Here is a 72089-nt window from a genome sequence, read left to right as displayed (position 1 = left end):
ACGTGGGAAATGCAGAGGGGAGAGGCTAGTGGTGTGGAGAGGCCGGGGCCTCATTAAGAGGGGAACTGATCTTCCCAGAGAGACAGAGCCCATCAGGATCCAGATTACGGCCGTGCTCCTGGGGGTCCCATTAACCAAGCTCCCCCCAAGGCCCCGCACTGCTGGGCTGCACTCTGGAATGGGAGGTGAAATGTAACTAGGGAGAGAGGTAGTCTCTTATGGCTGTGCTGTGGAATGCACAACACTAAGGAGTAGTGAACTGGACACACTCCAAACCACTCTGAGATGCAATATTGGTGTCAACTGTGGTGTCACTGCATCTCGTGATTTCCCTGTGAATTTAACTGTCTTCCTCGTAACTGTAGTATGTTTCTGTTCAAATCAAATCAAAGTTTCTTGGTCGCGCACACAGATTTTCAGATGTTATTGCAGGTGCAGTAAAAATGCTTGTGTTTCTAGCTTCAACAGTGCAGTAATACCTAGTAATACAAAACAATATACAGACAATCTAAAAAATAAAAATTAAGAAATATCAGAACGAGCATTGTCAGAGTCCGGTGTATATATATATATATATATATATATATATATATATATATATATATATATATATATATATATATATATACAGTACTGGTCAAAAGTTTGGACACACCTACTCATTCAAGGGTTTTTCTTTATTTTTACTATTTTCCACATTGTAGAATAATAGTGAATACATCAAAACTATGAAATAACACATGTGGAATCATGTAGTAACCAAACAATTGTTAAACAAATCAAAATATATTTTACATTTTTCATTCTTCAAAGTAGCCACCCTTTGCCTTGATGACAGCTTTGCACACTCTCTCAACCAGCTTCATAAGGTAGTCACCTGGAATGCATTTCAATTAATATGTGTACCGGGTGGTAGCCGGCTAGTAACCATGTGTCACGCCCTGACCTTAGAGATCCTTATTTATTCTCTATGTTTGGTGAGGTCGGGTGGGAATATCTATGATTTCGCCGAGTGTGGTTCCCAATCAGAGGCAGCTGATATCGTTGTCTCTGATTGGGGATCATATATAAGTTGTGATTTTCCGTTTGGGTTTAGTGGGGTGTTATTTTCTGTTTAGTGTCTGTGCCTGACGGAACTGTTCGCTTTCATTTTTTTTCTTTTTTTTCGTTTTCATTTTTTTTCTTTTTTGTTTCTTGAAAACAAATATCATGAAGACTTTCCACGCTTCTCTTTGGTCCACTCTTCCTTCCCCCGATGAGAGCCGTTACACAGGGCCTAATGTTCAGGGCAGGGTACTGGGTGTAGGCTGGCTAGTGGAGACTGTTTAACAGTCTGATGGCGTGGAGGAAGAAGCTGTTAATCAGTCTCTCGGTCTGAGCTTTGATGCACCTGTACTGTCTCTGCCTTCGAGATGGTAATGGGGTTAACAGGTTGTGCCTCGGGTGGCTGAGGTCCTTGATGGTCTTATTGGTCTTCCCTGTGGCACTTTCTTCACCACACTGTCTGTGTGAAGGGACCATTTCAGGTTGTCAGGAACTTGAATTTTTGACCCTTTTCACTGCGGCTCCGTCGATGTGGACCTCTTAGTTTTTTTCACATTGAGGGAGAGGTTATGGCAACACTCTGCCAGGGCTCTCACCTCTTCCCTGTCGACTGTCTTGTCGTTGATGGTCATCAGGCCTACCACTGTCATCAGAAAACCTGATGATTGAGTTGGAGATGTGCATGACCGCGCAGTCATGAGTGAACAGGGAGTACAGGAGGGGGATGGACACTCACCCCTGTGGGGCCCCCGTTTTGAGGATCAGTATGGCGAAGGTGTTGTTGCTTACCATTACCACTTGGGGTTGTCCTGTCAGGAAGTCCAGGACCCAGTTTAACTCCATGTTACCTACTTTTCCCCACACTCTTTGCTTGACTTCTCTCTGTTTCTGTTACTTATAGTGCTAGGGCCTCATTTATCAACCGTGGGCAAATGTCATACTCAATTCTGTCGTACGTTGAGATTTTTGAATTTGCTTGTGCAACAAAAGATTGGGATTTATCAAACTGTCACACGTAAAAAATTAAGCATGTTTTCATTGATAAATCCAAGCCATACTAAATTTGTGCACTTGTGAGAGAGCGCTACAACACCGCCTGGAAAAACCTGACTCATATGCTGTATGATTTGGAGATGTTGGAACTGGGCTGTGACAATTTCTCAAAGAAAGTGCATTGGCGAGTGATAAACATTGGCGAGTGATAAACACCTGCGAGTGATAAACATTGGCGAGTGATAAACACCGGCGAGTGATAAAACATTGGCGAGTGATAAACATTGGCGAGTGATAAACACCGGGGAGTGATAAACAACGGCGATTGATAAACATTGGCGAGTGATAAACACCGGGGAGTGATAAACAACGGCGATTGATAAACATTGGCGAGTGATAAACAACGGCGAGTGATAAACATTGGCGAGTGATAAACACAGGCGAGTGATAAACACCGGCGAGTGATAAACATTGGTGAGTGATAAACATTGGCGAGTGATAAACATCGGCGAGTGATAAACATTGGCGAGTGAAAAACACCGGCGAGAGAAAACACAGGCGAGTGATGAACATTGGCGAGTGATAAACATTGGCGAGTGATAAACTTTGGAGAGTGATAAACACCGGCGAGTGGTAAACATTGGCGAGTGATAAACACTGGCGAGTGATAAACATTGGCGAGTGATAAACACCGGCGAGTGATAAACAGTGGCGAGTGATAAACACCGGCGAGTGATAAACACCGGCGAGTGATAAACATTAGCGAGTGATAAACATTGGCGAGTGATAAACATTGGCGAGTGATAAACACCGGCGAGTGATAAATATTGGCGAGTGATAAACATTGGCGAGTGATAAACATTGGCGAGTGATAAACACCGGCGAGTGATAAACATTGGCGAGTGAGAAACATTGGCGAGTGATAAACACCGGCGAGTGATGAACATTGGCGAGTGATAAACATTGGTGAGTGATAAACACCGGCGAGTGATAAACATTGGCGAGTGATAAACATTGGCGAGTGATAAACATTGGCGAGTGATAAATACCGGCGAGTGATAAACATTGGCGAGTGATAAACATTGGCGAGTGATAAACACCGGCGTGTGATAAACACCGGCGAGTGATAAACATTGGCGAGTGATAAACACCGGCGAGTGATAAACATTGGCGAGTGATAAACATTGGCGAGTGATAAACACCGGGGAGTGATAAACAACGGCGAGTGATAAACATTGGCGAGTGATAAACACCGGCGAGTGATGAACATTGGCGAGTGCTAAACATTGGCGAGTGATAAACACCGGCGAGTGATAAACACCGGCGAGTGATAAACACCGGGAGTGATAAACACCGCGCGAGTGATAAACATTGGCGAGTGATAAACACCGCCGAGTGATGAACATTGGCGAGTGCTAAACATTGGCGAGTGATAAACACCGGCGAGTGATAAACACCGGCGAGTGATAAACATTGGCGAGTGATAAACATTGGCGAGTGATAAACATCAGCGAGTGATAAACATCGGCGAGTGATAAACACCGGCGAGTGATAAACACCGGCGAGGGATAAACATCGGCGAGGGATAAACACCGGCGAGTGATAAACACCGGCGAGTGATAAACACCGGCGAGTGAAAACACCGGCGAGTGATGAACATTGGCGAGTGATAAACATTGGCGAGTGATAAACTTTGGCGAGTGATAAACACCGGCGAGTGATAAACATTGGTGAGTGATAAACACTGGCGAGTGATAAACATTGGCGAGTGATAAACACCGGCGAGTGATAAACAGTGGCGAGTGATAAACATTGGCGAGTGATAAACACCGGCGAGTGATAAACACCGGCGAGTGATAAACACCGTCGAGTGATAAACACCGGCGAGTGATAAACATTGGCGAGTGATAAACATTGGCGAGTGATAAACACCGGCGAGTGATAAATATTGGCGAGTGATAAACATTGGTGAGTGATAAACACCGGCGAGTGATAAACTTTGGCGAGTGATAAACATTGGTAAGTGATAAACATTGGCGAGTGATAAACACCGGCGAGTGATAAACACCGGCGAGTGATAAACATTGGCGAGTGAGAAACATTGGCGAGTGAGAAACATTGGCGAGTGATAAACACAGGCGAGTGATAAACATTGGCGAGTGAAAAACATTGGCGAGTGATAAACATTGGCGAGTGATAAACATTGGCGAGTGATAAACACCGGGGAGTGATAAACAACGGCGATTGATAAACATTGGCGAGTGATAAACACCGGCGAGTGATAAACATTGGCGAGTGATAAACACCGGCGAGTGATAAACACCGGCGAGTGATAAACATTGGCGAGTGATAAACATTGGCGAGTGATAAACATCGGCGAGTGATAAACATTGGCGAGTGAAAAACATCGGCGAGTGATAAACACCGGCGAGTGATAAACATCGGCGAGTGATAAACATCGGCGAGGGATAAACACCGGCGAGTGATAAACACCGGCGAGTGATAAACACCGGCGAGTGATAAACACCGGCGAGTGATGAACATTGGCGAGTGATAAACATTGGCGAGTGATAAACTTTGGAGAGTGATAAACACCGGCGAGTGATAAACATTGGCGAGTGATAAACACTGGCGAGTGATAAACATTGGCGAGTGATAAACACCGGCGAGTGATAAACAGTGGCGAGTGATAAACATTGGCGAGTGATAAACACCGGCGAGTGATAAACAGTGGCGAGTGATAAACATTGGCGAGTGATAAACACCGGCGAGTGATGAACACCGGCGAGTGAAAAACACCGGCGAGTGATAAACACCGGCGAGTGATAAACATTAGCGAGTGATAAACATTGGCGAGTGATAAACACCTGCGAGTGATAAACATTGGCGAGTGATAAACACCGGCGAGTGATAAATATTGGCGAGTGATAAACATTGGTGAGTGATAAACACCGGCGAGTGATAAACATTGGCGAGTGATAAACATTGGCGAGTGATAAACATTGGCGAGTGATAAACATTGGCGAGTGATAAACATTGGCGAGTGAGAAACATTGGCGAGTGATAAACACTGGCGAGTGATAAACACCGGCGAGTGATAAACACCGGCGAGTGATAAACACCGGCGAGTGATAAACATTAGCGAGTGATAAACATTGGCGAGTGATAAACACCGGCGCGTGATAAACAGTGGCGAGTGATAAACATTGGCGAGTGATAAACATTGGCGAGTGAAAAACATTGGCGAGTGATAAACACCGGCGAGTGATAAACACCGGCGAGTGATAAACATTGGCGAGTGATAAACACCGGCGAGTGATAAACATTGGCGAGTGATAAACATTGGCGAGTGATAAACATTTGTGAGTGATAAACACCGGCGAGTGATAAACATTGGCGAGTGATAAACATTGGCGAGTGATAAACATTGGCGAGTGATAAACATTGGCGAGTGATAAACATTGGCGAGTGATAAACACCGGCGAGTGATAAACATTGGCGAGTGAGAAACATTGGCGAGTGATAAACACTGGCGAGTGATAAACATTGGCGAGTGATAAACATTGGCGAGTGATAAATACCGGTGAGTGATAAACATTGGTGAGTGATAAACATTGGCGAGTGATAAACACCGGCGAGTGATAAACACCGGCGAGTGATAAACACCGGCGAGTGATAAACACCGGCGAGTGATAAACATTAGCGAGTGATAAACATTGGCGAGTGATAAACACCGGCGAGTGAAAAAAAGTGGCGAGTGATAAACATTGGCGAGTGATAAACATACACTAAGGGAACATTTTGACAATCACCGTATGGTTAGTGAGAAAGTCCCTATTGGAACTGTACGGTCCCTTACTAGATGTCCGAAAACATTTTAAAAATTCGGGGACGGCGTCGGGCCGAGCGGCAGGGCCAGACCTACCGGGAAGTCATCAAATGAACTTTGTCGGACATTCGGTTTTCGTTTAATAAAATAAACAAATTTTGGCCCATTTTTCCGCTATGCCGGAAGATCCCACAAGAGGGCATAAGCAATCATATTGCTATTGGACAAAACATCCCGAATCACGACGTGCCATATCTCTAAAAACTGAAAATATTTCGAAGCCGAAACTTGGTGAGCGTAGGTTTGGCATAATGGGAAGATGGCCCCGAACAAGATGGCGTCTAGGCCTCAACGGTTTTTGAGTTATGGCCATATTTCTGGGATTAAAGGTCCAAAATGAAAATAGAGAATAGATTTTTTCACTTCACGTCAAAGTCAAGGAGCCTCCGGGGTCAATAAAAAAAATCGGCCATTTATCTTTCGTCATTTAAGAGAAATCGTACGATGACCAGATCGTGATGTTCAGATATAGGTGGGTTTTTTTTTTCAACGGTTACAGATCCAGTTGCAGGGTGTTCATACGAATATTTTTAAAATGTGCTGCGGAGCTCTGCGACATTTCTGTGATTTTCTATGATTTTCTGAAATAACACACACTCACTAAACCCTCCGTAAATAACTCAGTTCTTAACGTAAAGACTTAAAACTCAGGATTCTGTAAAGGCATACCCCAATGAGGATATGAGTTTATTTATAGCTTCCTGTGCCAACCGGAAGTGCCATAATTGGTGTCTCAGGGGCTGTTTGGAAGGGTTAAAAAAATCAGATCTGTCCAAAACTTCATATGTGTGATTAGACAACCCCCATGAACTGTAATTCAGTCATTTTTCCCAACAGATGTCAAAGAAAAGCTCTCACACACACACACAGCAAGGATGGAGTGACAAAGCGTGGTGTTTAAAGACACAGAGAGCAGGCAATGGCATAAACATAATCCCAAGGCCGTGCCGAGTCCAACGAGGTGCCCCGCTTGACCGTAGCTCGCTCGGTCTGAGCGCAGCGACCATGAGAAAAATAGGCCCACAATGAAGCCTGCACCACAATGTCATTTGATTTTGGGTGACAGCGGCGGAACCGTTAGGTTTAGAAGGACAATTCAAACACAGGACTGTTCCTAAGGTCCTCCCGATCTGTGCAAGCCTAACCTTGACTGTGTGGCATTAACCTTTCACAGTTAAAAGAAGGTGTTTACATAAAAACAGTGTGCATTGACTTCTCTCCCCATAGGAATACATTGCCTGCTCCCCTAAATACAACCTGGGGTCTTTATGGGTTATGAATGCTGTATGAACCTGTCTTCTATGACATTCCATCAGACCACTATGAGGTCTACCTGTGTCGATTCTAAGCTTCCTGGAGCAACCGGAAGTGGTTAAATTGACCCAAAAGGTATTTGGATGTACATCACCTCGAAAGGTGAAAAGGCCTCTGCATTATTCAACCCTGTGTAGATCAGTCAATTCTCAACTTAAAGACTTAAAACTCAGGATTCCGTAGGTTTCTATGTCAGTCAAGACTTGTGTGTATTTATAGCTTCCTGTGCCAACCGGAAGTGCCATAATTGGTGTCTCAGGGGCTGTTTGGAAGGGTTAAAAAAATCAGATCTGTCCAAAACTTCATATGTGTGATTAGACAACCCCCATGAACTGTAAATCAGTCATTTTTCCCATAAAAATTCAAATGAAAAATAAATCACACAGATACACAACTTGGATGGAGGGACGTATTGGGGTGTGTAGAGACTGACAGTGCCTCCAATAGTTAGCTTTGTTCGAGCTAAAAAAGAACCGTCAGACCTAGAGTTCCGAAACTTTAGAATCCTGTTCTAGACCTCAGGTAGATAGTGCTTGGTGAGTTACGGCGCTCTAGGAGGTTCTCGGACCGAGAAACAGCGTCGAACATTTGCAATGACTTCAATTCATTTTGACCATTACGAAAATGGCGACATTTAGAAATGTCCCAGAGACACAAGACTAGGTGCATTGTGACCGTCTCGGCCCATAGAGACAGAACCTAACATCTCGGTCCGATAGCTCATTCAAGGACCCCGTAGCAAGGCATGGAAAAAAGTGGATTTTCAGCACCAATTAGGCTTTTACTCGGACACCAAATGACCTATCGAGCCGAAACTCGGGATTCGGGGTCGCCTCACATAGGACTACACATAATGTCCGAACTGGCCCCGCAGCTAGAAAGTAACTATGTGTTTTATGGTTTTTTAATGTTTTGTACCGAAGGCCTTGTAAAATTTTGGGCCAGCTCTGAAGTATGTTATACTTGGCTCCTAAATGAGTTGGGAAAAGTGGGTTTGGTGTCAGTTTGTATCAGTTTGGTGTCAGAATGATATCAAATTGACTGATGGACGGTGACTTGCAGGTGACTCTTGTCCATTAGCAATAAGTTTAAGCGGTGAGGTACCATCACCAAAAGCGACATTCTGAAATCAACCCAAACGAGCGATGGAGAGGTACCAGAATCACTGCCCAGCCATCCCTATGGCATCGGGCCAGTCAATTTGGCATTCCTGCATGATTTTTATGGCATGACAAATTGGTGATGGTGAATGCCCAGTTAACCATATGGCAAATGCACAGTGACTTTGAAAGAGTGAGAAAACATTACCAAATGGACATTCTGAAATCAACCCTAATGAGCGATGGAGAGGTACCAGAATCACTGCCGAGCCATCCCGAGTTCATCGGGCCAGTCAATTTGGCATTCCTGCACGAATTTTCAGTGACTTTGCAAAAGTAAGGAACATTTGCAATATGTTTTAACAGTGAGGTACCATCACCAAAAGCAAAATTCTGAAATCAACACAAACGAGCGATGGAGAGGTACCAGAATCACTGCCCAGCCATCCCGAGTTCATTGGGCCAGTCAATTTGGCATTCCTGCACGAATTTTCAGTGACTTTGCAAAAGTAAGGAACATTTGCAATATGTTTTAACAGTGAGGTACCATCACCAAAAGTGACATTCTGAAATCAACCCAAACGAGCGATGGAGAGGTACCAGAATCACTGCCCAGACATCCCGAGGTCATCGGGCCAGTCAATTTGGCATTCCTGCATGATTTTTATGGCATGACAAATTGGTGATGGTGACTGCCCAGTTAACCATATGGCAAAAGCACAGTGACTTTGAAAGAGTGAGAAAACATTACCAAATGGACATTCTGAAATCAACCCTAATGAGCGATGGAGAGGTACCAGAATCACTGCCGAGCCATCCCGAGTTCATCGGGCCAGTCAATTTGGCATTCCTGCACGAATTTTCAGTGACTTTGCAAAAGTAAGGAACATTTGCAATATGTTTTAACAGTGAGGTACCATCACCAAAAGCGACATTCTGAAATCAACCCAAACGAGCGATGGAGAGGTACCAAAATCACTGCCCAGCCATCCCTATGTCATCGGGCCAGTCAATTTGGCATTCCTGCACAAATTTTCAGTGACTTTGCAAAAGTGAGAAACATTTGCAATATGTTTTAACAGTGAGGTACCATCACCAAAAGCGACATTCTGAAATCAACTCAAACGAGCGATGGAGAGGTACCAGAATCACTGCCGAGCCATCCCGAGTTCATCGGGCCAGTCAATTTGGCATTCCTGCACGAATTTTCAGTGACTTTGCAAAAGTAAGGAACATTTGCAATATGTTTTAACAGTGAGGTACCATCACCAAAAGTGACATTCTGAAATCAACCCAAACGAGCGATGGAGAGGTACCAGAATCACTGCCCAGACATCCCGAGGTCATCGGGCCAGTCAATTTGGCATTCCTGCATGATTTTTATGGCATGACAAATTGGTGATGGTGACTGCCCAGTTAACCATATGGCAAATGCACAGTGACTTTGCAAAAGTGAGAAAACATGACCAAATGGACATTCTGAAATCAACACAAACAATGGCATGACCATAGTGTCCAGACTGTGCCGAGTCCAACGAGGTGCCCCGCTTGACCGTAGCTCGCTCGGTCTGAGCGCAGCGACCATGAGAAAAATAGGCCCAATATGAAGCCTGCACCAGTACGTCATTTGATTTTGGGTGACAGCGGCGGAACCGTTAGGTTTAGAAAGACAATTCAACCACAGGACTGTTCCTAAGGTCCTCCTGATCTGTCCAAGCCTATCCTTGACCGTGTGACATTAACCCTTCACAGTCAAAAGAAGGTGTTTACATAAAAACAGTGTTCATTGACTTCTCTCCCCATAGGAATACATTGGCTGCTCCACTAAATACAACCTGGAGTCTATATGGGTTATGAATGCTGTATGAACCTGTCTTTGGTACCAGTCCATCAGACCACTATAAGGTCTACCTGTGTCGATTCTAAGCTTCCTGGACCAACCGGAAGTGGTTCAAATCGCCCTAAAAGTGTATACCCATAACCTGCCTGCAGTTTGATAGACATAGTGCATTCAACCCTGTGTAAATCAGTCAGTTTTAATGGTAAAGACTTAAAACTCAGGATTCTCTAATGGAATACCCCAATGAGGATGTATGTTGAGTTACAGCTTCCTGTGCCAACCGGAAGTGCCATAATTGGTGTCTCATGGGCTGTTTGGAGGGGTTAAAAAATTCAGATCTTTCCAAAACTTCATATATATGATTAGGCAACCCCCATGAACTGTAAATCAGTCATTTTTCCCATAAAAATTCAAAGGAAAACTAAATCACACAGATACACAACTTGGATGGAGGGACGTATTATTGGGGTGCGTAGAGACTGACAGTGCCTCCAATAGTTAGCTTTGAATGATATCAAATTGACTGATGGACAGTGACTTGCAGGTGACTCTTGTCCATTTGCAATATGTTTAAGCTGTGAGGTACCATCACCAAAAGCAACATTCTGAAATCAACCCTAACGAGCAATGGAGAGGTACCAGTATCACTGCACAGCCATCCCGAGTTCATCGGGCCAGTCAATTTGGCATTCCTGTATGATTTTTATAGCATGACAAATTGGTAATGGTGACTGCCCAGTTAACCATATGGCAATTGCACAGTGACTTTGCAAAAGTGAGACAACATTTGCAATATGTTTTAACAGTGAGGTACCATCACCAAAAGCGACATTCTGAAATCAACCCAAACGAGCGATGGAGAGGTACCAGAATCACTGCCCAGCCATCCCGAGTTCATCGGTTCAGTCAATTTGGCATTCCTGCATGATTTTTATAGCATGACAAATTGGTGATGGTGAATGCCCAGTTAACCATATGGCAAATGCACAGTGACTTTGCAAAAGTGAGACAACATTTGCAATATGTTTTAACAGTGAGGTACCATCACCAAAAGCGACATTCTGAAATCAACTCAAACGAGCGATGGAGAGGTACCAGAATCACTGCCCAGCCATCCCGAGTTCATCGGTTCAGTCAATTTGGCATTCCTGCATGATTTTTATAGCATGACAAATTGGTGATGGTGACTGCCCAGTTAACCATATGGCAAATGCACAGTGACTTTGCAAAAGTGAGACAACATTTGCAATATGTTTTAACAGTGAGGTACCATCACCAAAAGCGACATTCTGAAATCAACCCAAACGAGCGATGGAGAGGTACCAGAATCACTGCCCAGCCATCCCGAGTTCATCGGGCCAGTCAATTTGGCATTCCTGCATGATTTTTATGGCATGACAAATTGGTGATGGTGAATGCCCAGTTAACCATATGGCAAATGCACAGTGACTTTGAAAGAGTGAGAAAAATCACCAAATGGACATTCTGGAATCAACCCTAACGAGCGATGGAGAGGTACCAGAATCACTGCCCAGCCATCCCGAGTTCATCGGGCCAGTCAATTTGGCATTCCTGCATGATTTTTATGGCATGACAAATTGGTGATGGTGAATGCCCAGTTAACCATATGGCAAATGCACAGTGACTTTGAAAGAGTAAGAAAAATCACCAAATGGACATTCTGGAATCAACCCTAACGAGCGATGGAGAGGTACCAGAATCACTGCCAAGCCATCCCGAGTTCATCGGGCCAGTCAATTTGGCATTCCTGCATGATTTTTATAGCATGACAAATTGGTGATGGTGAATGCCCAGTTAACCATATGGCAAATGCACAGTGACTTTGCAAAAGTGAGAAAACATAAACAAATGGACATGATGAAATCAACACCACGAGTGATTGAAAGGAACAACAATCACTGCCCGGCCATCCCGAGTTCATCAGGCCAGTCAATTTTGCATTTCTGAAGGATTTTTGAGCATGTCAAATTTCTTATGACATTTGGCCCCCACAAAACATATGCCTTATGCAAAAGAAGAAAAAAAACAAAACATTATGATAAAAAAATATGACTAAAGTATGTTGATACAGTTCTTATACGTGTGTAACTGACACAAAATTCGAAAATTTTTCGAAAAACGGTCCAGAAAGCACTTTTTTAGGGGTGTGTGAAGTTTTTTATGAAATTTAATAATTTTTGACTTTTGACTTCTGACTTCCTATGAAATCATATTGCAGATGGACAAAACATATGCAATAATGCGCAAGTAAAATATTTTAAAAAATTATGATAATAAAATTGGACAAAAGTATTTTCATACAGTTCTTATACATGTGTAATTGACAAAAAAAGCGAAAGAATTTCGAAAAACGGTCCAGAAAGCACTTTTTTAAGGGGTGATAAGTTTTTTTGACTTGGAGTCCAATATCAATATGAAAAACCATGGTGGAGCGCACACGCCACCTGTTGGATTTTTGAAGTGTTACAACTGGCAATAGCCATATGGCATTTGAAGTAAACTTTGCATGAATCAACGCCGCTTTGGGTGGTATTGGCCAATGTGTACATGGTTTGTCCTATGCCAATAATTTGCCATTCATTTTTGTCCACTACGGGGGTGAATTCCCTTACATTGGCGAGTGATAAACACTGTCGAGTGATAAACACCGGCGAGTGATAAACATTGGCGAGTGATAGACACCGGCGAGTGATAAACATTGGCGAGTGATAAACACCGGCGAGTGATAAACATTGGCGAGTGATAAACATTGGCGAGTGATAAACACCGGCGAGTGATAAACATTGGCGAGTGATAAACATTGGCGAGTGATAAACACTGGCGAGTGATAGACAACGGCGAGTGATAAACATTGGCGAGTGATAAACACCGGCGAGTGATAAACATTGGCGAGTGATAAACATTGGCGAGTGATAAACACTGGTGAGTGATAAACACCGGCGAGTGATAATCACCGGCGAGTGATAAACACCGGCGAGTGATAAACATTGGCGAGTGATAAACACCGGCGAGTGATAAACATTGGCGAGTGATAATCACTGGTGAGTGATAAACACTGGTGAGTGATAAACACCGGCGAGTGATAAACATTGGCGAGTGATAATCACTGGTGAGTGATAAACACTGGTGAGTGATAAACACCGGCGAGTGGTAAACATTGGCGAGTGATAAACACCGGCGAGTGATAAACATTGGCGAGTGATAAACACCGGCGAGTGATAAACATTGGCGAGTGATAAACATTGGCCAGTGATAAACACCGGCGAGTGATAAACACCTGCGAGTGATGAACATTGGCGAGTGATAAACATTGGCGAGTGATAAACATCCGCGAGTGATAACCACCGGCGAGTGATAAACACCTGCGAGTGATAAACACCGGCGAGTGATAAACACCGGCGAGTGATAAACATTGGCGAGTGATAAACATTGGGGAGTGATAAACACCGCGAAAGTGATAAACATTGGCGAGTGATAAACATTGGCGAGTGATAAACACTGGCGAAAGTGATAAACACTGGCGAGTGATAGACACCGGCGAAAGTGATAAACATTGGCGAAAGTGATAAACACCGAGTGATAAACATTGGCGAGTGATAAACATTGGCGAGTGATAAACACTGGTGAGTGATAAACACCGGCGAGTGATAATCACTGGCGAGTGATAAACATTGGCGAGTGATAAACACCGGCGAGTGATAAACATTGGCGAGTGATAAACAGCGGCGAGTGATAAACATTGGCGAGTGATAAACATTGGCGAGTGATAAACATTGCCGAGTTATAAACACCGGCGAGTGATAAACATTGGCGAGTGATAAACATTGGTGAGTGATAAACACCGGCGAGTGATAAACATTGGCGAGTGATAAACACCGGCCAGTGATAAACACCGGCCAGTGATAAACATTGGTGAGTGATAAACACCGGCGAGTGATAAACATTGGCGAGTGATAAACACCGGCCAGTGATAAACACCGGCCAGTGATAAACACCGGCAGGTGATAAACATTGGCGAGTGATAAACATTGGTGAGTGATAAACATTGGCGAGTGATAAACATTGGCGAGTGATAAACACCGGCAAGTGATAAACATTGGTGAGTGATAAACACCGGCGAGTGATAAACATTGGCGAGTGATAAACATTGGCGAGTGATAAACATTGGCGAGTGATAAACATTGGTGAGTGATAAACACCGGCGAGTGATAAACATTGGCGAGTGATAAACATTGGCGAGTGATAAACATTGGCGAGTGATAAACATTGATAAGTGATAAACATTGGCGAGTGATAAACACCGGCGAGTGATAAACATTGGCGAGTGATAAACATTGGCGAGTGATAAACACCGGCGAGTGATAAACATTGGTGAGGGATAAACATTGGTGAGTGATAAACACCGGCTAGTTATAAACATTGGCGAGTGATAAACACCGGCGAGTGATAAACATTGGCGAGTGATTAACATTGGTGAGTGATAAACACCGGCGAGTGATAAACATTGGCGAGTGATAAACATTGGCGAGTGATAAACATTGGCGAGTGATAAACATTGGCGAGTGATAAACATTGGCGAGTGATAAACATTGGCGAGTGATAAACATTGGCGAGTGATGAACACCGGCGAGTGATAAACATTGGCGAGTGAGAAACATTGGCGAGTCATAAACACTGGCGAGTGATAAACACCGGCGAGTGATGAACATTGGCGAGTGATAAACATTGGCGAGTGATAAACATCCGCGAGTGATAAACACCGGCGAGTGATAAACACTGGCGAGTGATAAACATTGGCGAGTGATAAACACCGGCGAGTGATAAACACCGGTGAGTGATAAACATTGGCGAGTGATAAACACCGGCAAGTGATAAACACCGGCGAGTGATAAACACCGGCGAGTGATAAACATTGGCGAGTGAAAAACACCGGCGAGAGAAAACACAGGCGAGTGATGAACATTGGCGAGTGATAAACATTGGCGAGTGATAAACTTTGGAGAGTGATAAACACCGGCGAGTGGTAAACATTGGCGAGTGATAAACACTGGCGAGTGATAAACATTGGCGAGTGATAAACACCGGCGAGTGATAAACAGTGGCGAGTGATAAACACCGGCGAGTGATAAACATTAGCGAGTGATAAACATTGGCGAGTGATAAACATTGGCGAGTGATAAACACCGGCGAGTGATAAATATTGGCGAGTGATAAACATTGGCGAGTGATAAACATTGGCGAGTGATAAACACCGGCGAGTGATAAACATTGGCGAGTGAGAAACATTGGCGAGTGATAAACACCGGCGAGTGATGAACATTGGCGAGTGATAAACATTGGTGAGTGATAAACACCGGCGAGTGATAAACATTGGCGAGTGATAAACATTGGCGAGTGATAAATACCGGCGAGTGATAAACATTGGCGAGTGATAAACATTGGCGAGTGATAAACACCGGCGTGTGATAAACACCGGCGAGTGATAAACATTGGCGAGTGATAAACACCGGCGAGTGATAAACATTGGCGAGTGATAAACATTGGCGAGTGATAAACACCGGGGAGTGATAAACAACGGCGAGTGATAAACATTGGCGAGTGATAAACACCGGCGAGTGATAAACATTGGCGAGTGATAAACACCGGCGAGTGATGAACATTGGCGAGTGCTAAACATTGGCGAGTGATAAACACCGGCGAGTGATAAACACCGGCGAGTGATAAACATTGGCGAGTGATAAACATTGGCGAGTGATAAACATCAGCGAGTGATAAACATCGGCGAGTGATAAACACCGGCGAGTGATAAACACCGGCGAGGGATAAACATCGGCGAGGGATAAACACCGCGAGTGATAAACACCGGCGAGTGATAAACACCGGCGAAAGTGAAAACACCGGCGAGTGATGAACATTGGCGAGTGATAAACATTGGCGAGTGATAAACTTTGGCGAGTGATAAACACCGGCGAGTGATAAACATTGGTGAGTGATAAACACTGGCGAAAGTGATAAACATTGGCGAGTGATAAACACCGGCGAGTGATAAACAGTGGCGAGTGATAAACATTGGCGAGTGATAAACACCGGCGAGTGATAAACACCGGCGAGTGATAAACACCGTCGAGTGATAAACACCGCGAGTGATAAACATTGGCGAGTGATAAACATTGGCGAAAGTGATAAACACCGCGAAAGTGATAAATATTGGCGAGTGATAAACATTGGTGAGTGATAAACACCGCGAGTGATAAACTTTGGCGAGTGATAAACATTGGTAAGTGATAAACATTGGCGAGTGATAAACACCGGCGAGTGATAAACACCGCGAGTGATAAACATTGGCGAGTGAGAAACATTGGCGAGTGAGAAACTTTGGCGAGTGATAAACACAGGCGAGTGATAAACATTGGCGAGTGAAAAACATTGGCGAGTGATAAACATTGGCGAGTGATAAACATTGGCGAGTGATAAACACCGGGGAGTGATAAACAACGGCGATTGATAAACATTGGCGAGTGATAAACACCGGCGAGTGATAAACATTGGCGAGTGATAAACACCGGCGAGTGATAAACACCGGCGAGTGATAAACATTGGCGAGTGATAAACATTGGCGAGTGATAAACATTGGCGAGTGAAAAACATCGGCGAGTGATAAACACCGGCGAGTGATAAACATCGGCGAGTGATAAACATCGGCGAGGGATAAACACCGGCGAGTGATAAACACCGGCGAGTGATAAACACCGGCGAGTGATAAACACCGGCGAGTGATGAACATTGGCGAGTGATAAACATTGGCGAGTGATAAACTTTGGAGAGTGATAAACACCGGCGAGTGATAAACATTGGCGAGTGATAAACACTGGCGAGTGATAAACATTGGCGAGTGATAAACACCGGCGAGTGATAAACAGTGGCGAGTGATAAACATTGGTAGTGATAAACACCGGCGAGTGATAAACAGTGGCGAGTGATAAACATTGGCGAGTGATAAACACCGCAGTGATGAACACCGGTAGTGAAAACACCGGCGAGTGATAAACACCGCGAGTGATAAACATTAGCGAGTGATAAACATTGGCGAGTGATAAACACCTGCGAGTGATAAACATTGGCGAGTGATAAACACCGGCGAGTGATAAATATTGGCGAGTGATAAACATTGGTGAGTGATAAACACCGGCGAAAGTGATAAATATTGGCGAGTGATAAACATTGGCAGTGATAAACATTGGCGAGTGATAAACATTGGCGAGTGATAAACATTGGCGAGTGAGAAACATTGGCGAGTGATAAACACTGGCGAGTGATAAACACCGGCGAGTGATAAACACCGGCGAGTGATAAACACCGCAGTGATAAACATTAGCGAGTGATAAACATTGGCGAGTGATAAACACCGGCGCGTGATAAACAGTGGCGAGTGATAAACATTGGCGAGTGATAAACATTGGCGAGTGAAAAACATTGGCGAGTGATAAACACCGGCGAGTGATAAACACCGGCGAGTGATAAACATTGGCGAGTGATAAACACCGGCGAGTGATAAACATTGGCGAGTGATAAACATTGGCGAGTGATAAACATTTGTGAGTGATAAACACCGGCGAGTGATAAACATTGGCGAGTGATAAACATTGGCGAGTGATAAACATTGGCGAGTGATAAACATTGGCGAGTGATAAACATTGGCGAGTGATAAACACCGGCGAGTGATAAACATTGGCGAGTGAGAAACATTGGCGAGTGATAAACACTGGCGAGTGATAAACATTGGCGAGTGATAAACATTGGCGAGTGATAAATACCGGTGAGTGATAAACATTGGTGAGTGATAAACATTGGCGAGTGATAAACACCGGCGAGTGATAAACACCGGCGCGTGATAAACACCGGCGAGTGATAAACACCGGCGAGTGATAAACATTAGCGAGTGATAAACATTGGCGAGTGATAAACATTGGCGAGTGATAAACACCGGCGAGTGAAAAAAAGTGGCGAGTGATAAACATTGGCGAGTGATAAACATACACTAAGGGAACATTTTGACAATCACCGTATGGTTAGTGAGAAAGTCCCTATTGGAACTGTACGGTCCCTTACTAGATGTCCGAAAACATTTTAAAAATTCGGGGACGGCGTCGGGCGAGCGGCAGGGCCAGACCTACCGGGAAGTCATCAAATGAACTTTGTCGGACATTCGGTTTTCGTTTAATAAAATAAACAAATTTTGGCCCATTTTTCCGCTATGCCGGAAGATCCCACAAGAGGGCATAAGCAATCATATTGCTATTGGACAAAACATCCCGAATCACGACGTGCCATATCTCTAAAAACTGAAAATATTTCGAAGCCGAAACTTGGTGAGCGTAGGTTTGGCATAATGGGAAGATGGCCCCGAACAAGATGGCGTCTAGGCCTCAACGGTTTTTGAGTTATGGCCATATTTCTGGGATTAAAGGTCCAAAATGAAAATAGAGAATAGATTTTTTCACTTCACGTCAAAGTCAAGGAGCCTCCGGGGTCAATAAAAAAAAAATCGGCCATTTATCTTTCGTCATTTAAGAGAAATCGTACGATGACCAGATCGTGATGTTCAGATATAGGTGGGGGTTTTTTTCAACGGTTACAGATCCAGTTGCAGGGTGTTCATACGAATATTTTTAAAATGTGCTGCGGAGCTCTGCGACATTTCTGTGATTTTCTATGATTTTCTGAAATAACACACACTCACTAAACCCTCCGTAAATAACTCAGTTCTTAACGTAAAGACTTAAAACTCAGGATTCTGTAAAGGCATACCCCAATGAGGATATGAGTTTATTTATAGCTTCCTGTGCCAACCGGAAGTGCCATAATTGGTGTCTCAGGGGCTGTTTGGAAGGGTTAAAAAAATCAGATCTGTCCAAAACTTCATATGTGTGATTAGACAACCCCCATGAACTGTAATTCAGTCATTTTTCCCAACAGATGTCAAAGAAAAGCTCTCACACACACACACAGCAAGGATGGAGTGACAAAGCGTGGTGTTTAAAGACACAGAGAGCAGGCAATGGCATAAACATAATCCCAAGGCCGTGCCGAGTCCAACGAGGTGCCCCGCTTGACCGTAGCTCGCTCGGTCTGAGCGCAGCGACCATGAGAAAAATAGGCCCACAATGAAGCCTGCACCACAATGTCATTTGATTTTGGGTGACAGCGGCGGAACCGTTAGGTTTAGAAGGACAATTCAAACACAGGACTGTTCCTAAGGTCCTCCCGATCTGTGCAAGCCTAACCTTGACTGTGTGGCATTAACCTTTCACAGTTAAAAGAAGGTGTTTACATAAAAACAGTGTGCATTGACTTCTCTCCCCATAGGAATACATTGCCTGCTCCCCTAAATACAACCTGGGGTCTTTATGGGTTATGAATGCTGTATGAACCTGTCTTCTATGACATTCCATCAGACCACTATGAGGTCTACCTGTGTCGATTCTAAGCTTCCTGGAGCAACCGGAAGTGGTTAAATTGACCCAAAAGGTATTTGGATGTACATCACCTCGAAAGGTGAAAAGGCCTCTGCATTATTCAACCCTGTGTAGATCAGTCAATTCTCAACTTAAAGACTTAAAACTCAGGATTCCGTAGGTTTCTATGTCAGTCAAGACATGTGTGTATTTATAGCTTCCTGTGCCAACCGGAAGTGCCATAATTGGTGTCTCAGGGGCTGTTTGGAAGGGTTAAAAAATCAGATCTGTCCAAAACTTCATATGTGTGATTAGACAACCCCCATGAACTGTAAATCAGTCATTTTTCCCATAAAAATTCAAAGGAAAAATAAATCACACAGATACACAACTTGGATGGAGGGACGTATTGGGGTGTGTAGAGACTGACAGTGCCTCCAATAGTTAGCTTTGTTCGAGCTAAAAAAGAACCGTCAGACCTAGAGTTCCGAAACTTTAGAATCCTGTTCTAGACCTCAGGTAGATAGTGCTTGGTGAGTTACGGCGCTCTAGGAGGTTCTCGGACCGAGAAACAGCGTCGAACATTTGCAATGACTTCAATTCATTTTGACCATTACGAAAATGGCGACATTTAGAAATGTCCCAGAGACACAAGACTAGGTGCATTGTGACCGTCTCGGCCCATAGAGACAGAACCTAACATCTCGGTCCGATAGCTCATTCAAGGACCCCGTAGCAAGGCATGGAAAAAAGTGGATTTTCAGCACCAATTAGGCTTTTACTCGGACACCAAATGACCTATCGAGCCGAAACTCGGGATTCGGGGTCGCCTCACATAGGACTACACATAATGTCCGAACTGGCCCCGCAGCTAGAAAGTAACTATGTGTTTTATGGTTTTTTAATGTTTTGTACCGAAGGCCTTGTAAAATTTTGGGCCAGCTCTGAAGTATGTTATACTTGGCTCCTAAATGAGTTGGGAAAAGTGGGTTTGGTGTCAGTTTGTATCAGTTTGGTGTCAGAATGATATCAAATTGACTGATGGACGGTGACTTGCAGGTGACTCTTGTCCATTAGCAATAAGTTTAAGCGGTGAGGTACCATCACCAAAAGCGACATTCTGAAATCAACCCAAACGAGCGATGGAGAGGTACCAGAATCACTGCCCAGCCATCCCTATGGCATCGGGCCAGTCAATTTGGCATTCCTGCATGATTTTTATGGCATGACAAATTGGTGATGGTGAATGCCCAGTTAACCATATGGCAAATGCACAGTGACTTTGAAAGAGTGAGAAAACATTACCAAATGGACATTCTGAAATCAACCCTAATGAGCGATGGAGAGGTACCAGAATCACTGCCGAGCCATCCCGAGTTCATCGGGCCAGTCAATTTGGCATTCCTGCACGAATTTTCAGTGACTTTGCAAAAGTAAGGAACATTTGCAATATGTTTTAACAGTGAGGTACCATCACCAAAAGCAAAATTCTGAAATCAACACAAACGAGCGATGGAGAGGTACCAGAATCACTGCCCAGCCATCCCGAGTTCATTGGGCCAGTCAATTTGGCATTCCTGCACGAATTTTCAGTGACTTTGCAAAAGTAAGGAACATTTGCAATATGTTTTAACAGTGAGGTACCATCACCAAAAGTGACATTCTGAAATCAACCCAAACGAGCGATGGAGAGGTACCAGAATCACTGCCCAGACATCCCGAGGTCATCGGGCCAGTCAATTTGGCATTCCTGCATGATTTTTATGGCATGACAAATTGGTGATGGTGACTGCCCAGTTAACCATATGGCAAAAGCACAGTGACTTTGAAAGAGTGAGAAAACATTACCAAATGGACATTCTGAAATCAACCCTAATGAGCGATGGAGAGGTACCAGAATCACTGCCGAGCCATCCCGAGTTCATCGGGCCAGTCAATTTGGCATTCCTGCACGAATTTTCAGTGACTTTGCAAAAGTAAGGAACATTTGCAATATGTTTTAACAGTGAGGTACCATCACCAAAAGCGACATTCTGAAATCAACCCAAACGAGCGATGGAGAGGTACCAAAATCACTGCCCAGCCATCCCTATGTCATCGGGCCAGTCAATTTGGCATTCCTGCACAAATTTTCAGTGACTTTGCAAAAGTGAGAAACATTTGCAATATGTTTTAACAGTGAGGTACCATCACCAAAAGCGACATTCTGAAATCAACTCAAACGAGCGATGGAGAGGTACCAGAATCACTGCCGAGCCATCCCGAGTTCATCGGGCCAGTCAATTTGGCATTCCTGCACGAATTTTCAGTGACTTTGCAAAAGTAAGGAACATTTGCAATATGTTTTAACAGTGAGGTACCATCACCAAAAGTGACATTCTGAAATCAACCCAAACGAGCGATGGAGAGGTACCAGAATCACTGCCCAGACATCCCGAGGTCATCGGGCCAGTCAATTTGGCATTCCTGCATGATTTTTATGGCATGACAAATTGGTGATGGTGACTGCCCAGTTAACCATATGGCAAATGCACAGTGACTTTGCAAAAGTGAGAAAACATGACCAAATGGACATTCTGAAATCAACACAAACAATGGCATGACCATAGTGTCCAGACTGTGCCGAGTCCAACGAGGTGCCCCGCTTGACCGTAGCTCGCTCGGTCTGAGCGCAGCGACCATGAGAAAAATAGGCCCAATATGAAGCCTGCACCAGTACGTCATTTGATTTTGGGTGACAGCGGCGGAACCGTTAGGTTTAGAAAGACAATTCAACCACAGGACTGTTCCTAAGGTCCTCCTGATCTGTCCAAGCCTATCCTTGACCGTGTGACATTAACCCTTCACAGTCAAAAGAAGGTGTTTACATAAAAACAGTGTTCATTGACTTCTCTCCCCATAGGAATACATTGGCTGCTCCACTAAATACAACCTGGAGTCTATATGGGTTATGAATGCTGTATGAACCTGTCTTTGGTACCAGTCCATCAGACCACTATAAGGTCTACCTGTGTCGATTCTAAGCTTCCTGGACCAACCGGAAGTGGTTCAAATCGCCCTAAAAGTGTATACCCATAACCTGCCTGCAGTTTGATAGACATAGTGCATTCAACCCTGTGTAAATCAGTCAGTTTTAATGGTAAAGACTTAAAACTCAGGATTCTCTAATGGAATACCCCAATGAGGATGTATGTTGAGTTACAGCTTCCTGTGCCAACCGGAAGTGCCATAATTGGTGTCTCATGGGCTGTTTGGAGGGGTTAAAAAATTCAGATCTTTCCAAAACTTCATATATATGATTAGGCAACCCCATGAACTGTAAATCAGTCATTTTTCCCATAAAAATTCAAAGGAAAACTAAATCACACAGATACACAACTTGGATGGAGGGACGTATTATTGGGGTGCGTAGAGACTGACAGTGCCTCCAATAGTTAGCTTTGAATGATATCAAATTGACTGATGGACAGTGACTTGCAGGTGACTCTTGTCCATTTGCAATATGTTTAAGCTGTGAGGTACCATCACCAAAAGCAACATTCTGAAATCAACCCTAACGAGCAATGGAGAGGTACCAGTATCACTGCACAGCCATCCCGAGTTCATCGGGCCAGTCAATTTGGCATTCCTGTATGATTTTTATAGCATGACAAATTGGTAATGGTGACTGCCCAGTTAACCATATGGCAATTGCACAGTGACTTTGCAAAAGTGAGACAACATTTGCAATATGTTTTAACAGTGAGGTACCATCACCAAAAGCGACATTCTGAAATCAACCCAAACGAGCGATGGAGAGGTACCAGAATCACTGCCCAGCCATCCCGAGTTCATCGGTTCAGTCAATTTGGCATTCCTGCATGATTTTTATAGCATGACAAATTGGTGATGGTGAATGCCCAGTTAACCATATGGCAAATGCACAGTGACTTTGCAAAAGTGAGACAACATTTGCAATATGTTTTAACAGTGAGGTACCATCACCAAAAGCGACATTCTGAAATCAACTCAAACGAGCGATGGAGAGGTACCAGAATCACTGCCCAGCCATCCCGAGTTCATCGGTTCAGTCAATTTGGCATTCCTGCATGATTTTTATAGCATGACAAATTGGTGATGGTGACTGCCCAGTTAACCATATGGCAAATGCACAGTGACTTTGCAAAAGTGAGACAACATTTGCAATATGTTTTAACAGTGAGGTACCATCACCAAAAGCGACATTCTGAAATCAACCCAAACGAGCTATGGGGAGGTACCAGAATCACTGCCCAGCCATCCCGAGTTCATCGGGCCAGTCAATTTGGCATTCCTGCATGATTTTTATGGCATGACAAATTGGTGATGGTGAATGCCCAGTTAACCATATGGCAAATGCACAGTGACTTTGAAAGAGTGAGAAAAATCACCAAATGGACATTCTGGAATCAACCCTAACGAGCGATGGAGAGGTACCAGAATCACTGCCCAGCCATCCCGAGTTCATCGGGCCAGTCAATTTGGCATTCCTGCATGATTTTTATGGCATGACAAATTGGTGATGGTGAATGCCCAGTTAACCATATGGCAAATGCACAGTGACTTTGAAAGAGTAAGAAAAATCACCAAATGGACATTCTGGAATCAACCCTAACGAGCGATGGAGAGGTACCAGAATCACTGCCAAGCCATCCCGAGTTCATCGGGCCAGTCAATTTGGCATTCCTGCATGATTTTTATAGCATGACAAATTGGTGATGGTGAATGCCCAGTTAACCATATGGCAAATGCACAGTGACTTTGCAAAAGTGAGAAAACATAAACAAATGGACATGATGAAATCAACACCACGAGTGATTGAAAGGAACAACAATCACTGCCCGGCCATCCCGAGTTCATCAGGCCAGTCAATTTTGCATTTCTGAAGGATTTTTGAGCATGTCAAATTTCTTATGACATTTGGCCCCCACAAAACATATGCCTTATGCAAAAGAAGAAAAAAAAAACATTATGATAAAAAAATATGACTAAAGTATGTTGATACAGTTCTTATACGTGTGTAACTGACACAAAATTCGAAAATTTTTCGAAAAACGGTCCAGAAAGCACTTTTTTAGGGGTGTGTGAAGTTTTTTATGAAATTTAATAATTTTTGACTTTTGACTTCTGACTTCCTATGAAATCATATTGCAGATGGACAAAACATATGCAATAATGCGCAAGTAAAATATTTTAAAAAATTATGATAATAAAATTGGACAAAAGTATTTTCATACAGTTCTTATACATGTGTAATTGACAAAAAAAGCGAAAGAATTTCGAAAAACGGTCCAGAAAGCACTTTTTTAAGGGGTGATAAGTTTTTTTGACTTGGAGTCCAATATCAATATGAAAAACCATGGTGGAGCGCACACGCCACCTGTTGGATTTTTGAAGTGTTACAACTGGCAATAGCCATATGGCATTTGAAGTAAACTTTGCATGAATCAACGCCGCTTTGGGTGGTATTGGCCAATGTGTACATGGTTTGTCCTATGCCAATAATTTGCCATTCATTTTTGTCCACTACGGGGGTGAATTCCCTTACATTGGCGAGTGATAAACACCGTCGAGTGATAAACACCGGCGAGTGATAAACATTGGCGAGTGATAGACACCGGCGAGTGATAAACATTGGCGAGTGATAAACACCGGCGAGTGATAAACATTGGCGAGTGATAAACATTGGCGAGTGATAAACACCGGCGAGTGATAAACATTGGCGAGTGATAAACATTGGCGAGTGATAAACACTGGCGAGTGATAGACACCGGCGAGTGATAAACATTGGCGAGTGTTAAACACCGGCGAGTGATAAACATTGGCGAGTGATAAACATTGGCGAGTGATAAACACTGGTGAGTGATAAACACCGGCGAGTGATAATCACTGGCGAGTGATAAACATTGGCGAGTGATAAACACCGGCGAGTGATAAACATTGGCGAGTGATAAACACCGGCGAGTGATAAACATTGGCGAGTGATAATCACTGGTGAGTGATAAACACTGGTGAGTGATAAACACCGGCGAAAGTGGTAAACATTGGCGAGTGATAAACACCGGCGAAAGTGATAAACATTGGCGAAAGTGATAAACACCGCGAGTGATAAACATTGGCGAGTGATAAACATTGGCCAGTGATAAACACCGGCGAGTGATAAACACCTGCGAAAGTGATGAACATTGGCGAGTGATAAACATTGGCGAAAAGTGATAAACATCCGCGAGTGATAACCACCGGCGAAAGTGATAAACACCTGCGAGTGATAAACACCGGCGAGTGATAAACACCGGCGAGTGATAAACATTGGCGAGTGATAAACATTGGGGAGTGATAAACACCGGCGAGTGATAAACATTGGCGAGTGATAAACATTGGCGAGTGATAAACACTGGCGAGTGATAGACACCGCGAGTGATAAACATTGGCGAAAGTGATAAACACCGGCGAGTGATAAACATTGGCGAAAGTGATAAACATTGGCGAGTGATAAACACTGGTGAGTGATAAACACCGGCGAGTGATAATCACTGGCGAGTGATAAACATTGGCGAGTGATAAACACCGGCGAGTGATAAACACCGGCGAGTGATAAACATTGGCGAGTGATAAACAGCGGCGAGTGATAAACATTGGCGAGTGATAAACATTGGCGAGTGATAAACACCGGCAGTGATAAACATTGGCGAGTGATAAACATTGGCCAGTGATAAACACCGCGAAAGTGATAAACATTGGCGAGTGATAAACATTGGCCAGTGATAAACACCGGCGAAAGTGATAAACACCGCGAGTGATGAACATTGGCGAGTGATAAACATTGGCGAGTGATAAACATCCGCGAGTGATAAACACTGGCGAAAGTGATAAACATTGGCGAGTGATAAACACCGGCGAGTGATAAACACCGGCGAGTGATAAACATTGGCGAGTGATAAACACCGGCGATTGATAAACATTGGCGAGTGATAAACATTGGCCAGTGATAAACACCGGCGAGTGATAAACATTGGCGAGTGATAAACATTGGCAAGTGATAAACACCGTCGAGTGATAAACACCGGCGAGTGATGAACATTGGCGAGTGATAAACATTGGCGAGTGATAAACATCCGCGAGTGATAAACACCGGCGAGTGATAAACACTGGCGAAAGTGATAAACATTGGCGAGTGATAAACACCGGCGAGTGATAAACACCGGCGAGTGATAAACATTGGCGAAAGTGATAAACACCGGCGAGTGATAAACACCGGCGAGTGATAAACATTGGCAAGTGATAAACATTGGCGAGTGATAAACATTGGCGAGTGATAAACACCGACGAGTGATAAACATTGGCGAGTGATGAACACCGCGAGTGATAAACATTGGCGAGTGATAAACACTGGCGAGTGATAAACACCGGCGAGTGAATTACATTGGCGAGTGATAAACACCGGCGAGTGATAAACACCGGCGAGTGATAAACATTGGCGAGTGATAAACACCGGCGAGTGATAAACACCGGCGAGTGATAAACATTGGCAAGTGATAAACATTGGCGAGTGATAAACATTGGCGAGTGATAAACACCGACGAGTGATAAACATTGGCGAGTGATGAACACCGGCGAGTGATAAACATTGGCGAGTGATAAACACTGGCGAGTGATAAACACCGGCGAGTGATAAACATTGGCAAGTGATAAACATTGGCGAGTGATAAACACCGGCGAGTGATAAACATTGGCGAGTGATAAACACTGGCGAGTGATAAACACCGGCGAGTGAATTACATTGGCGAGTGATAAACACCGGCGAGTGATAAACACCGGCGAGTGATAAACATTGGCGAGTGATAAACACCGGCGAGTGATAAACACCGGCGAGTGATAAACATTGGCAAGTGATAAACATTGGCGAGTGATAAACATTGGCGAGTGATAAACACCGACGAGTGATAAACATTGGCGAGTGATGAACACCGGCGAGTGATAAACATTGGCGAGTGATAAACACTGGCGAGTGATAAACACCGGCGAGTGAATTACATTGGCGAGTGATAAACATTGGCGAGTGATAAACAATGGCGAGTGATAAACATTGGCAATTGATAAACACCGGCGAGTGAAAAACACCGGCGAGTGATAAACACCGGCGAGTGATAAACATTGGCGAGTGATAAACACCGGCCAGTGATAAACACAGGCGAGTGATAAACATCGGCGAGTGATAAACATTGGCGAGTGATAAACATTGGCGAGTTATAAACACCGGCGAGTGATAAACATTGGCGAGTGATAAACATTGGTGAGTGATAAACACCAGCGAGTGATAAACATTGGCGAGTGATAAATAACGGCCAGTGATAAACACCGGCGAGTGATAAAAATTGGCGAGTGATAAACACCGGCGAGTGATAAACATTGGCGAGTGATAAACACCGGCCAGTGATAAACACAGGCGAGTGATAAACATCGGCGAGTGATAAACATTGGCGAGTGATAAACATTGGCGAGTTATAAACACCGGCGAGTGATAAACATTGGCAAGTGATAAACATTGGTGAGTGATAAACACCAGCGAGTGATAAACATTGGCGAGTGATAAATAACGGCCAGTGATAAACACCGGCGAGTGATAAAAATTGGCGAGTGATAAACACCGGCGAGTGATAAACATTGGCGAGTGATAAACATTGGCGAGTTATAAACACCGGCGAGTGATAAACATTGGCGAGTGATAAACATTGGCGAGTGATAAACATTGGCGAGTTATAAACACCGGCGAGTGATAAACATTGGCGAGTGATAAACATTGGTGAGTGATAAACACCGGCGAGTGATAAACATTGGCGAGTGATAAATAACGGCCAGTGATAAACACCGGCGAGTGATAAAAATTGGCGAGTGATAAACACCGGCGAGTGATAAACATTGGCGAGTGATAAACATTGCCGAGTTATAAACACCGGCGAGTGATAAACATTGGCGAGTGATAAACACCGGCCAGTGATAAACACAGGCGAGTGATAAACATCGGCGAGTGATAAACATTGGCGAGTGATAAACATTGGCGAGTTATAAACACCGGCGAGTGATAAACATTGGCAAGTGATAAACATTGGTGAGTGATAAACACCAGCGAGTGATAAACATTGGCGAGTGATAAATAACGGCCAGTGATAAACACCGGCGAGTGATAAAAATTGGCGAGTGATAAACACCGGCGAGTGATAAACATTGGCGAGTGATAAACATTGGCGAGTTATAAACACCGGCGAGTGATAAACATTGGCGAGTGATAAACATTGGCGAGTGATAAACATTGGCGAGTTATAAACACCGGCGAATGATAAACATTGGCGAGTGATAAACATTGGTGAGTGATAAACACCGGCGAGTGATAAACATTGGCGAGTGATAAATAACGGCCAGTGATAAACACCGGCGAGTGATAAAAATTGGCGAGTGATAAACACCGGCGAGTGATAAACATTGGCGAGTGATAAACATTGCCGAGTTATAAACACCGGCGAGTGATAAACATTGGCGAGTGATAAACATTGGTGAGTGATAAACACCGGCGAGTGATAAACATTGGCGAGTGATAAACACCGGCCGGTGATAAACACCGGCCAGTGATAAACACCGGCGAGTGATAAACATTGGCGAGTGATAAACATTGGCGAGTGATAAACACCGGCGAGTGATAAACACCGGCGAGTGATAAACATTGGCGAGTGATAAACATTGGCGAGTGATAAACATTGGCGAGTGATAAACATTGGTGAGTGATAAACATTGGTGAGTGATAAACACCGGCGAGTGATAAACATTGGCGAGTGATAAACATTGGCGAGTGATAAACATTGGCGAGTGATAAACATTGGCGAGTGATAAACACCGGCGAGTGATAAACACCGGCGAGTGATAAACATTGGCGAGTGATAAACATTGGCGAGTGATAAACACCGGCGAGTGATAAACATTGGCGAGTTATAAACACCGGCGAGTGATAAACATTGGTGAGGGATAAACATTGGTGAGTGATAAACACCGGCTAGTTATAAACATTGGCGAGTGATAAACACCGGCGAGTGATAAACATTGGCGAGTGATTAACATTGGTGAGTGATAAACACCGGCGAGTGATAAACATTGGCGAGTGATAAACATTGGCGAGTGATAAACATTGGCGAGTGATAAACATTGGCGAGTGATAAACATTGGCGAGTGATAAACATTGGCGAGTGATGAACACCGGCGAGTGATAAACATTGGCGAGTGAGAAACATTGGCGAGTGATAAACACTGGCGAGTGATAAACACCGGCGAGTGATGAACATTGGCGAGTGATAAACATTGGCGAGTGATAAACATCCGCGAGTGATAAACACCGGCGAGTGATAAACACTGGCGAGTGATAAACATTGGCGAGTGATAAACACCGGCGAGTGATAAACACCGGCGAGTGATAAACATTGGCGAGTGATAAACACCGGCAAGTGATAAACACCGGCGAGTGATAAACACCGGCGAGTGATAAACATTGGCGAGTGATAAACACCGATGAGTGATAAACATTGGCGAGTGATGAACACCGGCGAGTGATAAACATTGGCGAGTGATAAACACTGGCGAGTGATAAACACCGGCGAGTGAATTACATTGGCGAGTGATAAACATTGGCGAGTGATAAACAATGGCGATTGATAAACACCTGCGAGTGATAAACACCGGCGAGTGATAAACACCGGCGAGTGATAAACACCGGCGAGTGATAAACACCGGCGAGTGATAAACATTGGCGAGTGATAAACATTGGCGAGTGATAAACACCGGCGAGTGATAAACATTGGCGAGTGATAAACACCGCCAGTGATAAACACAGGCGAGTGATAAACATCGGCGAAAGTGATAAACATTGGCGAGTGATAAACATTGGCGAGTTATAAACACCGGCGAGTGATAAACATTGGCAAGTGATAAACATTGGTGAGTGATAAACACCAGCGAGTGATAAACATTGGCGAGTGATAAACACCTGGCGAAAGTGAATTACATTGGCGAGTGATAAACATTGGCGAGTGATAAACAATGGCGATTGATAAACACCTGCGAGTGATAAACACCTGCGAGTGATAAACACCCGAGTGATAAACACCGGCGAAAGTGATAAACACCGGCGAAAGTGATAAACACCGGCGAGTGATAAACATTGGCGAAAGTGATAAACATTGGCGAGTGATAATAACCGGCGAGTGATAAACATTGGCGAGTGATAAACACCGCCAGTGATAAACACAGGCGAGTGATAAACATCGCGAGTGATAAACATTGGCGAGTGATAAACATTGGCGAGTTATAAACACCGGCGAGTGATAAACATTGGCAAGTGATAAACATTGGTGAGTGATAAACACCAGCGAGTGATAAACATTGGCGAGTGATAAACATTGGCGAGTTATAAACACCGTCGAGTGATAAACATTGGCGAGTGATAAACATTGGCGAGTGATAAACATTGGCGAGTTATAAACACCGGCGAGTGATAAACATTGGCGAGTGATAAACATTGGTGAGTGATAAACACCGCGAGTGATAAATAACGGCCAGTGATAAACACCGGCGAGAGATAAAAATTGGCGAGTGATAAACACCGGCGAGTGATAAACATTGGCGAAAGTGATAAACATTGCCGAGTTATAAACACCGGCGAGTGATAAACATTGGCGAGTGATAAACATTGGTGAGTGATAAACACCGCGAGTGATAAACATTGGCGAGTGATAAACACCGGCCGGTGATAAACACCGCCAGTGATAAACACCGGCGAGTGATAAACATTGGCGAGTGATAAACATTGGCGAGTGATAAACACCGGCGAGTGATAAACATTGGCGAGTTATAAACACCGGCGAGTGATAAACATTGGCGAGTGATAAACATTGGTGAGTGATAAACATTGGTGAGTGATAAACACCGGCGAGTGATAAACATTGGCGAGTGATAAACATTGGCGAGTGATAAACATTGGCGAGTGATAAACATTGGCGAGTGATAAACATTGGCGAGTGATAAACATTGGCGAGTGATAAACACCGGCGAGTGATAAACATTGGCGAGTGATAAACATTGGCGAGTGATAAACACCGGCGAGTGATAAACATTGGCGAGTGATAAACATTGGCGAGTGATAAACATTGGTGAGGGATAAACATTGGTGAGTGATAAACACCGGCTAGTTATAAACATTGGCGAGTGATAAACACCGGCGAGTGATAAACATTGGCGAGTGATTAACATTGGTGAGTGATAAACACCGAAGCGAGTGATAAACATTGGCGAGTGATAAACATTGGCGAGTGATAAACATTGGCGAGTGATAAACATTGGCGAGTGATAAACATTGGCGAGTGATAAACATTGGCGAGTGATAAACATTGGCGAGTGATGAACACCGGCGAGTGATAAACATTGGCGAGTGAGAAACATTGGCGAGTCATAAACACTGGCGAGTGATAAACACCGGCGAGTGATGAACATTGGCGAGTGATAAACATTGGCGAGTGATAAACATCCGCGAGTGATAAACACCGGCGAGTGATAAACACTGGCGAGTGATAAACATTGGCGAGTGATAAACACCGGCGAGTGATAAACATTGGCGAGTGATAATCACCGGCGAGTGATAAACATTGGCGAGTTATAAACACCGGCCAGTGATAAACACAGGCGAGTGATAAACATCGGCGAGTGATAAACATTGGCGAGTGATAAACATTGGCGAGTTATAAACACCGGCGAGTGATAAACATTGGCAAGTGATAAACATTGGTGAGTGATAAACATTGGCGAGTGATAAACATTGGCGAGTGATAAACATTGGCGAGTGATGAACACCGGCGAGTGATAAACATTGGCGAGTGAGAAACATTGGCGAGTCATAAACACTGGCGAGTGATAAACACCGGCGAGTGATGAACATTGGCGAGTGATAAACATTGGCGAGTGATAAACATCCGCGAGTGATAAACACCGGCGAGTGATAAACACTGGCGAGTGATAAACACCGGCGAGTGATAAACATTGTCGAGTGATAAACATTGGCGAGTGATAATCACCGGCGAGTGATAAACATTGGCGAGTGATAAACACCGGCCAGTGATAAACACAGGCGAGTGATAAACATCGGCGAGTGATAAACATTGGCGAGTGATAAACATTGGCGAGTTATAAACACCGGCGAGTGATAAACATTGGCAAGTGATAAACATTGGTGAGTGATAAACACCAGCGAGTGATAAACGTTGGCGAGTGATAAACATTGGCGAGTTATAAACACCGTCGAGTGATAAACATTGGCGAGTGATAAACATTGGCGAGTGATAAACATTGGCGAGTTATAAACACCGGCGAGTGATAAACATTGGCGAGTGATAAACATTGGTGAGTGATAAACACCGGCGAGTGATAAACATTGGCGAGTGATAAATAACGGCCAGTGATAAACACCGGCGAGAGATAAAAATTGGCGAGTGATAAACACCGGCGAGTGATAAACATTGCCGAGTTATAAACACCGGCGAGTGATAAACATTGGCGAGTGATAAACATTGGTGAGTGATAAACACCGGCGAGTGATAAACATTGGCGAGTGATAAACACCGGCCGGTGATAAACACCGGCCAGTGATAAACACCGGCGAAAGTGAAAAACATTGGCGAAAGTGATAAACATTGGCGAGTGATAAACACCGGCGAAAGTGATAAACATTGGCGAGTTATAAACACCGGCGAGTGATAAACATTGGCGAGTGATAAACATTGCTGAGTGATAAACATTGGTGAGTGATAAACACCGGCGAGTGATAAACATTGGCGAGTGATAAACATTGGCGAGTGATAAACATTGGCGAGTGATAAACATTGGCGAGTGATAAACATTGGCGAGTGATAAACATTGGCGAGTGATAAACATTGGCGAGTGATAAACATTGGCGAGTGATAAACACCGGCGAGTGATAAACATTGGCGAGTGATAAACATTGGCGAGTGATAAACACCGGCGAGTGATAAACATTGGCGAGTTATAAACACCGGCGAGTGATAAACATTGGTGAGGGATAAACATTGGTGAGTGATAAACACCGGCTAGTTATAAACATTGGCGAGTGATAAACACCGGCGAGTGATAAACATTGGCGAGTGATTAACATTGGTGAGTGATAAACACCGGCGAGTGATAAACATTGGCGAGTGATAAACATTGGCGAGTGATAAACATTGGCGAGTGATAAACATTGGCGAGTGATAAACATTGGCGAGTGATAAACATTGGCGAGTGATAAACATTGGCGAGTGATGAACACCGGCGAGTGATAAACATTGGCGAGTGAGAAACATTGGCGAGTCATAAACACTGGCGAGTGATAAACACCGGCGAGTGATGAACATTGGCGAGTGATAAACATTGGCGAGTGATAAACATCCGCGAGTGATAAACACCGGCGAGTGATAAACACTGGCGAGTGATAAACATTGGCGAGTGATAAACACCGGCGAGTGATAAACACCGGCGAGTGATAAACATTGGCGAGTGATAAACACCGGCAAGTGATAAACACCGGCGAGTGATAAACACCGGCGAGTGATAAACATTGGCGAGTGATAAACACCGGCGAGTGAATTACATTGGCGAGTGATAAACATTGGCGAGTGATAAACAATGGCGATTGATAAACACCTGCGAGTGATAAACACCTGCGAGTGATAAACACCGGCGAGTGATAAACACCGGCGAGTGATAAACACCGGCGAGTGATAAACACCGGCGAGTGATAAACATTGGCGAGTGATAAACATTGGCGAGTGATAAACACCGGCGAAAGTGATAAACATTGGCGAAAGTGATAAACACCGGCCAGTGATAAACACAGAAAGTGATAAACATCGGTGAGTGATAAACATTGGCGAGTGATAAACATTGGCGAGTTATAAACACCGGCGAGTGATAAACATTGGCAAGTGATAAACATTGGTGAGTGATAAACACCAGCGAGTGAAAAACATTGGCGAGTGATAAACACCGGCGAGTGAATTACATTGGCGAGTGATAAACATTGGCGAGTGATAAACAATGGCGATTGATAAACACCTGCGAGTGATAAACACCTGCGAGTGATAAACACCGGCGAGTGATAAACACCGGCGAGTGATAAACACCTTCGAGTGATAAACATTGGCGAGTGATAAACATTGGCGAGTGATAATCACCGGCGAGTGATAAACATTGGCGAGTGATAAACACCGGCCAGTGATAAACACAGGCGAGTGATAAACATCGGCGAGTGATAAACATTGGCGAGTGATAAACATTGGCGAGTTATAAACACCGGCGAGTGATAAACATTGGCAAGTGATAAACATTGGTGAGTGATAAACACCAGCGAGTGATAAACATTGGCGAGTGATAAACATTGGCGAGTTATAAACACCGTCGAGTGATAAACATTGGCGAGTGATAAACATTGGCGAGTGATAAACATTGGCGAGTTATAAACACCGGCGAGTGATAAACATTGGCGAGTGATAAACATTGGTGAGTGATAAACACCGGCGAGTGATAAACATTGGCGAGTGATAAATAACGGCCAGTGATAAACACCGGCGAGTGATAAAAATTGGCGAGTGATAAACACCGGCGAGTGATAAACATTGGCGAGTGATAAACATTGCCGAGTTATAAACACCGGCGAGTGATAAACATTGGCGAGTGATAAACATTGGTGAGTGATAAACACCGGCGAGTGATAAACATTGGCGAGTGATAAACACCGGCCGGTGATAAACACCGCCAGTGATAAACACCGCAGTGATAAACATTGGCGAGTGATAAACATTGGCGAGTGATAAACACCGGCGAGTGATAAACATTGGCGAGTTATAAACACCGCGAGTGATAAACATTGGCGAGTGATAAACACCGAAAGTGATAAACATTGGCGAGTGATAAACATTGGCGAGTGATAAACATTGGCGAGTGATAAACATTGGCGAGTGATAAACATTGGCGAGTGATAAACATTGGCGAGTGATGAACACCGGCGAGTGATAAACATTGGCGAGTGATAAATAACGGCCAGTGATAAACACCGGCGAGTGATAAAAATTGGCGAGTGATAAACACCGGCGAGTGATAAACATTGGCGAGTTATAAACATTGCCGAGTTATAAACACCGGCGAGTGATAAACATTGGCGAGTGATAAACATTGGTGAGTGATAAACACCGGCGAGTGATAAACATTGGCGAGTGATAAACACCGGCCAGTGATAAACATTGGTGAGTGATAAACACCGGCGAGTGATAAACATTGGCGAGTGATAAACACCGGCCAGTGATAAACACCGGCCAGTGATAAACACCGGCAGGTGATAAACATTGGCGAGTGATAAACATTGGTGAGTGATAAACATTGGCGAGTGATAAACATTGGCGAGTGATAAACACCGGCAAGTGATAAACATTGGTGAGTGATAAACACCGGCGAGTGATAAACATTGGCGAGTGATAAACATTGGCGAGTGATAAACATTGGCGAGTGATAAACATTGGTGAGTGATAAACACCGCAGTGATAAACATTGGCGAGTGATAAACATTGGCGAGTGATAAACATTGGCGAGTGATAAACATTGGCGAGTGATAAACATTGGCGAGTGATAAACACCGGCGAGTGATAAACATTGGCGAAAGTGATAAACATTGGCGAGTGATAAACACGGCGAGTGATAAACATTGGCGAGTGATAAACATTGGCGAGTGATAAACACCGCGAGTGATAAACATTGGCGAGTTATAAACACCGGCGAGTGATAAACATTGGTGAGGGATAAACATTGGTGAGTGATAAACACCGGCTAGTTATAAACATTGGCGAGTGATAAACACCGGCGAGTGATAAACATTGGCGAGTGATTAACATTGGTGAGTGATAAACACCGGCGAGTGATAAACATTGGCGAGTGATAAACATTGGCGAGTGATAAACATTGGCGAGTGATAAACATTGGCGAGTGATAAACATTGGCGAGTGATAAACATTGGCGAGTGATGAACACCGGCGAGTGATAAACATTGGCGAGTGAGAAACATTGCGAGTGAGTCATAAACACTGGCGAGTGATAAACACCGCGAGTGATGAACATTGGCGAGTGATAAACATTGGCGAGTGATAAACATCCGCGAGTGATAAACACCGGCGAGTGATAAACACTGGCGAAAGTGATAAACATTGGCGAGTGATAAACACCGCGAAAGTGATAAACACCGGCGAGTGATAAACATTGGCGAGTGATAAACACCGGCAAGTGATAAACACCGGCGAGTGATAAACACCGGCGAGTGATAAACATTGGCGAGTGATAAACAACGACGAGTGATAAACATTGGCGAGTGATGAACACCGGCGAGTGATAAACATTGGCGAGTGATAAACACTGGCGAGTGATAAACACCGCGAAGTGAATTACATTGGCGAGTGATAAACATTGGCGAGTGATAAACAATGGCGATTGATAAACACCTGCGAGTGATAAACACCTGCGAGTGATAAACACCGGCGAGTGATAAACACCGGCGAGTGATAAACACCGGCGAGTGATAAACACCGGCGAGTGATAAACATTGGCGAGTGATAAACATTGGCGAGTGATAAACACCGGCGAGTGATAAACATTGGCGAGTGATAAACACCGGCCAGTGATAAACACAGGCGAGTGATAAACATCGGCGAGTGATAAACATTGGCGAGTTATAAACACCGGCGAGTGATAAACATTGGCAAGTGATAAACATTGGTGAGTGATAAACACCAGCGAGTGATAAACATTGGCGAGTGATAAACATCGGCGAGTGAATTACATTGGCGAGTGATAAACATTGGCGAGTGATAAACAATGGCGATTGATAAACACCTGCGAGTGATAAACACCTGCGAGTGATAAACACCGGCGAGTGATAAACACCGGCGAGTGATAAACACCGGCGAGTGATAAACACCGGCGAGTGATAAACACCTGGCGAGTGATAAACACCGGCGAGTGATAAACACCGGCGAGTGATAAACACCGGCGAGTGATAAACACCGGCGAGTGATAAACATTTGGCGAGTGATAAACATTGGCGAGTGATAATCACCTGGCGAAAGTGATAAACATTGGCGAGTGATAAACACCGCCAGTGATAAACACAGGCGAGTGATAAACATCGGCGAAAGTGATAAACATTGGCGAGTGATAAACATTGGCGAGTTATAAACACCGGCGAGTGATAAACATTGGCGAGTGATAAACACCCGCCAGTGATAAACACAGGCGAGTGATAAACATCGGCGAGTGATAAACATTGGCGAGTGATAAACATTGGCGAGTTAGTGAGTGATAAACATTGGCAAGTGATAAACATTGGTGAGTGATAAACACCAGCGAGTGATAAACATTGGCGAGTGATAAACATTGGCGAGTTATAAACACCGTCGAGTGATAAACATTGGCGAGTGATAAACATTGGCGAGTGATAAACATTGGCGAGTTATAAACACCGCAGTGATAAACATTGGCGAGTGATAAACATTGGTGAGTGATAAACACCGGCGAGTGATAAACATTGGCGAGTGATAAATAACGGCCAGTGATAAACACCGGCGAGTGATAAAAATTGGCGAGTGATAAACACCGCGAGTGATAAACATTGGCGAGTGATAAACATTGCCAGTTATAAACACCGGCGAAAGTGATAAACATTGGCGAAAGTGATAAACATTGGTGAGTGATAAACACCGCGAGTGATAAACATTGGCGAGTGATAAACACCGGCCGGTGATAAACACCGGCCAGTGATAAACACCGGCGAGTGATAAACATTGGCGAGTGATAAACATTGGCGAGTGATAAACACCGGCGAGTGATAAACATTGGCGAGTTATAAACATTGGCGAGTGATAAACATTGGCGAGTGATAAACACCGCGAGTGATAAACATTGGCGAAAGTGATAAACATTGGCGAGTGATAAACATTGGCGAGTGATAAACATTGGCGAAAGTGATAAACATTGGCGAGTGATAAACATTGGCGAGTGATAAACATTGGCGAGTGATGAACACCGGCGAGTGATAAACATTGGCGAGTGATAAATAACGGCCAGTGATAAACACCGGCGAGTGATAAAAATTGGCGAGTGATAAACACCGGCGAGTGATAAACATTGGCGAGTTATAAACATTGCCGAGTTATAAACACCGGGCGAGTGATAAACATTGGCGAGTGATAAACATTGGTGAGTGATAAACACCGCGAGTGATAAACAGTGGCGAGTGATAAACACCGGCCAGTGATAAACACCGCCAGTGATAAACATTGGTGAGTGATAAACACCGGCGAGTGATAAACATTGGCGAGTGATAAACACCGGCCAGTGATAAACACCGGCCAGTGATAAACACTGGCAGGTGATAAACATTGGCGAGTGATAAACATTGGTGAGTGATAAACATTGGCGAGTGATAAACATTGGCGAGTGATAAACACCGGCAAGTGATAAACATTGGTGAGTGATAAACATTGGCGAGTGATAAACATTGGCGAGTGATAAACATTGGCGAGTGATAAACATTGGCGAGTGATAAACATTGGTGAGTGATAAACACCGCGAGTGATAAACATTGGCGAGTGATAAACATTGGCGAGTGATAAACATTGGCGAGTGATAAACATTGGCGAGTGATAAACATTGGCGAGTGATAAACACCGGCGAGTGATAAACATTGGCGAGTGATAAACATTGGCGAGTGATAAACACCGGCGAGTGATAAACATTGGCGAGTGATAAACATTGGCGAGTGATAAACACCGGCGAGTGATAAACATTGGCGAGTTATAAACACCGGCGAGTGATAAACATTGGTGAGGGATAAACATTGGTGAGTGATAAACACCGGCTAGTTATAAACATTGGCGAGTGATAAACACCGGCGAGTGATAAACATTGGCGAGTGATTAACATTGGTGAGTGATAAACACCGGCGAGTGATAAACATTGGCGAGTGATAAACATTGGCGAGTGATAAACATTGGCGAGTGATAAACATTGGCGAGTGATAAACATTGGCGAGTGATAAACATTGGCGAGTGATAAACATTGGCGAGTGATGAACACCGCGAGTGATAAACATTGGCGAGTGAGAAACATTGGCGAGTCATAAACACTGGCGAGTGATAAACACCGGCGAGTGATGAACATTGGCGAGTGATAAACATTGGCGAGTGATAAACATCCGCGAGTGATAAACACCGGCGAGTGATAAACACTGGCGAGTGATAAACATTGGCGAGTGATAAACACCGGCGAGTGATAAACACCGGCGAGTGATAAACATTGGCGAGTGATAAACACCGGCAAGTGATAAACACCGGCGAGTGATAAACACCGGCGAGTGATAAACATTGGCGAGTGATAAACACCGACGAGTGATAAACATTGGCGAGTGATGAACACCGGCGAGTGATAAACATTGGCGAGTGATAAACACTGGCGAGTGATAAACACCGGCGAGTGAATTACATTGGCGAGTGATAAACATTGGCGAGTGATAAACAATGGCGATTGATAAACACCTGCGAGTGATAAACACCTGCGAGTGATAAACACCGGCGAGTGATAACCACCGGCGAGTGATAAACATTGGCGAGTGATAAACATTGGCGAGTGATAAACACCGGCGAGTGATAAACATTGGCGAGTGATAAACACCGGCCAGTGATAAACACAGGCGAGTGATAAACATCGGTGAGTGATAAACATTGGCGAGTGATAAACATTGGCGAGTTATAAACACCGGCGAGTGATAAACATTGGCAAGTGATAAACATTGGTGAGTGATAAACACCAGCGAGTGATAAACATTGGCGAGTGATAAACACCGGCGAGTGAATTACATTGGCGAGTGATAAACATTGGCGAGTGATAAACAATGGCGATTGATAAACACCTGCGAGTGATAAACACCTGCGAGTGATAAACACCGGCGAGTGATAAACACCGGCGAGTGATAAACACCGGCGAGTGATAAACACCGGCGAGTGATAAACATTGGCGAGTGATAAACATTGGCGAGTGATAATCACCGGCGAGTGATAAACATTGGCGAGTGATAAACACCGGCCAGTGATAAACACAGGCGAGTGATAAACATCGGCGAGTGATAAACATTGGCGAGTGATAAACATTGGCGAGTTATAAACACCGGCGAGTGATAAACATTGGCAAGTGATAAACATTGGTGAGTGATAAACACCAGCGAGTGATAAACATTGGCGAGTGATAAACATTGGCGAGTTATAAACACCGTCGAGTGATAAACATTGGCGAGTGATAAACATTGGCGAGTGATAAACATTGGCGAGTTATAAACACCGGCGAGTGATAAACATTGGCGAGTGATAAACATTGGTGAGTGATAAACACCGCGAGTGATAAACATTGGCGAAAGTGATAAATAACGGCCAGTGATAAACACCGGCGAGTGATAAAAATTGGCGAGTGATAAACACCGGCGAGTGATAAACATTGGCGAGTGATAAACATTGGTGAGTGATAAACACCGGCGAGTGATAAACATTGGCGAGTGATAAACACCGGCCGGTGATAAACACCGCCAGTGATAAACACCGCGAGTGATAAACATTGGCGAAAGTGATAAACATTACAGTGATAAACACCGGCGAGTGATAAACATTGGCGAGTTATAAACACCGGCGAGTGATAAACATTGGCGAGTGATAAACACCGGCGAGTGATAAACATTGGCGAGTGATAAACATTGGCGAGTGATAAACATTGGCGAGTGATAAACATTGGCGAGTGATAAACATTGGCGAGTGATAAACATTGGCGAGTGATAAACATTGGCGAGTGATGAACACCGGCGAGTGATAAACATTGGCGAGTGATAAATAACGGCCAGTGATAAACACCGGCGAGTGATAAAAATTGGCGAGTGATAAACACCGGCGAGTGATAAACATTGGCGAGTTATAAACATTGCCGAGTTATAAACACCGGCGAGTGATAAACATTGGCGAGTGATAAACATTGGTGAGTGATAAACACCGGCGAGTGATAAACATTGGCGAGTGATAAACACCGGCCAGTGATAAACACCGGCCAGTGATAAACATTGGTGAGTGATAAACACCGGCGAGTGATAAACATTGGCGAGTGATAAACACCGGGCCAGTGATAAACACCGGCAGGTGATAAACATTGGCGAGTGATAAACATTGGTGAGTGATAAACATTGGCGAGTGATAAACATTGGCGAGTGATAAACACCGGCAAGTGATAAACATTGGTGAGTGATAAACATTGGCGAGTGATAAACATTGGCGAGTGATAAACATTGGCGAAAGTGATAAACATTGGCGAAAGTGATAAACATTGGCGAGTTATAAACACCGCGAAAGTGATAAACATTGGTGAGGGATAAACATTGGTGAGTGATAACACCGGCTAGTTATAAACATTGGCGAGTGATAAACACCGCGAAAGTGATAAACATTGGCAGTGATTAACATTGGTGAGTGATAAACACCGGCAGTGATAAACATTGGCGAGTGATAAACATTGGCGAAAGTGATAAACATTGGCGAGTGATAAACATTGGCGAGTGATAAACATTGGCGAGTGATGAACACCGGCGAGTGATAAACATTGGCGAGTGAGAAACATTGGCGAGTGATAAACACCGGCGAGTGATAAACACCGGCGAGTGATGAACATTGGCGAGTGATAAACATTGGCGAGTGATAAACATCCGCGAGTGATAAACACCGGCGAGTGATAAACACTGGCGAGTGATAAACATTGGCGAGTGATAAACACCGGCGAGTGATAAACACCGGCGAGTGATAAACATTGGCGAGTGATAAACACTGGCGAGTGATAAACACCGGCGAGTGAATTACATTGGCGAGTGATAAACATTGGCGAGTGATAAACAATGGCGATTGATAAACACCTGCGAGTGATAAACACCTGCGAGTGATAAACACCGGCGAGTGATAAACACCGGCGAGTGATAAACACCGGCGAGTGATAAACACCGGCAAGTGATAAACATTGGCGAGTGATAAACATTGGCGAGTGATGAACACCGGCGAGTGATAAACATTGGCGAGTGATAAAAACGGCCAGTGATAAACACCAGTGATAAAAATTGGCGAGTGATAAACACCGCGAGTGATAAACATTGGCGAGTTATAAACATTGCCGAGTTATAAACACCGGCGAGTGATAAACATTGGCGAAAGTGATAAACATTGGTGAGTGATAAACACCGCGAAAGTGATAAACATTGGCGAGTGATAAACACCGGCCAGTGATAAACACCGCCAGTGATAAACATTGGTGAGTGATAAACACCGGCGAGTGATAAACATTGGCGAGTGATAAACATTGCCAGTGATAAACACCGGCCAGTGATAAACACCGCAGGTGATAAACATTGGCGAGTGATAAACATTGGTGAGTGATAAACATTGGCGAGTGATAAACATTGGCGAGTGATAAACACCGGCAAGTGATAAACATTGGTGAGTGATAAACACCGGCGAGTGATAAACATTGGCGAGTGATAAACATTGGCGAGTGATAAACACCGGCGAGTGATAAACATTGGCGAGTTATAAACACCGGCGAGTGATAAACATTGGTGAGGGATAAACATTGGTGAGTGATAACACCGGCTAGTTATAAACATTGGCGAGTGATAAACACCTGGCGAGTGATAAACATTGGCGAGTGATTAACATTGGTGAGTGATAAACACCGGCGAGTGATAAACATTGGCGAGTGATAAACATTGGCGAGTGATAAACATTGGCGAGTGATAAACATTGGCGAGTGATAAACATTGGCGAGTGATGAACACCGCGAGTGATAAACATTGGCGAGTGAGAAACATTGGCGAGTGATAAACACCGGCAGTGATAAACATTGGCGAGTGATGAACATTGGCGAGTGATAAACATTGGCGAGTGATAAACATCCGCGAGTGATAAACACCGGCGAGTGATAAACACTGGCGAGTGATAAACATTGGCGAGTGATAAACACCGGCGAGTGATAAACACCGGCGAGTGATAAACATTGGCGAGTGATAAACACTGGCGAGTGATAAACACCGGCGAGTGAATTACATTGGCGAGTGATAAACATTGGCGAGTGATAAACAATGGCGATTGATAAACACCTGCGAGTGATAAACACCTGCGAGTGATAAACACCGGCGAGTGATAAACACCGGCGAGTGATAAACACCGGCGAGTGATAAACACCGGCGAGTGATAAACATTGGCGAGTGATAAACATTGGCGAGTGATAAACACCGGCGAGTGATAAACATTGGCGAGTGATAAACACCGGCCAGTGATAAACACAGGCGAGTGATAAACATCGGCGAGTGATAAACATTGGCGAGTGATAAACATTGGCGAGTTATAAACACCGGCGAGTGATAAACATTGGCAAGTGATAAACATTGGTGAGTGATAAACACCAGCGAGTGATAAACATTGGCGAGTGATAAATAACGGCCAGTGATAAACACCGGCGAGTGATAAAAATTGGCGAGTGATAAACACCGGCGAGTGATAAACATTGGCGAGTGATAAACATTGGCGAGTTATAAACACCGGCGAGTGATAAACATTGGCGAGTGATAAACATTGGCGAGTGATAAACATTGGCGAGTTATAAACACCGGCGAGTGATAAACATTGGCGAGTGATAAACATTGGTGAGTGATAAACACCGGCGAGTGATAAATAACGGCCAGTGATAAACACCGGCGAGTGATAAAAATTGGCGAGTGATAAACACCGGCGAGTGATAAACATTGGCGAGTGATAAACATTGCCGAGTTATAAACACCGGCGAGTGATAAACATTGGCGAGTGATAAACATTGGTGAGTGATAAACACCGGCGAGTGATAAACATTGGCGAGTGATAAACACCGGCAGGTGATAAACACCGGCCAGTGATAAACACCGGCGAGTGATAAACATTGGCGAGTGATAAACATTGGCGAGTGATAAACACCGGCAAGTGATAAACATTGGCGAGTTATAAACACCGGCGAGTGATAAACATTGGCGAGTGATAAACATTGGTGAGTGATAAACATTGGTGAGTGATAAACACCGGCGAGTGATAAACATTGGCGAGTGATAAACATTGGCGAGTGATAAACTTTGGCGAGTGATAAACATTGGCGAGTGATAAACATTGGCGAGTGATAAACATTGGCGAGTGATAAACATTGGCGAGTGATGAACACCGGCGAGTGATAAACAATGGCGAGTGATAAATAACGGCCAGTGATAAACACCGGCGAGTGATAAAAATTGGCGAGTGATAAACACCGGCGAGTGATAAACATTGGCGAGTTATAAACATTGCCGAGTTATAAACACCCGGCGAGTGATAAACATTGGCGAGTGATAAACATTGGTGAGTGATAAACACCGGCGAGTGATAAACATTGGCGAGTGATAAACACCGCCAGTGATAAACACCGGCAGGTGATAAACATTGGCGAGTGATAAACATTGGTGAGTGATAAACATTGGCGAGTGATAAACATTGGCGAGTGATAAACACCGGCAAGTGATAAACATTGGTGAGTGATAAACACCGGCGAGTGATAAACATTGGCGAGTGATAAACATTGGCGAGTGATAAACACCGGCGAGTGATAAACATTGGCGAGTTATAAACACCGGCGAGTGATTAACATTGGTGAGGGATAAACATTGGTGAGTGATAAACACCGGCTAGTTATAAACATTGGCGAGTGATAAACACCGGCGAGTGATAAACATTGGCGAGTGGGAAACATTGGCGAGTGATAAACACTGGCGAGTGATAAACACCGGCGAGTGATGAACATTGGCGAGTGATAAACATTGGCGAGTGATAAACATCCGCGAGTGATAAACACCGGCGAGTGATAAACACTGGCGAGTGATAAACATTGGCGAGTGATAAACACCGGCGAGTGATAAACACCGGCGAGTGATAAACATTGGCGAGTGATAAACACCGGCAAGTGATAAACACTGGCGAGTGATAAACACCGGCGAGTGATAAACATTGGCGAGTGATAAACATTGGCGAAAGTGATAAACACCGGCGAGTGATAAACATTGGCGAGTGATAAACACCGGCCAGTGATAAACACAGGCGAGTGATAAACATCGAGTGATAAACATTGGCGAGTGATAAACATTGGCGAGTTATAAACACCGGCGAAAGTGATAAACATTGGCAAGTGATAAACATTGGTGAGTGATAAACACCAGCGAGTGATAAACATTGGCGAGTGATAAATAACGGCCAGTGATAAACACCGGCGAGTGATAAAAATTGGCGAGTGATAAACACCGGCGAGTGATAAATATTGGCGAGTGATAAACATTGGCGAGTTATAAACACCGGCGAGTGATAAACATTGGCGAGTGATAAACATTGGTGAGTGATAAACACCGGCGAGTGATAAACATTGGCGAGTGATAAATAACGGCCAGTGATAAACACCGGCGAGTGATAAAAATTGGCGAGTGATAAACATTGCCGAGTTATAAACACCGGCGAGTGATAAACATTGGCGAGTGATAAACATTGGTGAGTGATAAACACCGGCGAGTGATAAACATTGGCGAGTGATAAACACCGGCCGGTGATAAACACCGGCCAGTGATAAACACCGGCGAGTGATAAACACCGGCAGGTGATAAACACCGGCCAGTGATAAACACCGGCGAGTGATAAACATTGGCGAGTGATAAACATTGGCGAGTGATAAACACCGGCAAGTGATAAACATTGGCGAGTTATAAACACCGGCGAGTGATAAACATTGGCGAGTGATAAACATTGGTGAGTGATAAACATTGGTGAGTGATAAACACCGGCGAGTGATAAACATTGGCGAGTGATAAACATTGGCGAGTGATAAACTTTGGCGAGTGATAAACATTGGCGAGTGATAAACATTGGCGAGTGATAAACATTGGCGAGTGATAAACATTGGCGAGTGATGAACACCGGCGAGTGATAAACATTGGCGAGTGATAAATAACGGCCAGTGATAAACACCGGCGAGTGATAAAAATTGGCGAGTGATAAACACCGGCGAGTGATAAACATTGGCGAGTTATAAACATTGCCGAGTTATAAACACCGGCGAGTGATAAACATTGGCGAGTGATAAACATTGGTGAGTGATAAACACCGGCGAGTGATAAACATTGGCGAGTGATAAACACCGGCCAGTGATAAACACCGGCAGGTGATAAACATTGGCGAGTGATAAACATTGGTGAGTGATAAACATTGGCGAGTGATAAACATTGGCGAGTGATAAACACCGGCAAGTGATAAACATTGGTGAGTGATAAACACCGGCGAGTGATAAACATTGGCGAGTGATAAACATTGGCGAGTGATAAACACCGGCGAGTGATAAACATTGGCGAGTTATAAACACCGGCGAGTGATTAACATTGGTGAGGGATAAACATTGGCGAGTGATAAACACCGGCGAGTGATGAACATTGGCGAGTGATAAACATTGGCGAGTGATAAACATCCGCGAGTGATAAACACCGGCGAGTGATAAACACTGGCGAGTGATAAACATTGGCGAGTGATAAACACCGGCGAGTGATAAACACCGGCGAGTGATAAACATTGGCGAGTGATAAACACCGGCAAGTGATAAACACCGGCGAGTGATAAACACCGGCGAGTGATAAACATTGGCGAGTGATAAACACCGCGAGTGATAAACATTGGCGAGTGATGAACACCGGCGAGTGATAAACATTGGCGAAAGTGATAAACACTGGCGAGTGATAAACACCGGCGAGTGAATTACATTGGCGAGTGATAAACATTGGCGAGTGATAAACAATGGCGATTGATAAACACCTGCGAGTGATAAACACCTGCGAGTGATAAACACCGGCGAGTGATAAACACCGGCGAGTGATAAACACCGGCGAGTGATAAACATTGGCGAGTGATAAACATTGGCGAAAGTGATAAACACCGGCAGTGATAAACATTGGCGAGTGATAAACACCGCCAGTGATAAACACAGGCGAGTGATAAACATCGGCGAAAGTGATAAACATTGGCGAGTGATAAACATTGGCGAGTTATAAACACCGGCGAGTGATAAACATTGGCAAGTGATAAACATTGGTGAGTGATAAACACCAGCGAGTGATAAACATTGGCGAAAGTGATAAATAACGGCCAGTGATAAACACCGGCGAAAGTGATAAAAATTGGCGAGTGATAAACACCGGCGAGTGATAAATATTGGCGAGTGATAAACATTGGCGAGTTATAAACACCGGCGAGTGATAAACATTGGCGAGTGATAAACATTGGTGAGTGATAAACACCGGCGAGTGATAAACATTGGCGAGTGATAAATAACGCCAGTGATAAACACCGGCGAGTGATAAAAATTGGCGAGTGATAAACATTGCCGAAGTTATAAACACCGAGTGATAAACATTGGCGAGTGATAAACATTGGTGAGTGATAAACACCGGCGAAAGTGATAAACATTGGCGAGTGATAAACACCGGCGGTGATAAACACCGCCAGTGATGGCAGTGATAAATATTGGCGAAAGTGATAAACATTGGCGAGTTATAAACACCGGCGAGTGATAAACATTGGCGAGTGATAAACATTGGTGAGTGATAAACACCGGCGAGTGATAAACATTGGCGAGTGATAAACACCGGCGAGTGATAAACATTGGCGAGTGATAAACATTGCCGAGTTATAAACACCGGCGAGTGATAAACATTGGCGAGTGATAAACATTGGTGAGTGATAAACACCGGCGAAAGTGATAAACATTGGCGAGTGATAAACACCGCCGGTGATAAACACCGCCAGTGATAAACACCGGCGAGTGATAAACATTGGCGAGTGATAAACATTGGCGAGTGATAAACACCGCAAGTGATAAACATTGGCGAGTTATAAACATTGGCGAGTGATAAACATTGGCGAGTGATAAACATTGGTGAGTGATAAACATTGGTGAGTGATAAACACCGGCGAGTGATAAACATTGGCGAGTGATAAACATTGGCGAGTGATAAACATTGGCGAGTGATAAACATTGGCGAGTGATAAACATTGGCGAGTGATAAACATTGGCGAAAGTGATAAACATTGGCGAGTGATAAACATTGGCGAGTGATGAACACCGCGAAAGTGATAAACATTGGCGAAAGTGATAAATAACGGCCAGTGATAAACACCGGCGAGTGATAAAAATTGGCGAGTGATAAACACCGGCGAAAGTGATAAACATTGGCGAGTTATAAACATTGCCGAGTTATAAACACCGGCGAGTGATAAACATTGGCGAGTGATAAACATTGGTGAGTGATAAAAACCGGCGAGTGATAAACATTGGCGAGTGATAAACACCGGCCAGTGATAAACACAGGCGAGTGATAAACATCGGCGAAAGTGATAAACATTGGCGAGTGATAAACACTGGCGAGTGATAAACACCGGCGAAAGTGAATTACATTGGCGAAGTGATAAACATTGGCGAGTGATAAACAATGGCGAGTGATAAACATTGGCAATTGATAAACACGGCGAGTGATAAACACCGGCGAGTGATAAACACCATTGGCGAGTGATAAACATTGGCGAGTGATAAACACCGCCAGTGATAAACACAGGCGAAAGTGATAAACATCGGCAGTGATAAACATTGGCGAGTGATAAACATTGGCGAGTTATAAACACCGGCGAAAGTGATAAACATTACGAGTGATAAACATTGGTGAGTGATAAACACCAGCGAGTGATAAACATTGGCGAGTGATAAATAACGGCCAGTGATAAACACCGGCGAGTGGTAAAAATTGGCGAGTGATAAACACCGGCGAGTAATAAACATTGGCGAGTGATAAACATTGGCGAGTTATAAACACCGGCGAGTGATAAACATTGGCGAGTGATAAACATTGGCGAGTGATAAACATTGGCGAGTTATAAACACCGGCGAGTGATAAACATTGGCGAGTGATAAACATTGGTGAGTGATAAACACTGGCGAGTGATAAACATTGGCGAGTGATAAACATTGGTGAGTGATAAACACCGTCGAGTGATAAACACCGGCGAGTGATAAACATTGGTGAGTGATAAACATTGGCGAGTGATTAACATTGGCGAGTTATAAACACCGGCGAGTGATAAACATTGGCGAGTGATAAACATTGGTGAGTGATAAACACCGTCGAGTGATAAACACCGGCGAGTGATAAACATGAGCGAGTGATAAACACTGGCGAGTGATAGACACCGGCGAGTGATAAACATTGGCGAGTGATAAACACCGGCGAGTGATAAACATTGGCGAGTGATAAACATTGGCGAGTGATAAACACTGGTGAGTGATAAACACTGCGAGTGATAATCACTGGCGAGTGATAAACATTGGCGAGTGATAAACACCGGCGAGTGATAAACATTGGCGAGTGATAAACAGCGGCGAGTGATAAACATTGGCGAGTGATAAACATTGGCGAGTGATAAACACCGGCGAGTGATAAACATTGGCGAGTGATAAACATTGGCCAGTGATAAACACCGGCGAGTGATAAACATTGGCGAGTGATAAACATTGGCCAGTGATAAACACCGGCGAGTGATAAACACCGGCGAGTGATGAACATTGGCGATAGATAAACATTGGCGAGTGATAAACATCCGCGAGTGATAAACACCGGCGACTGATAAACACTGGCGAGTGATAAACATTGGCGAGTGATAAACACCGGCGAGTGATAAACACCGGCGAGTGATAAACAGCGGCGAGTGATAAACATTGGCGAGTGATAAACACCGGCGAGTGATAAACATTGGCGAGTGATAAACATTGGCGAGTGATAAACAACGGCGGGTGATAAACACCGGCGAGTGATAAACACCGGCGAGTGATAAACATTGGCGAGTGATAAACACCGGCGAGTGATAAACATTGGCGAGTGATAAACATTGGCCAGTGATAAACACCGGCGAGTGATAAACATTGGCGAGTGATAAACATTGGCCAGTGATAAACACCGCGAAAGTGATAAACACCTGGCGAGTGATGAACATTGGCGAGTGATAAACATTGGCGAGTGATAAACATCCGCGAGTGATAAACACCGGCGAGTGATAAACACTGGCGAGTGATAAACATTGGCGAGTGATAAACACCGGCGAGTGATAAACACCGGCGAGTGATAAACATTGGCGAGTGATAAACACCGGCGAGTGATAAACACCGGCGAGTGATAAACACCGGCGAGTGATAAACATTGGCGAGTGATAAACATTGGCGAGTGATAAACACCGGCGAGTGATAAACATTGGCGAGTGATAAACACCGGCCAGTGATAAACACAGGCGAGTGATAAACATCGGCGAGTGATAAACATTGGCGAGTGATAAACACCGGCGAGTGATAAACATTGGCAAGTGATAAACATTGGTGAGTGATAAACACCAGCGAGTGATAAACATTGGCGAGTGATAAATAACGGCCAGTGATAAACACCGGCGAGTGATAAAAATTGGCGAGTGATAAACACCGGCGAGTGATAAACATTGGCGAGTGATAAACATTGGCGAGTTATAAACACCGGCAGTGATAAACATTGGCGAGTGATAAACATTGGCGAGTGATAAACATTGGCGAGTTATAAACACCGGAGAGTGATAAACATTGGCGAGTGATAAACATTGGTGAGTGATAAACATTGGCGAGTGATAAACATTGGCGAGTGATAAATAACGGCCAGTGATAAACACCTGCGAGTGATAAAAATTGCCGAGTGATAAACACCGGCGAGTGATAAACATTGGCGAGTGATAAACATTGCCGAGTTATAAACACCGGCGAGTGATAAACATTGGCGAGTGATAAACATTGGTGAGTGATAAACACCGGCGAGTGATAAACATTGGCGAGTGATAAACACCGGCCGGTGATAAACACCGGCCAGTGATAAACACCGGCGAGTGATAAACATTGGCGAGTGATAAACATTGGCGAGTGATAAACACCGGCGAGTGATAAACATTGGCGAGTTATAAACACCGGCGAGTGATAAACATTGGCGAGTGATAAACATTGGTGAGTGATAAACATTGGTGAGTGATAAACACCGGCGAGTGATAAACATTGGCGAGTGATAAACATTGGCGAGTGATAAACATTGGCGAGTGATAAACATTGGCGAGTGATAAACATTGGCGAGTGATAAACATTGGCGAGTGATAAACATTGGCGAGTGATAAACATTGGCGAGTGATGAACACCGGCGAGTGATAAACATTGGCGAGTGATAAATAACGGCCAGTGATAAACACCGCTAGTGATAAAAATTGGCGAGTGATAAACACCGGCGAGTGATAAACATTGGCGAGTTATAAACATTGCCGAGTTATAAACACCGGCGAGTGATAAACATTGGCGAGTGATAAACATTGGTGAGTGATAAACACCGGCGAGTGATAAACATTGGCGAGTGATAAACACCGGCCAGTGATAAACACCGGCCAGTGATAAACACCGGCAGGTGATAAACATTGGCGAGTGATAAACATTGGCGAGTGATAAACATTGGCGAGTGATAAACATTGGCGAGTGATAAACACCGGCAAGTGATAAACATTGGTGAGTGATAAACACCGGCGAGTGATAAACATTGGTGAGTGATAAACACCAGCGAGTGATAAACATTGGCGAGTGATAAATAACGGCCAGTGATAAACACCGGCGAGTGATAAAAATTGGCGAGTGATAAACACCGGCGAGTAATAAACATTGGCGAGTGATAAACATTGGCGAGTTATAAACACCGGCGAGTGATAAACATTGGCGAGTGATAAACATTGGCGAGTGATAAACATTGGCGAGTTATAAACACCGGCGAGTGATAAACATTGGCGAGTGATAAACATTGGTGAGTGATAAACACTGGCGAGTGATAAACATTGGCGAGTGATAAACATTGGTGAGTGATAAACACCGTCGAGTGATAAACACCGCGAGTGATAAACATTGGTGAGTGATAAACATTGGCGAAAGTGATTAACATTGGCGAGTTATAAACACCGGCGAAAGTGATAAACATTGGCGAGTGATAAACATTGGTGAGTGATAAACACCGTCGAGTGATAAACACCGCGAGTGATAAACATGAGCGAGTGATAAACACTGGCGAGTGATAGACACCGCGAGTGATAAACATTGGCGAGTGATAAACATTGGAGTGATAAACATTGGCGAAAGTGATAAACATTGGCGAGTGATAAACACTGGTGAGTGATAAACACTGGCGAGTGATAATCACTGGCGAGTGATAAACATTGGCGAGTGATAAACATTGGCGAAAGTGATAAACATTGGCGAGTGATAAACAGCGGCGAGTGATAAACATTGGCGAGTGATAAACATTGGCGAGTGATAAACACCAGTGATAAACATTGGCGAAAGTGATAAACATTGGCCAGTGATAAACACCGGCGAAAGTGATAAACATTGGCGAGTGATAAACATTGGCCAGTGATAAACACCGGCGAGTGATAAACACCGGCGAGTGATGAACATTGGCGATAGATAAACATTGGCGAGTGATAAACATCCGCGAGTGATAAACACCGGCGACTGATAAACACTGGCGAGTGATAAACATTGGCGAGTGATAAACACCTGGCAGTGATAAACACCGCGAGTGATAAACAGCGGCGAGTGATAAACATTGGCGAAAGTGATAAACACCGCGAGTGATAAACATTGGCGAAAGTGATAAACATTGGCGAGTGATAAACAACGGGTGATGGCGAGTGATAAACATTGGCGAGTGATAAACATTGGCGAGTGATAAACACCGGCGAGTGATAAACATTGGCGAGTGATAAACATTGGCCAGTGATAAACACCGGCGAGTGATAAACATTGGCGAGTGATAAACATTGGCGAGTGATAAACATTGGCGAGTGATAAACACCGGCGAGTGATGAACATTGGCGAGTGAAAAACATTGGCGAGTGATAAACATCCGCGAGTGATAAACACCGGCGAGTGATAAACACTGGCGAAAGTGATAAACATTGGCGAGTGATAAACACCGGCGAGTGATAAACACCGAAGTAGTGATAAACATTGGCGAGTGATAAACACCGGCAAGTGATAAACACCGGCGAAAGTGATAAACACCGGCGAGTGATAAACATTGGCGAGTGATAAACACCGACGAGTGATAAACATTGGCGAGTGATGAACACCGGCGAGTGATAAACATTGGCGAGTGATAAACACTGGCGAGTGATAAACACCGCGAGTGAATTACATTGGCGAGTGATAAACATTGGCGAAAGTGATAAACAATGGCGATTGATAAACACCTGCGAAAGTGATAAACACCTGCGAGTGATAAACACCGGCGAGTGATAAACACCGGCGAGTGATAAACACCGGCGAGTGATAAACATTGGCGAAAGTGATAAACATTGGCGAGTGATAAACATTGGCGAGTGATAAACACTGGCGAGTGATAAACATTGGCGAGTGATAAACACCGGCCAGTGATAAACACAGGCGAGTGATAAACATCGGCGAGTGATAAACATTGGCGAGTGATAAACACCGCGAGTGATAAACATTGGCAAGTGATAAACATTGGTGAGTGATAAACACCAGCGAGTGATAAACATTGGCGAAAGTGATAAATAACGCCAGTGATAAACACCGCAGTGATAAAATTGGCGAGTGATAAACACCGGCGAGTGATAAACATTGGCGAGTGATAAACATTGGCGAGTTATAAACACCGGCGAGTGATAAACATTGGCGAGTGATAAACATTGGCGAGTGATAAACATTGGCGAGTTATAAACACCGGCGAGTGATAAACATTGGCGAGTGATAAACATTGGTGAGTGATAAACACCGGCGAGTGATAAACATTGGCGAGTGATAAATAACGGCCAGTGATAAACACCTGCGAGTGATAAAAATTGCCGAGTGATAAACACCGGCGAGTGATAAACATTGGCGAGTGATAAACATTGCCGAGTTATAAACACCGGCGAGTGATAAACATTGGCGAGTGATAAACATTGGTGAGTGATAAACACCGGCGAGTGATAAACATTGGCGAGTGATAAACACCGGCCGGTGATAAACACCGCCAGTGATAAACACCGGCGAGTGATAAACATTGGCGAGTGATAAACATTGGCGAGTGATAAACACCGGCGAGTGATAAACATTGGCGAGTTATAAACACCGGCGAGTGATAAACATTGGCGAGTGATAAACATTGGTGAGTGATAAACATTGGTGAGTGATAAACACCGCGAGTGATAAACATTGGCGAGTGATAAACATTGGCGAGTGATAAACATTGGCGAAAGTGATAAACATTGGCGAGTGATAAACATTGGCGAGTGATAAACATTGGCGAAAGTGATAAACATTGGCGAGTGATAAACATTGGCGAGTGATGAACACCGGCGAGTGATAAACATTGGCGAAAGTGATAAATAACGGCCAGTGATAAACACCGGCGAAAGTGATAAAAATTGGCGAGTGATAAACACCGGCGTAGTGATAAACATTGGCGAGTTATAAACATTGCCGAGTTATAAACACCGGCGAAAGTGATAAACATTGGCGAGTGATAAACATTGGCGAGTGATAAACACCTGGCGAAAGTGATAAACATTGGCGAGTGATAAACACCGGCCAGTGATAAACACCTGCCAGTGATAAACACCGGCAGGTGATAAACATTGGCGAGTGATAAACATTGGCGAGTGATAAACATTGGCGAGTGATAAACATTGGCGAGTGATAAACATTGGTGAGTGATAAACACCAGCGAGTGATAAACATTGGCGAAAGTGATAAATAACGGCCAGTGATAAACACCGGCGAGTGATAAAAATTGGCGAGTGATAAACACCGGCGAGTGATAAACATTGGCGAGTGATAAACATTGGCGAGTTATAAACACCGGCGAGTGATAAACATTGGCGAGTGATAAACATTGGCGAGTGATAAACATTGGCGAGTTATAAACACGCGAGTGATAAACATTGGCGAGTGATAAACATTGGTGAGTGATAAACACCGGCGAGTGATAAACATTGGCGAGTGATAAATAACGGCCAGTGATAAACACCTGCGAGTGATAAAAATTGCCGAGTGATAAACACCGGCGAGTGATAAACATTGGCGAGTGATAAACATTGCCGAAGTTATAAACACCGGCAGTGATAAACATTGGCGAGTGATAAACATTGGTGAGTGATAAACACCGGCGAGTGATAAACATTGGCGAGTGATAAACACCGGCCGGTGATAAACACCGGCCAGTGATAAACACCGGCGAGTGATAAACATTGGCGAGTGATAAACATTGGCGAGTGATAAACACCGGCGAGTGATAAACATTGGCGAGTTATAAACACCGGCGAGTGATAAACATTGGCGAGTGATAAACATTGGTGAGTGATAAACATTGGTGAGTGATAAACACCGGCGAGTGATAAACATTGGCGAGTGATAAACATTGGCGAGTGATAAACATTGGCGAGTGATAAACATTGGCGAGTGATAAACATTGGCGAGTGATAAACATTGGCGAGTGATAAACATTGGCGAGTGATAAACATTGGCGAGTGATGAACACCGGCGAGTGATAAACATTGGCGAGTGATAAATAACGGCCAGTGATAAACACCGGCGAGTGATAAAAATTGGCGAGTGATAAACATTGGCGAGTTATAAACATTGCCGAGTTATAAACACCGCGAAAGTGATAAACATTGGCGAGTGATAAACATTGGTGAGTGATAAACACCTGGCGAGTGATAAACATTGGCGAGTGATAAACACCGGCCAGTGATAAACACCGGCCAGTGATAAACACCGGCAGGTGATAAACATTGGCGAGTGATAAACATTGGCGAGTGATAAACATTGGCGAGTGATAAACATTGGCGAGTGATAAACACCGGCAAGTGATAAACATTGGTGAGTGATAAACACCGGCGAGTGATAAACATTGGCGAGTGATAAACATTGGCGAGTGATAAACATTGGCGAGTGATAAACACTGGTGAGTGATAAACACCGGCGAGTGATAATCACTGGCGAGTGATAAACATTGGCGAGTGATAAACACCGGCGAGTGATAAACATTGGCGAGTGATAAACAGCGGCGAGTGATAAACATTGGCGAGTGATAAACATTGGCGAGTGATAAACACCGGCGAGTGATAAACATTGGCGAGTGATAAACATTGGCCAGTGATAAACATGGCGAAAGTGATAAACATTGGCCAGTGATAAACATTGGTGAGTGATAAACACCGGCGAGTGATAAACATTGGCGAGTGATAAACATTGGCGAGTGATAAACATTGGCGAGTGATAAACACTGGTGAGTGATAAACACCGCGAGTGATAATCACTGGCGAGTGATAAACATTGGCGAGTGATAAACACCGGCGAGTGATAAACATTGGCGAGTGATAAACATTGGCGAGTGATAAACATTGGCGAGTGATAAACATTGGCGAGTGATAAACACCGGCGAGTGATAAACATTGGCGAGTGATAAACATTGGCCAGTGATAAACATTGGCGAAAGTGATAAACATTGGCCAGTGATAAACACCGGCGAAAGTGATAAACACCGGCGAGTGATGAACATTCGCGATAGATAAACATTGGCGAGTGATAAACATCCGCGAGTGATAAACACCGGCGACTGATAAACACTGGCGAGTGATAAACATTGGCGAGTGATAAACACCGGCGAGTGATAAACATTGGCGAGTGATAAACACCGGCAAGTGATAAACATTGGTGAGTGATAAACACCGGCGAGTGATAAACATTGGCGAGTGATAAACATTGGCGAGTGATAAACATTGGCGAGTGATAAACACTGGTGAGTGATAAACACCGGCGAGTGATAATCACTGGCGAGTGATAAACATTGGCGAGTGATAAACACCGGCGAGTGATAAACATTGGCGAGTGATAAACAGCGGCGAGTGATAAACATTGGCGAGTGATAAACATTGGCGAGTGATAAACACCGCGAGTGATAAACATTGGCGAGTGATAAACATTGGCCAGTGATAAACATTGGCGAGTGATAAACATTGGCCAGTGATGGCGAGTGATAAACACCGAGTGATGAACATTCGCGATAGATAAACATTGGCGAGTGATAAACATCCGCGAGTGATAAACACCGGCGACTGATAAACACTGGCGAGTGATAAACATTGGCGAGTGATAAACACCGGCGAAAGTGATAAACATTGGCGAGTGATAAACACCGCCAGTGATAAACACAGGCGAGTGATAAACATCGGCGAGTGATAAACATTGGCGAGTGATAAACATTGGCGAGTTATAAACACCGGCGAGTGATAAACATTGGCAAGTGATAAACATTGGTGAGTGATAAACACCAGCGAGTGATAAACATTGGCGAGTGATAAATAACGGCCAGTGATAAACACCGGCGAGTGATAAAAATTGGCGAGTGATAAACACCGGCGAGTGATAAACATTGGCGAGTGATAAACATTGGCGAGTTATAAACACCGGCGAGTGATAAACATTGGCGAGTGATAAACATTGGCGAGTGATAAACATTGGCGAGTTATAAACACCGGCGAGTGATAAACATTGGCGAGTGATAAACATTGGTGAGTGATAAACACCGGCGAGTGATAAACATTGGCGAGTGATAAATAACGGCCAGTGATAAACACCGGCGAGTGATAAAAATTGGCGAGTGATAAACATTGCCGAGTTATAAACACCGGCGAGTGATAAACATTGGCGAGTGATAAACATTGGTGAGTGATAAACACCGGCGAGTGATAAACATTGGCGAGTGATAAACACCGGCCGTTGATAAACACCGGCCAGTGATAAACACCGGCGAGTGATAAACATTGGCGAGTGATAAACATTGGCGAGTGATAAACACCGGCGAGTGATAAACATTGGCGAGTTATAAACACCGGCGAGTGATAAACATTGGCGAGTGATAAACATTGGTGAGTGATAAACATTGGTGAGTGATAAACACCGCGAGTGATAAACATTGGCGAGTGATAAACATTGCCGAGTGATAAACATTGGCGAGTGATAAACATTGGCGAGTGATAAACATTGGCGAGTGATAAACATTGGCGAGTGATAAACATTGGCGAGTGATAAACATTGGCGAGTGATGAACACCGGCGAGTGATAAACATTGGCGAGTGATAAATAACGGCCAGTGATAAACACCGGCGAGTGATAAAAATTGGCAGTGATAAACACCGGCGAGTGATAAACATTGGCGAGTTATAAACATTGCCGAGTTATAAACACCGGCGAGTGATAAACATTGGCGAGTGATAAACATTGGTGAGTGATAAACACCGGCGAGTGATAAACATTGGCGAGTGATAAACACCGGCCAGTGATAAACACCGGCCAGTGATAAACACTGGCAGGTGATAAACATTGGCGAGTGATAAACATTGGCGAGTGATAAACATTGGCGAGTGATAAACATTGGCGAGTGATAAACACCGGCAAGTGATAAACATTGGTGAGTGATAAACACCGCGAAAGTGATAAACATTGGCGAGTGATAAACATTGGCGAGTGATAAACATTGGCGAGTGATAAACACTGGTGAGTGATAAACACCGGCGAGTGATAATCACTGGCGAGTGATAAACATTGGCAGTGATAAACACCGCGAGTGATAAACATTGGCGAGTGATAAACAGCGGTAGTGATAAACATTGGCGAGTGATAAACATTGGCGAGTGATAAACACCGGCGAGTGATAAACATTGGCGAGTGATAAACATTGGCCAGTGATAAACACCGGCGAGTGATAAACATTGGCCAGTGATAAACACCGGCGAGTGATAAACACCGGAGTGATGAACATTCGCGATAGATAAACATTGGCGAGTGATAAACATCCGCGAGTGATAAACACCGGCGACTGATAAACACTGGCGAGTGATAAACATTGGCGAGTGATAAACACGGCGAGTGATAAACATTGGCGAGTGATAAACACCGGCCAGTGATAAACACAGGCGAGTGATAAACATCGGCGAGTGATAAACATTGGCGAGTGATAAACATTGGCGAGTTATAAACATTGGCGAGTGATAAACATTGGCAAGTGATAAACATTGGTGAGTGATAAACACCAGCGAGTGATAAACATTGGCGAGTGATAAATAACGGCCAGTGATAAACACCAGTGAGTGATAAAAATTGGCGAGTGATAAACACCGCGAGTGATAAACATTGGCGAAAGTGATAAACATTGGCGAGTTATAAACACCGGCGAGTGATAAACATTGGCGAGTGATAAACATTGGCGAGTGATAAACATTGGTGAGTTATAAACACCGGCGAGTGATAAACATTGGCGAGTGATAAACATTGGTGAGTGATAAACACGAGTGATAAACATTGGCGAGTGATAAATAACGGCCAGTGATAAACACCGGCAGTGATAAAAATTGGCGAGTGATAAACATTGCCGAAGTTATAAACACCGGCGAGTGATAAACATTGGCGAGTGATAAACATTGGTGAGTGATAAACACCGGCGAGTGATAAACATTGGCGAGTGATAAACACCGCCGTTGATAAACACCGGCCAGTGATAAACACCGGCGAGTGATAAACATTGGCGAGTGATAAACATTGGTGAGTGATAAACACCGCGAAAGTGATAAACATTGGCGAGTTATAAACACCGGCGAGTGATAAACATTGGCGAGTGATAAACATTGGTGAGTGATAAACATTGGTGAGTGATAAACACCGGCGAGTGATAAACATTGGCGAAAGTGATAAACATTGGCGAGTGATAAACATTGGCGAGTGATAAACATTGGCGAGTGATAAACATTGGCGAGTGATAAACATTGGCGAGTGATAAACATTGGCGAGTGATGAACACCGCGAGTGATAAACATTGGCGAGTGATAAATAACGGCCAGTGATAAACACCGGCGAGTGATAAAAATTGGCGAGTGATAAACACCGGCGAGTGATAAACATTGGCGAGTTATAAACATTGCCGAGTTATAAACACCGGCGAGTGATAAACATTGGCGAGTGATAAACATTGGTGAGTGATAAACACCGGCGAGTGATAAACATTGGCGAGTGATAAACACCGGCCAGTGATAAACACAGGCGAGTGATAAACATCGGCGAGTGATAAACATTGGCGAGTGATAAACACTGGCGAGTGATAAACACCGGCGAGTGAATTACATTGGCGAGTGATAAACATTGGCGAGTGATAAACAATGGCGAGTGATAAACATTGGCAATTGATAAACACCGGCGAGTGATAAACACCGGCGAGTGATAAACACCGGCGAGTGATAAACATTGGTGAGTGATAAACACCGGCGAGTGATAAACATTGGCGAGTGATAAACACCGGCCGGTGATAAACACCGCCAGTGATAAACACCGCGAAAGTGATAAACATTGGCGAGTGATAAACATTGGCGAGTGATAAACACCGGCGAGTGATAAACATTGGCGAGTTATAAACACCGCGAGTGATAAACATTGGCGAGTGATAAACATTGGTGAGTGATAAACATTGGTGAGTGATAAACACCGCGAGTGATAAACATTGGCGAGTGATAAACATTGGCGAAAGTGATAAACATTGGCGAGTGATAAACATTGGCGAGTGATAAACATTGGCGAGTGATAAACATTGGCGAGTGATAAACATTGGCGAGTGATAAACATTGGCGAGTGATGAACACCGGCGAGTGATAAACATTGGCGAGTGATAAATAACGGCCAGTGATAAACGAGTGATAAAAATTGGCGAAAGTGATAAACACCGGCGAAAGTGATAAACATTGGCGAGTTATAAACATTGCCGAGTTATAAACACCGGCGAGTGATAAACATTGGCGAGTGATAAACATTGGTGAGTGATAAACACCGGCGAGTGATAAACATTGGCGAGTGATAAACACCGGCCAGTGATAAACACCGGCCAGTGATAAACACCGGCAGGTGATAAACATTGGCGAGTGATAAACATTGGCGAGTGATAAACATTGGCGAGTGATAAACATTGGCGAGTGATAAACACCGGCAAGTGATAAACATTGGTGAGTGATAAACACCGGCGAGTGATAAACATTGGCGAGTGATAAACATTGGCGAGTGATAAACATTGGCGAGTGATAAACACTGGTGAGTGATAAACACTGGCGGTGATAATCACTGGCGAGTGATAAACATTGGCGAGTGATAAACACCGCGAGTGATAAACATTGGCGAGTGATAAACATTGGCGAGTGATAAACATTGGCGAGTGATAAACATTGGCGAGTGATAAACACCGGCGAGTGATAAACATTGGCGAAAGTGATAAACATTGGCCAGTGATAAACACCGGCGAGTGATAAACATTGGCCAGTGATAAACACCGGCGAGTGATAAACACCCGAGTGATGAACATTCGCGATAGATAAACATTGGCGAGTGATAAACATCCGCGAGTGATAAACACCGGCGACTGATAAACACTGGCGAGTGATAAACATTGGCGAGTGATAAACACCGGCGAGTGATAAACATTGGCGAGTGATAAACACCGGCCAGTGATAAACACAGGCGAGTGATAAACATCGGCGAGTGATAAACATTGGCGAGTGATAAACATTGGCGAGTGATGAACACCGGCGAGTGATAAACATTGGCGAGTGATAAATAACGGCCAGTGATAAACACCGGCGAGTGATAAAAATTGGCGAGTGATAAACACCGGCGAGTGATAAACATTGGCGAGTTATAAACATTGCCGAGTTATAAACACCGGCGAGTGATAAACATTGGCGAGTGATAAACATTGGTGAGTGATAAACACCGGCGAGTGATAAACATTGGCGAGTGATAAACACCGGCCAGTGATAAACACCGGCCAGTGATAAACACCGGCAGGTGATAAACATTGGCGAGTGATAAACATTGGCGAGTGATAAACATTGGCGAGTGATAAACACCGGCAAGTGATAAACATTGGTGAGTGATAAACACCGGCGAGTGATAAACATTGGCGAGTGATAAACATTGGCGAGTGATAAACATTGGCGAGTGATAAACACTGGTGAGTGATAAACACCGGCGAGTGATAATCACTGGCGAGTGATAAACATTGGCGAGTGATAAACACCGGCGAGTGATAAACATTGGCGAGTGATAAACAGCGGCGAGTGATAAACATTGGCGAGTGATAAACATTGGCGAGTGATAAACACCGGCGAGTGATAAACATTGGCGAGTGATAAACATTGGCCAGTGATAAACACCGGCGAGTGATAAACATTGGCCAGTGATAAACACCGGCGAGTGATAAACACCGGCGAGTGATGAACATTCGCGATAGATAAACATTGGCGAGTGATAAACATCCGCGAGTGATAAACACCGGCGACTGATAAACACTGGCGAGTGATAAACATTGGCGAGTGATAAACACCGGCGAGTGATAAACATTGGCGAGTGATAAACACCGGCCAGTGATAAACACAGGCGAGTGATAAACATCGGCGAGTGATAAACATTGGCGAGTGATAAACATTGGCGAGTTATAAACACCGGCGAGTGATAAACATTGGCAAGTGATAAACATTGGTGAGTGATAAACACCAGCGAGTGATAAACATTGGCGAGTGATAAATAACGGCCAGTGATAAACACCGGCGAGTGATAAAAATTGGCGAGTGATAAACACCGGCGAGTGATAAACATTGGCGAGTGATAAACATTGGCGAGTTATAAACACCGGCGAGTGATAAACATTGGCGAGTGATAAACATTGGCGAGTGATAAACATTGGCGAGTTATAAACACCGGCGAGTGATAAACATTGGCGAGTGATAAACATTGGTGAGTGATAAACACCGGCGAGTGATAAACATTGGCGAGTGATAAATAACGGCCAGTGATAAACACCGGCGAGTGATAAAAATTGGCGAGTGATAAACATTGCCGAGTTATAAACACCGGCGAGTGATAAACATTGGTGAGTGATAAACACCGGCGAGTGATAAACATTGGCGAGTGATAAACACCGGCCGGTGATAAACACCGGCCAGTGATAAACACCGGCGAGTGATAAACATTGGCGAGTGATAAACATTGGCGAGTGATAAACACCGGCGAGTGATAAACATTGGCGAGTTATAAACACCGGCGAGTGATAAACATTGGCGAGTGATAAACATTGGTGAGTGATAAACATTGGTGAGTGATAAACACCGGCGAGTGATAAACATTGGCGAGTGATAAACATTGGCGAGTGATAAACATTGGCGAGTGATAAACATTGGCGAGTGATAAACATTGGCGAGTGATAAACATTGGCGAGTGATAAACATTGGCGAGTGATGAACACCGGCGAGTGATAAACATTGGCGAGTGATAAATAACGGCCAGTGATAAACACCGGCGAGTGATAAAAATTGGCGAGTGATAAACACCGCGAGTGATAAACATTGGCGAGTTATAAACATTGCCGAGTTATAAACACCGGTAGTGATAAACATTGGCGAGTGATAAACATTGGTGAGTGATAAACACCGCGAGTGATAAACATTGGCGAGTGATAAACACCGCCAGTGATAAACACAGGCGAGTGATAAACATCGGAGTGATAAACATTGGCGAGTGATAAACACTGGCGAGTGATAAACACCGGCGAGTGAATTACATTGGCGAGTGATAAACATTGGCGAGTGATAAACAATGGCGAGTGATAAACATTGGCAATTGATAAACACCGGCGAGTGATAAACACCGGCGAGTGATAAACACCGGCGAGTGATAAACATTGGCGAGTGATAAACACCGGCGAGTGATAAACATTGGCGAGTGATAAACACCGGCCAGTGATAAACACAGGCGAGTGATAAACATCGGCGAGTGATAAACATTGGCGAGTGATAAACATTGGCGAGTTATAAACACCGGCGAGTGATAAACATTGGCGAGTGATAAACATTGGCGAGTTATAAACACCGGCGAGTGATAAACATTGGCGAGTGATAAACATTGGTGAGTGATAAACACCAGCGAGTGATAAACATTGGCGAGTGATAAATAACGGCCAGTGATAAACACCGGCGAGTGATAAAAATTGGCGAGTGATAAACACCGGCGAGTGATAAACATTGGCGAGTGATAAACATTGGCGAGTTATAAACACCGGCGAGTGATAAACATTGGCGAGTGATAAACATTGGCGAGTGATAAACATTGGCGAGTTATAAACACCGGCGAGTGATAAACATTGGCGAGTGATAAACATTGGTGAGTGAGAAACACTGGCGAGTGATAAACATTGGCGAGTGACAAACATTGGTGAGTGATAAACACCGTCGAGTGATAAACACCGGCGAGTGATAAACATTGGCGAGTGATAAACATTGGCGAGTGATTAACATTGGCGAGTTATAAACACCGGCGAGTGATAAACATTGGCGAGTGATAAACATTGGTGAGTGATAAACACCGTCGAGTGATAAACACCGGCGAGTGATAAACATTGGCGAGTGATAAACACTGGCGAGTGATAGACACCGGCGAGTGATAAACATTGGCGAGTGATAAACACCGGCGAGTGATAAACATTGGCGAGTGATAAACATTGGCGAGTGATAAACACTGGTGAGTGATAAACACCGGCGAGTGATAATCACTGGCGAGTGATAAACATTGGCGAGTGATAAACACCGGCGAGTGATAAACATTGGCGAGTGATAAACAGCGGCGAGTGATAAACATTGGCGAGTGATAAACATTGGCGAGTGATAAACACCGGCGAGTGATAAACATTGGCGAGTTATAAACACCGGCGAGTGATAAACATTGGCGAGTGATAAACATTGGTGAGTGATAAACACCGGCGAGTGATAAACATTGGCGAGTGATAAATAACGGCCAGTGATAAACACCGGCGAGTGATAAAAATTGGCGAGTGATAAACACCGGCGAGTGATAAACATTGGCGAGTGATAAACATTGCCGAGTTATAAACACCGGCGAGTGATAAACATTGGCGAGTGATAAACATTGGTGAGTGATAAACACCGGCGAGTGATAAACATTGGCGAGTGATAAACACCGGCGAGTGATAAACATTGGCGAGTTATAAACACCGGCGAGTGATAAACATTGGTGAGTGATAAACATTGGTGAGTGATAAACATCGGCGAGTGATAAACATTGGCGAGTGATAAACATTGGCGAGTGATAAACATTGGCGAGTGATAAACATTGGCGAGTGATAAACATTGGCGAGTGATAAACATTGGCGAGTGATAAACATTGGCGAGTGATGAACACCGGCGAGTGATAAACATTGGCGAGTGATAAATAACGGCCAGTGATAAACACCGGCGAGTGATAAAAATTGGCGAGTGATAAACACCGGCGAGTGATAAACATTGGCGAGTTATAAACATTGCCGAGTTATAAACACCGGCGAGTGATAAACATTGGCGAGTGATAAACACCGGCGAGTGATAAACATTGGCGAGTGATAAACACCGGCCAGTGATAAACACAGGCGAGTGATAAACATCGGCGAGTGATAAACATTGGCGAGTGATAAACATTGGCGAGTTATAAACACCGGCGAGTGATAAACATTGGCGAGTGATAAACATTGGTGAGTGATAAACACCAGCGAGTGATAAACATTGGCGAGTGATAAATAACGGCCAGTGATAAACACCGGCGAGTGATAAAAATTGGCGAGTGATAAACACCGGCGAGTGATAAACATTGGCGAGTGATAAACATTGGCGAGTTATAAACACCGGCGAGTGATAAACATTGGCGAGTGATAAACATTGGCGAGTGATAAACATTGGCGAGTTATAAACACCGGCGAGTGATAAACATTGGCGAGTGATAAACATTGGTGAGTGAGAAACACTGGCGAGTGATAAACATTGGCGAGTGACAAACATTGGTGAGTGATAAACACCGTCGAGTGATAAACACCGGCGAGTGATAAACATTGGCGAGTGATAAACATTGGCGAGTGATTAACATTGGCGAGTTATAAACACCGGCGAGTGATAAACATTGGCGAGTGATAAACATTGGTGAGTGATAAACACCGTCGAGTGATAAACACCGGCGAGTGATAAACATTGGCGAGTGATAAACACTGGCGAGTGATAACATTGGCGAGTGATAAACATTGGCGAGTGATAAACACCGGCGAGTGATAAACATTGGCGAGTGATAAACATTGGCGAGTGATAAACACTGGTGAGTGATAAACATTGGCGAGTGATAATCACTGGCAGTGATAAACATTGGCGAGTGATAAACATTGGTGAGTGATAAACATTGGTGAGTGATAAACACCGGCGAGTGATAAACATTGGCGAGTGATAAACATTGGCGAGTGATAAACATTGGCGAGTGATAAACATTGGCGAGTGATAAACATTGGCGAGTGATAAACATTGGCGAGTGATAAACATTGGCGAGTGATGAACACCGGCAGTGATAAACACGAGTGATAAATAACGGCCAGTGATAGTGATAAAAATTGGCGAGTGATAAACACCGGCGAGTGATAAACATTGGCGAGTTATAAACATTGCCGAGTTATAAACATTGGCGAGTGATAAACATTGGCGAGTGATAAACACCGGCGAGTGATAAACATTGGCGAGTGATAAACACCGGCCAGTGATAAACACAGGCGAGTGATAAACATCGGCGAGTGATAAACATTGGCGAGTGATAAACATTGGCGAGTTATAAACACCGGCGAGTGATAAACATTGGCGAGTGATAAACATTGGTGAGTGATAAACACCAGCGAGTGATAAACATTGGCGAGTGATAAATAACGGCCAGTGATAAACACCGGCGAGTGATAAAAATTGGCGAGTGATAAACACCGGCGAGTGATAAACATTGGCGAGTGATAAACATTGGCGAGTTATAAACAGTTATAAACATTGGAGTGATAAACATTGGCGAGTGATAAACATTGGCGAGTGATAAACATTGGCGAGTTATAAACACCGCGAGTGATAAACATTGGCGAGTGATAAACATTGGTGAGTGAGAAACACTGGCGAGTGATAAACATTGGCGAGTGACAAACATTGGTGAGTGATAAACACCGTCGAGTGATGGCGAGTGATAAACATTGGCGAGTGATTAACATTGGCGAGTTATAAACACCGGCGAGTGATAAACATTGGCGAGTGATAAACATTGGTGAGTGATAAACATTGGCGAGTGATAAACACCGGCGAGTGATAAACATTGGCGAGTGATAAACACTGGCGAGTGATAACATTGGCGAGTGATAAACATTGGCGAGTGATAAACACCGGCGAGTGATAAACATTGGCGAGTGATAAACATTGGCGAGTGATAAACACTGGTGAGTGATAAACATTGGCGAGTGATAATCACTGGCGAGTGATAAACATTGGCGAGTGATAAACACCGGCGAGTGATAAACATTGGCGAGTGATAAACAGCGCGAGTGATAAACATTGGCGAGTGATAAACATTGGCGAGTGATAAACACCGGCGAGTGATAAACATTGGCGAGTTATAAACACCGGCGAGTGATAAACATTGGCGAGTGATAAACATTGGTGAGTGATAAACACCGCGAGTGATAAACATTGGCGAGTGATAAATAACGGCCAGTGATAAACACCGGCGAGTGATAAAATTGGCGAGTGATAAACACCGGCGAGTGATAAACATTGGCGAGTGATAAACATTGCCGAGTTATAAACACCGCGAGTGATAAACATTGGCGAGTGATAAACATTGGTGAGTGATAAACACCGGCGAGTGATAAACATTGGCGAGTGATAAACATAGCGAGTGATAAACAGTGATAAACATTGGCGAGTTATAAACACCGCGAGTGATAAACATTGGCGAGTGATAAACATTGGTGAGTGATAAACATTGGTGAGTGATAAACACCGGCGAGTGATAAACATTGGCGAGTGATAAACATTGGCGAGTGATAAACATTGGCGAGTGATAAACATTGGCGAGTGATAAACATTGGCGAGTGATAAACATTGGCGAGTGATAAACATAGGCGAGTGATAAACAGTGATGAACACCGGCGAGTGATAAACATTGGCGAGTGATAAATAACGGCGAGTGATAAACACCGGCGAGTGATAAAAATTGGCGAGTGATAAACACCGGCGAGTGATAAACATTGGCGAGTTATAAACATTGCCGAGTTATAAACACCGGCGAGTGATAAACATTGGCGAGTGATAAACATTGGTGAGTGATAAACACCGGCGAGTGATAAACATTGGCGAGTGATAAACACCGGCCAGTGATAAACACCGGCCAGTGATAAACACTGGCAGGTGATAAACATTGGCGAGTGATAAACATTGGCGAGTGATAAACATTGGCGAGTGATAAACATTGGCGAGTGATAAACACCGGCATGTGATAAACATTGGTGAGTGATAAACACCGGCGAGTGATAAACATTGGCGAGTGATAAACATTGGCCAGTGATAAACACCGGCGAGTGATAAACACCGGCGAGTGATGAACATTGGCGATAGATAAACATTGGCGAGTGATAAACATCCGCGAGTGATAAACACCGGCGACTGATAAACACTGGCGAGTGATAAACATTGGCGAGTGATAAACACCGGCGAGTGATAAACACCGGCGAGTGATAAACAGCGGCGAGTGATAAACATTGGCGAGTGATAAACACCGGCGAGTGATAAACATTGGCGAGTGATAAACATTGGCGAGTGATAAACACCGGCGAGTGATAAACACCGGCGAGTGATAAACACCGGCGAGTGATAAACACCCGGCGAGTGATAAACATTGGCGAGTGATAAACACCGGCGAGTGATAAACATTGGCGAGTGATAAACATTGGCCAGTGATAAACACCGGCGAGTGATAAACATTGGCGAGTGATAAACATTGGCCAGTGATAAACACCGGCGAGTGATAAACACCGGCGAGTGATGAACATTGGCGAGTGATAAACATTGGCGAGTGATAAACATCCGCGAGTGATAAACACCGGCGAGTGATAAACACTGGCGAGTGATAAACATTGGCGAGTGATAAACACCGGCGAGTGATAAACACCGGCGAGTGATAAACATTGGCGAGTGATAAACACCGGCAAGTGATAAACATTGGTGAGTGATAAACACCGGCGAGTGATAAACATTGGCGAGTGATAAACATTGGCGAGTGATAAACACCGGCGAGTGATAAACATTGGCGAGTTATAGACACCGGCGAGTGATAAACATTGGTGAGGGATAAACATTGGTGAGTGATAAACACCGGCTAGTTATAAACATTGGCGAGTGATAAACACCGGCGAGTGATAAACATTGGCGAGTGATTAACATTGGTGAGTGATAAACACCGGCGAGTGATAAACATTGGCGAGTGATAAACATTGGCGAGTGATAAACATTGGCGAGTGATAAACATTGGCGAGTGATAAACATTGGCGAGTGATAAACATTGGCGAGTGATAAACATTGGCGAGTGATGAACACCGGCGAGTGAATTACATTGGCGAGTGATAAACATTGGCGAGTGATAAACAATGGCGATTGATAAACACATGCGAGTGATAAACACCTGCGAGTGATAAACACCGGCGAGTGATAAACACCGGCGAGTGATAAACACCGGCGAGTGATAAACACCGGCGAGTGATAAACATTGGCGAGTGATAAACATTGGCGAGTGATAAACACCGGCGAGTGATAAACATTGGCGAGTGATAAACACCGGCCAGTGATAAACACAGGCGAGTGATAAACACCGGCGAGTGATAAACATTGGCGAGTGATAAACATTGGTGAGTGATAAACACCGGCGAGTGATAAACATTGGCGAGTGATAAATAACGCCAGTGATAAACACCCAGTGATAAAAATTGGCGAGTGATAAACACCGGCGAGTGATAAACATTGGCGAGTGATAAACATTGCCGAGTTATAAACACCGGCAGTGATAAACATTGGCGAGTGATAAACATTGGTGAGTGATAAACACCGCGAGTGATAAACATTGGCGAGTGATAAACATTGGCCGGTGATAAACACCGCCAGTGATAAACACAGTGATAAACATTGGCGAGTGATATGGCGAGTGATAAACACCTGGCGAGTGATAAACATTGGCGAGTTATAAACACCGGCGAGTGATAAACATTGGCGAGTGATAAACATTGGTGAGTGATAAACATTGGTGAGTGATAAACACCGGCGAGTGATAAACATTGGCGAGTGATAAACATTGGCGAGTGATAAACATTGGCGAGTGATAAACATTGGCGAGTGATGAACACCGGCGAGTGATAAACATTGGCGAGTGATAAATAACGGCCAGTGATAAACACCGGCGAGTGATGAACATTGGCGAGTGATATATAACGGCCAGTGATAAACACCGGCGAGTGATGAACATTGGCGAGTGATAAACATTGGCGAGTGATAAACATCCGCGAGTGATAAACACCGGCGAGTGATAAACACCTGCGAGTGATGAACATTGGCGAGTGATAAACATTGGCGAGTGATAAACACCGGCGAGTGATAATCACTGGCGAGTGATAAACATTGGCGAGTGATAAACACCGGCGAGTGATAAACATTGGCGAGTGATAAACAGCGGCGAGTGATAAACATTGGCGAGTGATAAACATTGGCCAGTGATAAACACCGGCGAGTGATAAACATTGGCGAGTGATAAACATTGGCCAGTGATAAACACCGGCGAGTGATAAACACCGGCGAGTGATGAACATTGGCGAGTGAAAAACATTGGCGAGTGATAAACATCCGCGAGTGATAAACACCGTCGAGTGATAAACACCGGCGAGTGATATACATTGGCGAGTGATAAACACCGGCGAGTAATAAACACCGGCGAGTGATAAACATTGGCGAGTGATAAACATCCGCGAGTGATAAACACCGGCGAGTGATAAACACCGGCGAGTGATATACATTGGCGAGTGATAAACACCGGCGAGTGATAAACACCGGCGAGTGATAAACATTGGCGAGTGATAAACACCGACGAGTGATAAACATTGGCGAGTGATAAACACTGGTGAGTGATAAACACCG

Source organism: Oncorhynchus masou, chromosome 30 (assembly GCF_036934945.1).
Source record: "Oncorhynchus masou masou isolate Uvic2021 chromosome 30, UVic_Omas_1.1, whole genome shotgun sequence".
NCBI lineage: Eukaryota > Metazoa > Chordata > Actinopteri > Salmoniformes > Salmonidae > Oncorhynchus > Oncorhynchus masou.
Note: the sequence above shows the minus strand (reverse complement) of the source record.